This window comes from Myotis nattereri (genome assembly GCF_964212035.1).
Source record: "Myotis nattereri genome assembly, chromosome: 1".
NCBI classification, from domain to species: Eukaryota; Metazoa; Chordata; class Mammalia; order Chiroptera; family Vespertilionidae; genus Myotis; species Myotis nattereri.
This window is the reverse complement of record NC_138075.1, coordinates 198,671,205-198,743,143: the sequence shown is the minus strand read 5'-3', so window position 1 is coordinate 198,743,143 and position 71,939 is coordinate 198,671,205. Positions and strand designations below refer to the sequence as shown.

General features: G+C 45.8%; 1 protein-coding gene across 1 annotated transcript; it reads left to right on the top strand.

Moving 5' to 3' along the window:
• Positions 1-22,214: 22,214 nt before the first annotated feature.
• Positions 22,215-65,590, top strand: PDGFRA (platelet derived growth factor receptor alpha; the record flags this gene model as incomplete). The annotated part of the gene is made up of 23 exons (XM_081093604.1): positions 22,215-22,244; positions 30,602-30,662; positions 31,878-32,192; positions 33,835-34,095; positions 35,181-35,311; positions 36,787-36,958; positions 37,050-37,239; positions 39,722-39,837; positions 40,766-40,892; positions 41,746-41,939; positions 42,610-42,704; positions 42,907-43,039; positions 45,598-45,702; positions 46,543-46,653; positions 46,920-47,073; positions 48,137-48,303; positions 50,570-50,685; positions 51,035-51,157; positions 52,511-52,622; positions 53,844-53,943; positions 54,094-54,199; positions 56,795-57,036; positions 62,536-65,590. The coding sequence occupies 23 exons, from the start codon at positions 22,215-22,217 to the stop codon at positions 62,681-62,683; spliced, it is 3,309 nt and encodes a 1,102-aa protein (XP_080949730.1). The 3' UTR covers positions 62,684-65,590.
• Between the last annotated feature and the right edge of the window lie 6,349 nt (positions 65,591-71,939).

Genomic DNA, 71,939 nt, shown 5'->3' with positions numbered 1-71,939 from the left:
AGTTTAGGTAATTGAGCCCCTGTTTGTAAGACTGGTTTCCCATTGGGTCAAAACCAAATCTGCTTGTCTGGGCCAAAGTTCCCCCTTTTGTTGCCATATCCTCCTTTCATCTTCTGTAGCTATCAGTTGGAACTGTAAAAGACAGTCTTTTATTGATTTAATAGGAAGCAAGAATTCTCGGGTCTGGATAACTTGGCTGTTTAATGCTACCTGTCTAGCTGTAGCATCAGTTAAATGATTTCCTTTTGCTTCCATGATGGCAGCATTAGAATGTCCTGACATTCTGATGATTGCCAATTGTCTCAGTTGCTGTATGGCATCTAACAATTTCGCAACCTGTTTTTCATTCTTTACGGGCTGCCCTGAGGATGTTCAGTAGCCTTGCTGCTTCCATAACATTCCAAAGTTGTGAGCTATACCAAAGGCATAGGAAACCTGTAAGAGAACATTTATTTATAAAATCACAGAGGGGTAATTAGTAGAATTGATAAGTAATTAGTAATAAGTAATTAGTAATTAATAAGAATTCTTTCTTAGCCAGAATTCAAATTTAAATTCCAAATTTAACTATCAATGTAAATACTGGATTTTGTTCTTTGGCCAATTGACAAGTTCAAGTTATAGTTAGAGCAATTAATGTAGCCTGTTAGGCAGATCTTATTCAGGTAAAGAACAACCTTCAGTTATGTCCGTCTTGGAAGTTATTGCATATCCAGCTGGGCAATGTTCTTGTTCATCTTTCAGATATGATCCATCTGTAAACCAAATTATGCAGCATTATCCTATATAATAAGAGCATAGTATGCAAATTGTCCCTTTGGCCAGGAGTTTGTCCGGGAGTTTGGGAGTTTGACCAGAGGGTGCGGCTGGGCTGGGGGAAGGGAGGGAGGTCTCAGTCTGCAGCCAGCAGCCGGCAGCCACTAGGGATCCTACCAGTGTATGAATTTCGTGCACTGGGCCTCTAGTCAATAAGAGTTTCTATAAATCATTCCTAGGAACAAGAAAGTGGTCAGTAAGCAAAACACACTTGTTGGATGTCTTCATCCTGCAAAGAAGGTAGCAAAGTTGATGGGTTAGGATTGTTACATTCTTCTTCTTGGAAAAAACACCAGATGACAGATGACTGCAGGAAGGCCTGAAGGCCCTAGGATCCTGGAATGAGATGCTACAGCGGCTTCCTTGGAGGATTTGGCAACGGCATCCAGGAAAAGGTTGTGGCCGGGTCAGGCCAGGGCCAAGAACGTGGAGTTCACAGAGGTAAGGCCAAGGACAAGGAGGGGATTTCCATCACCAAGCTGGGCCACGTGGTCAAGGACATGAAGAGGTTTTAAAGATTATGTCTACGCAAAAGCAGACACGTACTGGCCAGACGACCTGGTTCAAGGCATTTATCATCATTGGAGACTACACTGGACATGTTGGTCTGGCTGTTAAGCGCTCTAAGAAGGTAGCCACTGCCATCTGGGCGGGGGGGTGTCATCATTTTGGCCAAGCTTTCTATTGTCTCTGTGTGGCAAGCCTACAGGAGAAACAAGATTAGCAAGCTCCACACCGTGCCTTGAAAGGTGACCAACCCCTAAGGCTCTGTGCTGGTGTGCCTCATCCCCACCCTCCCGGGACACTGGCATCATCTCAGCCCCTGTGCCCAAGAAGCTGCTGCTGATGGTCGGTATCGACAACTGCTACACCTTAGCCATGGACTGCACTGCCACCCTGGGAAACATCTCCAAGGCCGCCTTTGATGCCTTCTCCAAGACCTACAACTACCTCGCTCCAACCTCTGGAAACAGACTATATTCACCAAGTCTCCCTATCAGGATTTCACTAAGCAACCATAAAGAGCCTCCCCAGAGTTTTTGTGCAGAGGACTCAGGCTCTAGCTGTGGCTACCACATAATTTTATAAAATAAAATGAATTAAGCCTGTTTTGTTTTTTAAATACGGTTCCATCAAGTGAAAGTAATGTTAGGCATAGAAAGCAAGAATAAGCCATTAGAAGCCAATCAACTGATGGAAGTGTTGAGGGTGATGAAAGTTCATAGAGATTCAACAGAATTGTGGACGAAAGGGGCCACATGCTGACCTGACAAGCTCAGGAGAGGCCTGCATGGCAGTTTTGCAGACCTAAAGTAACCACAAAGGATGGTCTGAAATTAAACCTTAACTAAAAGCAGTGATGGTGGGCAGTTACGTCCTAAGCCGATACCTTCACTGATAAGGTCAACGTTTACCGTCACTGAGCCTATCTGTCTTTTTGCATCTATGATAACATACCCTTGGGATGTCTGGGTAACTTGTGACTTCCCTTATTATGGAGCCCCTGGGGCACAACCAGGTGTGCTGAGCCCAGGACAGATGCAGCAGATTCTTTCATTTATCATGTTAATTGTTCCTGCACCCACCTAAGTATGTGTCCATCATTTTACTTTTTATCCTATCACAGAGGTTCCCCCCCCCCCCCCCCCCGCTTCGCTTAATCCCACCTCCTTAAATCTGTCACCAATGAATTTCATGTATAAATACGGATGTAACCCTGCCATTCTCCGGAGCACTATCTCAATTCGTTGAGGTTCTGCTTCCTGGCATATGTCGACAGTTTGACTCAAATAAACTCACAATAATTCTTTACAGGTTTCAATGGTTTTTTACATTAACAGAATGAAGAACATAACTAAAGGAGAGCCCATAAATATTTCTCCTGTTTGTTTGTATAACGTGGCTGTAGCAGAGATGGCTGTCATGCAGGAAGGGAGCCTTTGCCTACTAAGTCTAATTGCTGTCTATAATATCCTATGATGATTTCTGTGGTTTTGAGTTAAAAACTCCTAAAGGTGTTTTTAGATGTCCCAAGAAAGAGCTTTAAATAATTCTTTCTTTAGAGCTTTTATAGCTTGTTTTCCTTCTGGGTTCCACTGAATTGGGTCAGGTTGATCTGATTTTAAAAAGATATATGGAGCAGCGGTTTTCAACCTGAGGGTTGCGACCCGTTTGGGGGATGAACGAGCCTTTCACAGGGGTTGCCTAAGACCATCGGAAAACACATATGTAATTACATATTGTTATTGTGATTTTTTTAAAATTAAATCTTTATTGTTCATATTATTACATTTGTTCCTCTTTTTCCCCCCATAACTCCCCTCCTCCCAGTTCCCACCCCACCCTCCGCCCTCACTCCCCACCCACTGTCCTCATCCATAGGTGCACGATTTTTGTCCACACCCCTTTCCCCCCCAAGAATAGTCACTCCATTCCCTTTCTATGTCCCTGATTCTATTATAATCACCAGTTCATTCTGTTCATCAGATTATTTATTCACTTGATTCTTAGATTCACTTGTCGATAGATGCATATTTGTTGTTCATAATTTGTATCTTTACCTTTTTCTTCTTCTTCCTCTTCTTAAAGGATACCTTTCAGCATTTCATACAATCCTGGTTTGGTGGTGATGAACTCCTTTAGCTTTTCCTTATCTGTGAAGCTCTTTATCTGACCTTCAATTCTGAATGATAGCTTTGCTGGATAAAGTGATCTTGGTTGTAGGTTCTTGGTATTCATCACTTTGAATATTTCTTGCCACTCCCTTCTGGCCTGCAAAGTTTCTGTTGAGAAATCCGCTGACAGTCTTATGGGTATTCCCTTGTAGGTAACTGAGTTTCTTTCTCTTGCTGCTTTTAAGATTCTCTCTTTGTCTTTTGCTCTTGGCATTTTAATTATGATGTGTCTTGGTGTGGTCCTCTTTGGATTCTTTTTGATTGGGGTTCTCTGTGCTTCCTGGACCTGTAAGTCTATTTCTTTCACCAGGTAGGGGAAGTTTTCTGTCATTATTTCTTCAAATAGGTTTTCAATATCTTGCTCTCTCTCTTCTTCTGGCACCCCTATAATTCTGATGTTGGTACGCTTGAAGCTGTCCCAAAGGCTCCTTATACTGTCTTCGTATTTTCGGATTCTTTTTTCATTTTGCTTTTCTGGTTGGGTGTTTTTTGCTTCTTCACTTTTCAAATCTTTGACTTGATTCTTGCGATCCTCTGGTCTGCTGTTGGGTGTCTGTATAATATTCTTTATTTCAGTCAGTGTATGCTTAATTTCTAGTTGGTTCTTTATCACAACATCGAGGGTCTCATTAGATTTCTTGTAGATCTCATTAAGTTTATCAGCAGTTTCTAGAAATTTATTGAAAGACCTTAAAAGTGCAGTTTTGAGCTCTATATCCTCCATTTCTGTCATGTTTCTTTGTCTCCGCATTTTTTTATGCTTTCTTGGTGCACCCCCTTGTGGTCTTTGTGCGCAGTCTTGTTGTAGTTAAGCCTTGATTGTTGTCGGTAATACCGGGGGTGATTTGACCTCCAGGCCAACTGGCTATGAGGATCAGCTGTGTCTGTAGTGAGAGAACTTCTGTCCTCTAGGGCGGTGCTAATCTAGCCTTTGCCTAAGGCTATCCGGCAAATGCCTCTGTGCAGGGCTTGGGTGGGGCGGGTCCCAGGGGATCTACAGGGTGGATGGAGCAAGCAGTTATGGTTGCTCTCAGTCCCGTCCCCAGGGGCTCTGCCTCTCAGAGTCCCAGCAACCGCTGCAAACCTCAGAGAGAAAGCTGCCTTCGAGTTCCGACCAAAGCCAGACAGTCCCTTTTGAGTCTGGGTCCCTAGAGACTCGCCCAGATCTGGAGCTCAGAGTTTGAGACTCCCTCCCGATTGAAACAGACATCCGCGCCCTCCGCCACCAGCCCACTCTGCATGCACTCCGCACCTTAGTATTTTACTTCAGCACTGTGCTTCCTCTGAGTCTCGGTATGCTATTCTCTTTCCTCCTAGTTGTAGAACTTCCACTCAGCCAGCCTTCCTGTGGTTCTGGATGATGTCCATTCCGCCTTTTAGTTGTATTTTTGAAGTGGTTGTTTGAGGCAGCAAACTCCAGCGTTAACCTATGCCGCCATCTTGGTTTTGTTGTGTTATTGTGATTAATCACTATGCTTTAATTATGTTCAATTTGTAACAATGAAATTGGAGGTCACCACAACATGAGGAACTGTATTAAAGGGTTGCGGCATTAGGAAGGTTGAGAACCACTGATATAGAGGATGGACCATTAATGAAAAATTTGGAATCTAATTGTGACAATATCCAGTCAGACCTAGGAACATTCTGAGCTGTTAATTGTTTGTTTGTTTTTAGAAAAGGAAAGGATATTGAGTCTTTCAGGGTTAATTAGTAGCCTATATTTAGATATTTGACAACCTAGGAATGTTATTTGGGGTAAAGAGAATCAAAGCTTATCCATAGAGACCATACTGACCCTTAAGATGGAGGACCCAGAAAGTCTCCCTTTCCCTCTAGGAAGCATACCTGCACCTTTCCCTCCCTCTCCACACCTTCCCCCAGGTAAGTGACCATTACTTTCCTCACTTACAAGCTCCAAGGAAACTTCTTTTTTCTCTATAACTTGTGTCCTAAGCCCATTTTTATAAGCCCTCTCCCCCTCCCTTTCTTTCTTTCTTTCTTTCTTTCTTTCTTTCTTTCTTTCTTTCTTTCTTTTTTTTTTTTTTTTTCACTAATTACTCCTTCTACCTCTGTGATTTTATAAATAAATGTTATCTTACAGGTTGAGTCTTGGCTCTGAGTTCTTTCTTAGCCAGAATTCAAGCATCGAGGTTGCTGAACACAGGTCCAGTCTGACCCCACCGGTCTAACACCTGGTGCTGTTCCGCCACCTACACCACCACCCCCGAGAGTTTTTTTTTTTTGTTTGTTTAAAGAACAGCTCAGATAATGTCTGAGCCTCTTACTTTAAAAAGGGAGGCCCAGAATCCCAATAAAAAGTCACCCAAAGTGGGGAGCTGGGCACAATGGGCCCCTAACACTGGGTCCAAGCCTGCAGGGTGGTCCTTGGTGGGCTTCTTTGGAATCCTGTCCACTATGCCAAGTAAATGTCCATGAAAGAACATCCAGCCTAAGAAAAAGTAATAAAGAGTTTATGTGAGCCAAAATGACAGCAATTGTCAGGAAGAAACATCTCAATGGATTGCAGTTTGATCCCGGTGTGGGGCATGCAGGAGACAGCTGATAAATGATTCTCTCTCATCGTTGATGTTTCTGTATCTCTCTCTCTATCCCTTCTTCTCTGAAACCAATAAAAATATTTTTTTAAATAAAAAATCTCAACGGATTGAGAAAATGCTTGGGAGAATGGCAGTTTTGCAGTTTATTTTATGTATTAGAATCAAAGGAGGAGAAACTTAAGGAGAGTCACAGGAAACTGTGGGGGAGGAACAAACTTTCCTCTAGCTTCAAGGTTCCTCTGGCTGGTCCAATAATCAAATAGACACAAGACAGATTAGTAAGAGAACATAAGCAAATTTAATACATACATACGTATGGGAACCCTGCATACATGAGAGGCGCGGACCCCACAGGGATGAAAGGTTCAGAGTTAGAATGGGGGCTCAGATATATAAGACATTCTGAGTTAGGGAGGAAGTAAGGTGCCTTAGGAGCTTCAAAGACTCATTGTGGGAGATAAGAAAAGCAGCTAGGTTCGCCCCACCTTATAGACAGAACAAAAGAGGTAATCTCTGATAATCTTCCATTATGGGCAAGGCCCCTAATTCAAGTTCTTCTGGGTAGTCAAGGAAGGGAAGAAGTTTCTCTTGAGCTGGCTGACAGTTGCCTTTGTGCAAAACAATCTGCCTACTACAGAGACATATCTTGGGGTGACTCCTTCTGAATCACCCTGCCCCCACACAAAATCCATTGGTAGTAGATTAAGGGGATGGGAGAAAGCAAAGTGGGGAAATCTCTGGGATTGGATAAAAATGGAGAGGCTTCTTTTATATTGGTGGGTATAATTTAGTTAAAAGTTAACACGTACAGCACATAGAGACGGTCTTCAGGGAACAAGATAACCTGAAGGTTCTGTGGTCTCTTGCTCTGGTGGGGTAGGTGTGACCTGTATGGTCTGGAAAAGCAGATCACTCTGACATCCCAAGGGTATGTTGCCTTAGATGCAAAAAGACAACAGACAGGCTCACTTAAGGTAACGGTTGACCTTTGTCAAGGAAGCTATAGGCCTAGAGCATGTCTATCACTATTATCCATTTTTAGTTAGGAATTTTTATGTTCAGATCATCCTCTGTGGTTATTTTGGTGTCTGAGTTTGTAAGACCCATCATGCAGGCCTCCCCTGAGCTATTCAAGTGCGTAGTATGTGGCACCTTTTTTGTCCAACAGGATCAAGCTTGGTTACATCTAACAGAAAAATTCAAAATAAAAGGATTAACAAGATATAATTTTATTTATCCTTTATTTCAAGAAGACAATTGGTTATCAGGGTTTGTTTGGAGGTTCATGGGTCAGGGACTTTCCATTTTATTATACCACTAGAGGCCTGGTACACAAAATGCATGCACTTGGGGAGTGGGGGTCCCTCTGTCCGCCCTCTCGCAATCTGGAAGCCCTTGGGGGATGTCCATCAGTAGGACATCCTTAGTGCTGCCACAGCTTCTGGCTGAGCGGTGCTCCCCCTGTGGGAGTTCACTAACAACCAGGGGGCAGCTCCTGCATTAAGCATCTGCCCCCTGGTAGTCAGTGCACGTCATAGCAACCAGTCATTCTGCAGTTCAGTCAATTTGCATATTAGCCTTTTATTATATAGGATTGTGCACAATTTCCTTTTTTGTTTGTTTGTTAATCCTCACCCAAGGATATTTTTCCATTAATTTTTAGAGAGAGTAGAAGAGAGAGTGGGGGGGGGGGAGAGAGAGAGAGAGAGAGAGAGAGAGAGAGAGAGAGAGAGAGAAACACTGATGTGAGAGAAACACATTGATTGGTAGCCTCCTGCATGCATCCTGACCAGGGCCCAGGACTAAGCCTGCAACCCAGGTATGTGCCCTTGACCAGAATCAAACCTGGAACCCTTCAGCCTGGGGGCTGATGCTCTTTCCACTGAGCCAAACCAGCTAGGTCTACACAATTTTCCTTTTTAAAGGTTGCCTCATAGTATAAGATGGCTGCTGAAGATCCAGTCAGACATCTGCTTTCCATGCAGCAAAAAGACTGATTGAGAAGGATGTGCCCTTTACTATTAAGGATGCTTCTTGGCAGTTGCACCCACAATTTCTGCTTACATCCAGTGGCCATAAGTTTTCTTCATGACTGCATCTAGTTGCAAGAGAGACTGTGAAATATTTTGTTCCAGGAACAAAAACAAACAAAAACAAACAAACAAACCTCCCCAAACAGAGGCTCAATTACTAAGAAAGAAAGGAGAATGATTACTGGAGGATAATGAGCCACCTTTGTCACTGCAATAATATATATTCATTCCCTAAAAGTGAGACCTGCTTCAACCTCTCCAGTGCAAGGTGAAGGTTGGTGATAGTGACCTAGTAAAGTATCCTCAGGACAAGGATCTGGCTTCCACCCCACTTGGGTCTTTGGGTGATCTGAAATCCAAATGTGGATACAAATGTATACTTAAGAGTATAAACGAGGAAAAAATAATCTAGTATTACCAGTCACATAATAATTAAAGCTCTCATGTTTTCCTAGAATGTTTGTAATCACACATACAAAATCGCCAGATATGTCTGGTGGAGATTTATAATGTTAAACTTAGATGTTTACTGTAGATAGCTCTTTAAATGTAACTAACTCCCATTGTATGAATTCAGAGATAACAGCTGAGGATTTGGGAGATAAAGATTCTTGGTTGTTTCTTCTTAGCATCTTTTCTGCCCACCAGAAAATGCTGGAGTTACTTAGATTCTGTTCTGGATTTTCTCCTCATTGTCATCCTTCCTCCCTGAGCTTTTCCAAATGTATTATGTTTAAGAGTAGACTCATCCTTTGATTTCCCAAATTTGTGTTCCTTTTGTCCCCCAACTGAATTAAAAGCATCAATTTTGGCCTAAGCTAGAGACCCCTCCTCACAGCTCACATTCAAGCAAGAGTGCCATGCATTCTACTTCCTTCTCTCAGTTTCATTTTCTCTAAACCCCCTGCCATCAGCCCCAGGCCAGGGAATCACCCTACCTTGCTGGATTACAGTGGGAACCTCCATGCCTCCCGCCATCATCCATACTGATCTTGCCTAAAATTCAACTCTGCCCCAGTCCTTCCCCTCCTTAAATTAACTCTGGTAGTTTCAAAGAATTAAATCTAAACTCAACATGTCCTGAAAGGCTCCATGACCTGGCCTCTCTCTTGCTCCTCCTCATCTGGACCTTTACAAATTCCAAATTCCAGCCATTCCAAACTTCTTTTAGGACTGATGACCTCGTGTTCTCTTTCATCTTTAAGCCCATGCACATGAGATTCCTCCCCAACTAGATTCTTATTTCTCTTGGGTTCACAGAGATGTCTCTCCCCTCTAAGATGTCCTCTCTGCCCCACAAGTTGGAGTCAGGCTCCTCCTCTAGCACTTGCTCACAGCACTATATTGCAACTTCATGTTTCACTGACTATTTGCTCAGCTAGTCTATACACCTTATGCAGGCAGGGCTGTATCCTTTGCACTTGGCACAGAGTCTTGGATATCTTTGGCTCAGGAAGTATGTATTGAATTCCATTGGATTGCATCAAGCTCCTCTCAGCCCACACTGGAGATCCCAGTTATACATATTCTGCAAAGTTTGGGGAGGTTCTTTGGCCCATGATTCAAGACTTTGCCTGGTCTACCTTCTCTAGCCATCTTTTTCATGAGAGTCTCACAAAGAAATGAGTGTTGTCCCTTTGGACCCTTTCTCAATACTCAGCAGTGACACTGCAATGGGGAAACCCCAGTGGCTAGAGTATTCCAGCAAATTCCTTGAAGGTAAGACCATAGCCATTCTGCTTACTCCTATATCCCTAATGCCTAATATAGAACCAGACACAAGGCAGATGCTCCATGAACATTTCTTGAATCAATGAAGCAACTCTCCAAAGCTGAGAAGAAATTCTGATTGGCACATATTTTTTTTTAATTTAAATTCTTTATTGTTTAATGTATTACATAAGTCTCCCTTTTCCCCTATTGACCTCTCCCGGCCGCCCCCAACTCCTAGCACATGCCCTCACCCACCACACCCCTCTCCTTGTCTGTGTCCATTGGTTATGCTCATATGCATGCATACAAGTCCTTTGGTTGATCTCTTACCCACTCACCCCGCCGGCTTCCCTCATAGGTTGGACAGTATTCGATGCTTCCATGACTCTGGTTCTGTTTTTGTTCATCCGTTTATGTTGTTCATTATATTCCACAAATGAGTGAGATCATGTGATATTTATCTTTCTCTGACTGGCTTATTTCACCTAGCATAATGCTCTCCAGTTCCATTCATGCTGTTGAAAACGGTAAGAATTCCTTTTTTATTTTACAGCAGCGTAGTAGTCCATTGTGTAGATGTACCACTGTTTTTTTTTTGTTTTGTTTTAAAAAAATATATTTTACTGATTTTTTACAGAGAAGAAGGGAGAGGGATAGAGAGTTAGAAACATCAATCAGCTGCCTCCTGCACATCTCCTACTGGGGATGTGCCCGCAACCAAGGTACATGCCGTTGACCGGAATCAAACCTGGGACCCTTCAGTCTGCAGGCCAATGCTCTACCCACTGAGCCAAACAGGTCAGGGCTGTACCACCATTTTTTAATCCACTCATCTGCTGATGGGCACTTAGGCTGTTTCCAAATCTTAGCTATTGCAAATTGTGCTGCTATGAACATAGGAGTGCATATATCCTTTTTGACTGGTTTTTCTGTTTTCTTGGGATATATTCCTAGAAGTGGTATTACTGGTCAAATGGCAGTTCCATTTTTAATTTTTTGAGGAAATGCCATACTGTCTTCCACAGTGGCTGCATCAGTCTGCATTCCCACCAGCAGTGAAGGAGGGTTCCCTTTTCTCTGCATCCTCTCCAGCACTTGTCATGTCTTGATTTGTTGATGATAGCCATTCTAACAGGTGTGAGATGTTACCTCATTGTTGTTTTGATTTGCATCTCTTGGATGATTAGTGACTTTGAGCATGTTTTCACATGTCTCTTGGCCTTCCTTATGTCTTCTTTTGAAAAGTATCTATTTAGGTCCTTTGCCCATTTTTTGATTGGATTGTTTATCTTCATTTTATTAAGTTGTAGGAGTTCCCTATACATTTTGGAGATTAAACCCTTATTGGAGATAACATTGGCAAATATGTTCTCCCATGCAGTGGGCTTTCTTGTTGTCTTGTTGATGGTTTCTTTTGCTGTGCAGAAGCTTTTTATTTTGATGTATTCCCATTTGTTTATTTTCTCCTTAGACTCCATTGCCCTAGGAGCTGTATCAGTAAAGATATTGCTACAACAAATGTCTGCTATTTTGGTGCCAATGGCTTCTTCTAACATTTTTATGGTTTCCCGTCTTTCGTTTACATCCTTTATTCATTTTGAGTTTATTTTTATGTATGGTGTAAGTTTGTGGTCTAGTTTCATTTTTTTGCATGTATTCATCCAATTTTCCCAACACCATTTATTGAAAAGACTGTCTTGACTCCACTATATGCTCTTGCCTCCTTTGTGAAATATTAATTGAGTTTTGGGTCGATTTCTGGGTCTCTGTTCATTTCCATTGGTCTATATGTCTATTCTTGTGCCAGTAGTAGACAGTTTTGAGAACAGTAGCTTTGTAATATAGCTTGATATCTGATAATGTGATCCCTCCAACTTTGTTCTTCTTTCTTAAGATTGCTGCAGCTATTTGGGGTCTTTTTTTGTTCCAGATGAATTTTTGGTGTTTGTTCTAGATCTTTGAAGTATGCTATTGGTATTTTAACGGGGATTGCATTGAATCTATAGATTGCTTTGGGTAGGATGGACATTTTAATGATGTTGATTCTACCAATCCATGAATATGGAATATTATTCCATTTGTTTGTGTCTTCCTCTATCTCTTTTTTCAGCATTCTGTAATTTTCTGAGTACAGGTCCTTTACCTCCTTGGTTAAATTTATTCCTAGGTACCTTAATTTTTGTGTTACAATGGTAAATGGGATTTTTTTTTTGTTTGTTTCTCTTTCTGTGAGTTTATTATTGGTGTATAAAAAAGTGGTAGATTTGTGGGTGTTAATTTTATATCCTGCTACATTGCTGAATTCATTTATTAAGTCTAATAGTTTCATGATGGAGTCTTTAGGGTTTTCTAAGTACAATATCATGTCATCTGTGAATAATGACAATTTTACTTCTTCTTTTCCAATTCGGATGCCTTTTATTTCTTCTTGTCTGATCACTATTGCTAGCACTTCCAGTACTATGTCAAACAGGAATGGTGAAAGTGGGTATCCCTATCTCATTCCTGTTCTTAGGGGAAATGGTTTTAGTTTTTGCCAGTTGAGTATGATGCTGGCTGCAGGTTTGTCATATAAGGTTTTTATTATGTTGAGGTATGATCCCTCTATTCCCACTTTGCTGAGAGTTTTTATCAGGAAAGGGTGTTGGATTTTGTCAAATGCCTTTTCTGCATCAATTGATATGATTATGTGATTTTTGTCTTTCAATTTGTTTATGTGATGTATCATGTTTATTGATTTGCAGATATTATACCAGCCTTGCATCCCTGGGATAAATCCCACTTGGTCATGGTGTATGATCTTTCTACTGTAAAGCTGGATCAGATTTGCTAAGATTTTGTTGAGGATTTTAGCATCTATACTCAGCAGAGATATTAGCCTAGTAATTCTCTTTCTTTGTAGTGTCTTTATCTGGTTTTGGGATTAGGGTAATGCTGGCTTCATAGAAAGAGCTTGGAAGTGTTCCTTCCTCTTGAATTTTTTGGAATAGTCTGAGAAGGATAGGTTTTAGTTCTTCTTTGAATGTTTGGTAAAACTCCCCTGTGAAGCCAGCTGGCCCTGGGCTTTTGTTTGTTGGAAGTTTTTTTGATGACTGCTTAAATTTCCCCTTAGTTATCAGCCTGTTGAGGTTTTTTTATTCCTCTTGATTGAACTTTGGAAGGTCGTATTTTTCTAGGAATATGTCCATTTCCTCTAGGTTGTTAAGTTTGTTGGAATAGAGTTGTTCATAATATTTTTTGACAATCCTTTGTATTTCTGTAGGGTTTGTTGTTATATTGCCTCTTTCATTTCTGATTTTGTTTGTTTGGTCCTCTCTCTTTGCTTCTTGGTGAGCTTGGCTAGAGGTTCATCAATCTTGTTTATCCTTTCAAAGAACCAGCTCTTGGTTTCAATGATCTTTTGTATTGTTTTTTTGTCTCTATGTCATTTATTTCTGCACTGATCTTTATTATCTCCTTCCTTCTGCTCACGCTGGGATTTTCTTGTTATTCTCTTTCTAATTCTTTAAGTTGTAGAGTTAGATAATTTATTGCCATTTTTTCTTATTTTCTGAGGTAGGCCTGTATGCTATGAACTTTCCTCTCAGGGCTGCTTTCACTGTGTCCCAAAGGTTTTGGATTGTTTTGTTTTCATTGTCATTTGTTTCCAGGATGTTTTTTATTTCTTCTTTGATCTCTTTGGTAACCCAATCATTGTTTAATAGCATGCTATTCAGCCTCCAAGTGTTTGAATTTTTTTAAATTTTGTTTTTATTGTAGTTGATTTCTAATATTATGCCATTGTGGTCTGAGAAGATGCTTGATATGATTTCAATCTTCTTGAATTTGGAGAGACTTTGCCTGTGACCCAATATGTGTTCTATTTTTGAAAATGTCCCATGTGCACTTGAAAAGAATGTAGATTCTGTAGCGTTGGGATGAAATGTTCTGAAGATATCATTTAAGTCCATCCAATCTAGTAAGTCATTTAGGATAGCTGTTTCTTTGCTGATTTTTTGTTTAGAGGATTTATCCAGTGATGTCACTGAGGTATTAAAGTCCCCTACTATGATCGTATCACTGTCGATCTCTCCCTTGATATCTTCCAGAAGTTTTTTAAATGTATTTGGGTGCTTTTGCATTGGGTGTGTATATGTTTACCAGAGTTATATCCTCTCATTGTATCGATCCCTTTAGTATTTTGAAGTGGCCTTCCTTATCTCTTGTTATGGCCTTCACTATAAGGTCTATTTTGTCAGATATAAGTATTGTTACCCCAGCTTTTTTTTCATTAACATTTGCCTGAAAGATATTTTTCCATCTCTTCACTTTCAGTCTGTGTGAATCTCTTGTTCTGAGATGGGTCTCTTGTAGACAACATATATATGGGTCATATTTTCTTATCCATTCAGCCACTCTTTGTCTTTTGATTGGAGCATTTAGTCCATTTACGTTTAAAGTTATTATTGATAGGTACTTGTGTGTAGCCATTTTTATTATTTTTGTCTGTGTTCCTTCTTCTCCCCTTTTTATTTATTTTTTCTTCTTTTTACATCAGTCCCTTTAGCATTTCTTGCATTGCTGGTTTGGTAGTGATAAACTCCCTTAGTGTTTCTTTGTCTGTGAAGCTCCTGATTTTGCCTTCAATTTTGAATGATAGCCTTGCTGGATAGAATATTCTTGGATTCAGTCCCTTACTTTGCATCACTTTGCATACTTCCTTCCATTCTTTTCTAGCCTGATGTGTTCCTGTTGAGAAGTCATTTGATAATCTAATGGGCAATCCCTTGTAGGTAACTTTCTGTGTCTCTCTTGCAGCCTTTAAGATTCTCTCTTTGTCTTGTACATTTGCCATTGTAATTATGACATGTCTTGGTATGGATCCTTTTTGGTTCATCTTATTTGGGACTCTCTGTACTTGTGTAACTTTTTTCTTCCCCATATCAGGGAAGTTTTCTGTCATTATTTCTTCAAATAAATTTTCTAATCCTTGCTTCTCTTCTTGTCCTTCTGGCAGCCCTATTATATGTATGTTATTTTGTTTTGCATTGTCCCAAAGCTCCCTTAGGCTCTCCTCCTGCTTTTTAATTTTTTTTCTCTAGTTGCTGTTCAGATTGGGCTTGTTTCTGTACTTTATCTTCTAACTCACTAATTCGGTCCTCTGCTTCTTCTACTAAAATATGTTTTTATTGACTTTTTTTAGAGAGAGAGGAAGGGAGAGGGTGAGAGATAGAAACATTGAAGAGAGAAAAACGTTGATTGGCTGCCTCCTTCATGCCCCCTACTGGGGATCCAGCCTGCAACAGTGGCATGTGCCCTGACATTGGTGCATGGGATGATGCTCAACCAGCTGAGCTACACTGGCCTGGCTAAAGGCTTTTTTTCTTTTTTACAATATTTATGACTTGCTTTGATCATATAAAATTTTCTAGAAAAATACAGTTCATTGAATGAAAAAATATAGGAAAAGTGTTTTATAAATTATTCTGATTTGGTGTTTGGATGATATAATATCCATATTCACAATTTTAGAAGTGCTATCCCACCCTGATGACAGATAGCCAGGAGGGGTCATTTTAGTGGGTGCAGAGGGAGTGTTCTCCATGGTAAGGAGAATAAGTATAGCCAATGAGGGGAAGGGTGAGTGACAGACCAGAAGGTGGCTGTTTAGGGCAGGCTCCCCACTGCTAAACAAATCACCACGAGAAACAAGGGGTAACCCTCCAGACTGGTGTCCCCAGTCCAGAAAGACCAGAAGCCGAATGGCTAAGGAGTCTTCTGGCCTTGCGCTAGGATATTTGAGACAAGAGGACTAGCTTGAAGCCAGTGAGAGTAAGTGGGCAGAGAACTAGAGACAAGGGAAAGATTGGCTGATGTTGGATGGAGGGACAGCAATGGAGAAGGAGAGGTCCTCCTTGGCTGGCTTGGGAGGGCCCATAAGGGAGGGAGGCCTAATCGAGGCCGTGGGTCATGTCACCTGAATAGGATTTGGAGGTAAGCCCAGGATGAGCTGCCACTGCCTACTGCTCTCCAAGTAGCAAACTTGGGGTGGCTGAAGCCAGGGCGATGGCTCCCCTTCCCCATGGAACCCTCCCAGGTGTCTGCACCAAATGTTAGGGTCACCGAAGGAGGAACGCACGAGGCCAAACACAATAAGGGATTATAAATTTATTAGATCATCTGCAAACCACATGGGCTGAGCCCTCAAATGGTGTCGAGGTTGGGGAGTCAGAGATTTTAAAGGACTCCAGGAGGGCTTTTCCTGGCTGAAAACTCTCTGGGTGGTCCAGATCCTGGGTAAGTCTGGAGGGGAAGGATAATGGTCTTAGCAAATGGAAGGTGGTCTAAGGCAGTGGTCGGTCGCCAACCTTTTGGACCTCACGGACCACCAGTGGTCCGCGGACAACCGGTTGGTGACCACTGGTCTAGGGGAAAGGGATTGTCGGTTGTGAAGTGGGCTAAAGGTCAGTTCCCAGGGGAGGGGGTATCGATTTGATCAGACCTAACAGTTTGCTCTTCCTTTAAATGGGGATAATCATGTACAACCCAGAGGTTGTTTGGGGGATTAAATAAAATAATACACTGATTAAATAATGTGGCTCACATTCAAACTTACGTACTATAATTAAAGCCATTGTGGAGCCCAGGTTCCACCGGCTGACTTTCCACTCCACAAAGCCTCTCTGGGGAAAGCTTCTTCTTTTTCTTTTCTTTCTTTCTTTCTTCCTTTCTTACTTTTTTTTTTTTTTAACCCCACAGAGCCCTGCTGTACTTGTACTCTGGGGACTCATAGAGGACGAGGTCCTTTCTTCAGTCAGGCTGACCGAAACAGAGCCAGCCCTCCCGCCCCTCCCCAGCCACAGCTGTGTCTTGGAAAGCTGGAGGCTGGGCTCCTAATAGAGAGCAGACCTCCCAATCTCCTCATTCCCCCCCTCCCCTCCCCTCACCGTGGTTTTCAAATTAAAAGTAACTAAGAGCTACAGAGGAGAGGGGAGGAGGAGACACAAAGACGTTAAGGAAATGGGGCTCCCTCCCTAGGAAAAGGGTTTTAAAAGCTGGATCTAGAGCCACATCTTTCCCACCTCTGAGGAGTGCAGGCCCTCCTGAGCTGGGTGGGCCACAAACAGCTGGCAACCTCTGGTCCTCATTGAGGTCTCTAGGCAGCCATGGTGTTAGGAACCCTAGGAGAGGGTGCAGCTGCTCACCTGCACCTCGAAAATGCTTTCTGCTTCTCCCTGAAGATGAGAGAGAGAGAGAGAGAGAGAGAGAGAGAGAGAGAGAGAGAGATCCAAGGAACCCAGAAGAGATGCTGCACCCTTGGGTCCAGGCAGCTTGAGGAAGAAGAGGAGGTGTGGGAGGAAGTCTGGAGAGAGAACTGTCACCTCAAGTTACACAGGCCAGTGGGGACCTTTTGGGAGAACTAACTCTTCCTCCTCCTTTTCGAAGACGTGGGCTTCTCTGAATTCCGAGTGTGTAAAGAGGCTTGGAGCAAACTCCCAAGCCTCCCCTGGGTTCAGATCCAAGGCAAGGGCTGGGTGCCCACCGGTCTGCCCCCAGGGACCCCACATCTGGGCGCCACATCCACAAGCCTCCTCGGAGTCTTCCCCACGAAGAATCCCTGGCGCGACACAGGGGGGCAGCTCCCACTCAGGAATTGAAGCGGGTCGGGGAATGGGCAGCTGGCGCCGTTTTCTTTGACAAATCACCAAAGGGCCCTTTATTTTCTTTTTTAAAAAAATATATTTTATTGATTTTTTTACAGAGATGAAGGGAGAGGGATAGAGAGCCAGAAACATCGATGAGAGAGAAACATCTATCAGCTGCCTCCTGCACATCCGCGACCGGGGATGTGCCCGCAACCCAGGTACATGCCCTTGACCGGAATCGAACCTGGGACCCTTCAGTCCTCAGGCCGACGCTCTATCCACTGAGCCAAACCGGTCAGGGGAAGGGCCCTTTATTTTCAAGTCGGGAAGCTAGACGTGTGCCCCCACCCCACCAAAAATCACACGTTTGTTTCCCTGTGATTTTCACAACGAACGGCTTTGATAACGGCTACAATCCTAGGTCTTCTAAGGCAAAAGGACCCTCGGAATTCTACGAGGAAAGGGGAACGGGGGTGGAGCTGACAGCCGGGGAGGAGTGGGGTAGAAATAAAAGCCAACGCCGCGGGGAACGCCCACGCCCCCGAAAGCCGAAGGTGGGACGCCCGGAGCTGCAGCCGCGGTGACGGCCGGGCGGGGGACAAAGAGCGACTCTGGGAGGCGGGGCCGGGGAGATTTGGTTTTTGTTTTCAGTGACCATTTTAATTTGGTTGTAAAAATTTTGCGGGGGCCTCTCTTTTAGAAGGCTGGCTCCACGACATCTCTTTGTGCCCTCGCATCCAATTTCACGTCGCCTGCGGGCCTAGACGTGCGAGGCCGCGCCAGCACCGCCGCGCTCCCCGAACTTCCCGGCCCAGCTCAGCCCCGGAGATGCGCCTCCTTCCCAGAGTCCCGGTTTGGGGAGAAAACCTTCATTCTTAACCCCATGATGATTTCTCAAGAACACACACACACACACACACACACACACACACACACACACACAAGAATGCGGGCTGGGACCTTCGAACAGCTGCGCGGGCCGGCAAAGGTCACCTCTCCAGGCGCACAGGGCGGCCTCGTACCCAGCGGTGGCCCGGGCAGCAGCCGACGGAGAGGAGAACAGACCTCGCAGTCCGCGCTGGCCAGGCGCCGCTGCTTGCTCCTCCCGCCCCCCGCCCCACCCCCGGGGCTCCGGGACCCCCCGGCGTCGGGGACACAATCTGGAAGGATCTCAAAACAACCCCCATCCCGCCGGGGCCACTGCCCCGCGCACCCCCGAAGCTGGGGAGCCGCGGCGGAGCGCCGACGGCGGGATTCAAACCCGCCTATGAGCAGTGGGCGGGGCGGGCGAGCGGGGGCTGCGGCCTGGGCTGGTGGTGAGGAACGGACCGCCTCCCTCCAGCCCGGGGGTGGCTCCTGACCACCGGGTTTATTTTGATTTTGCAGGGACGGCAGATGTTGACCTCTCTCCTTCTTTGCTCGGCCGAGACTCGGCTACGGCGTCCCCCAGCCATTTGCTGCCCTGCGCCACCCCCCACCGGTGCGCCATCCCAGGAGCCAGCTCCCCAGGCCTTTCAACCCTCTGGAATGTCACACATGGAAACCTTTAGCAAATGTTTGTTAATGATCTTCACAAAGGCATCATTCAAATGAGGCAGGTAATTACTACCAGAAGGACAGCTGGGTGCGCACTTGCTCATCCAGGCTCTCTGCTTTCAACTCGCGAGGAGTTAGGGCCCCAAGACACCCCGGGCGAGCCCCCTTTTCGGGCCCCCTTAAGCGACTCCGAAATGAACTGGGAAGTTGCTATTTGTAGGCGGGAGCCCTGGGGTCCTGCGTTCAGGTGACTCTGGTGCGACAGGGCTGGTGCTTTCGGTAGCAGAGCAGGCCTTCCTGGGCAGCTCCTAGCTTCGGCTTCTCCTCTCTTGAGTACTTGCTCTGAAACCTGCATCTCAACTTGTCTGTACTGAGAGCATGAAAGCCAGCACCCGCTTCCCCCCATGATTCCGCACTCTGATTTCTATGGGGGCCGTTCGTCCCCGTTCGCCATCTACAAACATTACGGTATCCTGTTAGCATTCCGAACAAGGGGCTGTTCATATATTTGCCTTCAATGATTTCCTGAAGGAACATGTGGAAGTAATAGTGAGCAGCGCAGTCAGCCGAGCTGAAGATGCACGGGAGGCTGGCGCGCAGGAGGGCTGCAAGCTGGGGCCTTGGCCCAGCCCCAGGCGCTTCCCGAGCCTGACACCCTGGGAGCCCACCCCTCTTAAACAGCACCCCTGGGAGTACTTCTTCGTGACCCTCCTCTGCCTGTGTCCCGGGTCCACCCTCCTGATGAGAGAGAAGGGGGTGGCTGGCCAGCGTTCCAGTGTCAAACTGGCCGGGGGAATTCGGAGAGTGCGTGGTGGGATGGGGGTAACGGGTGCCTCCCCCTCCACCGAACCAGAGAATTCAAACTTGGAGTAGGCGGGGAGACGAATGCGCTCCCCTCCCCCGCCGTCGCCTGGGAGCCCCACTCCACCCCGGTCTAGTTCCTGGAGCGTCAGCGCCCCCTTTCCTTCGCGAGCAGCATCGTCGTCCTGCCTCGCGCCTTGGGAATAAGGTTTGGGGCTCCGCTCTTAGCTCCCCCGACTTTGGAAGGGTCGGAACCAGCACCGCGGGAGGGAGTTCGGGGAGGGGAAAAGTGCACCCTCCCCGTGAACGCGGCGGTGGCGGGCCGTCGAGGACGACCCCGCAGCGCCAAGCCCGGGCCTTGTAACGTACGTGATGGAAGCCAGGGCCCCCTCGCACAGATAACCCGAAACAAAGGCGCGACAAGATAAGTGGCTCCAGGGAGGGGAAGGTCGTCCTTTCGGAGGACGTCCCAAGCCCGCGCAGACCCTGGGCTCTTTGTGCCCCCTTCCTATCAAGCCAGTTTCCAAAACAGCAACAAAAGACAACAAACAAAAACCCCACCGTCTTCATATGGGACTCAACAGTCTGTCTAATCCCATTAAAGGATTAGCAACTACAGGGCCCTTTTCCCAACAGACCAGGTTCAAGGCGCGCAACCGCTCGGAGACCTCTCCGAAACCGCCCTGTTTCTAGACGGGCCGGGAGCGGCTCCCGAAGGGCCCTTCTCCATCCCAGGCTTATATTCTCTCTGGGCATTGCGTGCGATTTTTACGTATCGGTTGTCTTTCTTTCGAAGGGAAGACTAAGCGTAGGGTGATGCCCCCCAAACCAGGAGGCAAACTCATTCTGGAAATGATGGGCAGTTTGTATTTTCACCAACATCTTTCCCGGCAGAGCATCAACACCTCCTCCCTCCCACCACCCCCACCCCATCTGGTCTGCTTCTCCCCGCCCCCCCAGTTGTTGTCGAAGTCTGGGGGTTGGGGCAGGACCCCCTGGCCGCGTAAGAGCTCAGGGCGAACACCATCTGAAGGTTGGGAGATTGGAGGAAACTTTTATTTTGAAGAAGCCAAGGGGGGTGGGGCTTCATTTCCTGACAGCTATTTACTTAGAGCAAATGATTAGTTTTAGAAGGATGGACTATAACATTGAATCAATTACAAAACGCGGTTTCTGAGCCCATTGCAGTTGGAGCTAGAGGGAGAGAAACAGAGGAGGGGACTGCCAGGGAGGACTGGAGGCCGTGGACACACTTTTTACTGCAGATGTAGGATACTCATTGCGAATTGACATAAGAGGAGAAGGTAAGGGAGAAGAAAAAAAATGATTTTTGTTTCTAAAAGACGTCCCTGTCAGGCCTTCTGGGCTAGAAGTGAAGTAATTTCACTCAAGCTTTGGGCAATGAGAAAAAACAACAACCCCAAAACAAAATGGGAGTGGAATTCCAGTGGAGTGTCCAGACAGTAATTTATTTTGAATAAATTTCACTTGGAGGGAAGATAACCATAGAGTTAGAAAGTCTAGGGAATTAAAAAAACACACACACACATTTTCCAGACCTATTTTTAAAAGCAGTGTTTTTCTAACAACTCGATGGCCTCCCAAAGAAATTGTTTAGGCTTACATTTTTGAGGTTTCTTTTGGGGTTGGGGTGGAATTGGTGTATGCTGGGACGAGCACCAAGTAACGCTGGGAGTGGGGGCAGAGGTGTTGGCCTTCGTTTTGGCAATGGGTTCTGGAAGGCGACAGGTTTTTAATGAGTATTTTCATTCTTTGCTCGCGGTTTGGCGGGACAACGTTGCAGCCGGTGGCACGGAGCACGGCTGGAACACCGGGGGAGGTGGGGAGAGGAGAGTGTCGAGGGAGGCGCGGGAGGAGTTGCGGGGAGGATGGGAGTGAAGGGCTCGGCTGGAGGAGGCCGGACCTTGAGTGCCCGCCTGGTGCAGTCGGCGCCGTCTCAGGGCGCAGAATTACTGGACGGCGCAGCGCGGGCCGCGAGCTGGGGCCAGACTTAGCGCAACCGTGGCGGCTGCAAGACAAGCAGAGGGGGCGCGGACTTGGGCGAGGGTCTGGGGAGCTCCCCAGCGGTGTGTGGGACCCGCGAAGCGCGAGAAGAGCGGGCGCCAGCCCCGCAGTGCGCCCGGAGTGGAGCGCCGTAACGCGGGGGCGACGGCGGCGCGGGCGGGAGGTCTGGAGTAATGACAAACACATTTGGCCCCGAGTGAAGAAGTCGTCGCCTGGCATTCCAGCGACTGGGGTTTGAGGAATTTCGACTGCGCTCCAAGGGGCCCTGGTTTGCGCTGTGCTCCCCACCGCCGTCGGCCTCTGCACGCCCCCTTCCTCGGTGGACCCGCTCCTGCAAAGCTCCGACTCTGCTGCTGCCCAGTCCCGGCCACAGGAAGGAAAGAAGTAGGTCGCCGGAAAAGTGCCCAACTTTTTGCATGAAAGCTAGGGATGACTCGGAATGGAGAAGCTCGGTTCCAGGTAAGACAGGCAGAGGGAGGCAAGCCGCCTTCACCACGTACCGCTGGGCACCGAAGCCCTGGACCTCCCTCGCCTGCCCCTTCCCGCGCGGGGGTGCCTGGCACTCGCCGCCTGCACGAGCCCCGCGCTGCTGCGTCCTCGCCAGGGTCGCATCTGTACTGCGCTCTCTGCGCGGGCCTTCTGCCTCCTTCTCGGCTGCGGAGCGGTCTCCTTGCTTCCTCTCTTCCTCTGCCGTCTATCCCCATGGAAATCGGCTTTTACACGAGAGATTAAGTTTTCCCCGCAGCGCAAGGGGAGCGGGTGACGTCCATTTGGCTCGCGGTTCTGTTAGAAAAGGGTGGTCGCGGCCCGTTCAGAGCGAGAGGGAGTGTGGCCCGACCCGCGTAGGGCTGCCCGAGGGGCCAGGAGCCCCGGCTGCCTGTCCAGGTGTGCAGGAGCTGCCAGCCGCCCAGCCAAAGGTCTCGGCCTGGAGGGAAGTTCTGGGCTGTCTCTCTGCCGGCTGTCCGTCCTCCCGCAGCCAGAGCGCCCGTCGAGCCCCACTAAGACATTAGGTTGCACATAAAGAGGGTCTGGGAGAACTTGCCACTCATCCCCGGGAGTGAGAGGCAAACCCGGCTGGAGAGGGAGCATGAATGGCCCTTATCAGGTCCGGCTGCCCCGCGCCTGGCCGGGCTGCCTGGAAAAGCTTGGGGCTGGGCGGTGTGGGAAATGGTTTTTTGGCTCCACAGCCTAATTGCTCAACGTTTTGGACCGCCTCGCCTCGCCGCGGTCGCTCCCGACCAGAACTAAGCAGCTTTTTAGAACAGGAAGAGACATTCAGGGCAAATGGGCGCGACAATCAGCCGCACAGCTCCTGGGACGAACACCCTTGAGCCCAGAGAGCCCACGGGCCGCTGGAGGGGAGGGGTGGCGCCCCGGGCGTGCGCAGCCGTCTGCTGCCTCCTAGGCTCCGGTTTTTACGCGCCTCCCCCCTCCCTCCCCCCATCCCCAATCTGACCCTTCGGTCTGTGGTGCTGCTGCTTTGCATCTCTTCCCCTCCTCCCTCCCCCACTCTGCTTCCTCTTTTCCACAATCCTCACGATAAAGGGGGCCCTTCCAACGCTCCCCTACAGGCGAGGGCCCGACCAGCCTCGCTTTGATGCCCTGCTTCGGGCTCTTGCTGTCTTGCTTTTGGTTTGACCCAAGTGTAGGATTTGGAGTCCTGAGATCGAGGAGGGAAGCAGAAGAAGGAGGTGGGGTGGGGGCAGTGGACACCAGTAAGGAACCCGTAGCTGACCCTCTGCTCTTGCGCCAGCCTTCTCTAGACCGGGAAGGACCCCAAGCAGAGCCCCAGCTCCCGGCTCCCGGCCCCAGGTCCGCTGTCCTCCCAGGGCGCGGACTGGGGAAGGGTGGAAGGGTGGAAGGGGAGGGGCTTCGGGCTTGGCTTTCCAGCTGCAAACGCGTCTGGCGCCGAGGCGGGCCGGTTTTGTGCCTCCTGGGGACCAGCCGTGGGCGGCGCGCAGCGCTGGGACGCGTCCTGGGGACCCGTGGTCAGCGCCTTCCCGCAAACTCCAGCGGTGGGGGACTCTCCTGGCCTCCCTGGACCTGCGAGACGCTTACATGTTGCTGATGGAAAAGTAGCAATTCTGAAGAGTTAAAAGGCTGCTCGGTGATCGAAAGGTGCGGATCTCAGCGTCTCTCGGGTCCGGTTTCGCGGGGTCCGTGAGCAGCATCAGCTGTCGGGGGTGACGCTCGGACGTCTTGCGGGCTCCGGCCCCGCGCTGGACGCAGGCACTGCGTTCCAGTCCGGGCTCAGCCAGAGCTAGCCTTTTGCTGATTTGCTCGGCGGCATTTCCTTTTGTTTAAAACTGAACAGTGAGCCAGGGCTCGGTGAGAAGTAGAATGGAGGGGATAGAGAAGACCTCCGCCTTGGGGAGCTTCCTTCTCTTCGTAGTGCCATCTCCCTTCCCCACGAAAGCGTAGCGAGAGGCGCAGGCGGGCGTGAGTGTGCGCTGGACGGCCGCGGCCAAGGCGAGCGCCGGGCGAGGAGGTTACCGGGGAGGTTCAGTTCCTAAAAGCCGAGGGGGCGCCGTGTAGGACCGATCGCCCGGGCCTTCTCCGCGAGCCGCGGCGCGCCGCAGTGTCGCTTTCGGGCCCATAGGAGGCGCTGACGCGCGCCTGTAACCCTAAACCCCCGGTTCCTCCACTTCCACCCCTCCCGGCCCCACTCCCTCCACCCGGTCCGGCCCCTTCCCAGGTCTCCAGCGAAAACAATGCAAACGCCCAGCATCTTGCCTGGAGCCCGGCGGCTGCAGCCGCTCTGAGGCTGGGAGCGCGGCGGGCCGGGGCGCAGAAGCCCAGAGCAGGCGGTCGTGGCCACCATCCCCCCAGGTGACCGAGCTGCGGAGGGCGTGGAGGCGGCGGGAGGGGGAGCGGCCGGCTCCCTGTACTTGTGGATGTGGCGGGGTAGGGACCCGGACGGAGTTATTAAGACGGAACCTCCCGGGCGGAGGTGGGCGAGCCGCGGTCGGGGCAGCGCTGTCGGGACCCGCAGCCTGAGCAGCCGACGGGGAACGGCCCGCCAGCGGGTAAGATGTGCGGGGCTGCTGCGCCCTCTGGCGGCCCCCCGGAGCGCGGTCCTGCTTTCCGCCGGCCTCCGGCGCTGCCACAGCTGCGTCCCAACGCCCCGCTGGGACCAAGGGGGACCCCTCAAAAAATAATTCGGGTTACCTTCCCTGCTCCTGGAGGCTTCGAATAGATGCTTCGCAGGCATGGGGTGGGCGGTGGGGAGAGGAGGTCTTCGAATTCGGGGATGAGAATGGGGCGTCATAATAATTAAATGTGGGAGAAGCGGAGGACCGCGGAGGTTGGAGGGTCCCGGGCGCTCATGCGGGGCAGGGAGGAAGGGGAGCTAGTCCCCGACTTCTGTTTTCCAACTGCAACCCCTCGCAAGTTCCCCAGCCACATAGGCGGCCTGTTGCAGTTTGTTTTACGACCCCGTGCTATGGTGTAACGGGAACAGTCGTCTCCAATCAGCCCGCGATTCCCGGACTGCGCCGCGGCGGCACCCCGACAGGAGGGCTGGCGAGGGTGACACTGGCCTGAGAACAGATGGGGCAGCGCAGGGCCGGCTCAGGCGTCGCGGCCCCCACCGGGCGCGACCCAGGCGTCCTCCCTCCTCGAGGTGGGGAGAACGCTGGCTAAACAAAACCCTGAACCACCCAGCCTTCTCTCGAGTGGCTTTTCCTGCTGAACTTCTGCGGCCCGGGACGGCGGTGTCGTTTCCTGGGTTCCGAGGCTCTGGCTCTGTCCCTCCTCCCAGCGATGATGGTGATGGTGCCCGTCCCCTGAATTCTCCCAGGCCCCCGCGGGGAGTTTCAGGAGCAGTTTCCCCATTCCTGCGTCCACTCTGCGGGCTTTGATCTACCGTCACTACGAAAGCTAAAAGTACAATTTATGAAAGGAAAAGATTGGAAATTAAGATCTGAGACGTTTTAGCACAGAATTTGCAGAGGCGTCTGCTTCGCCAGGGAACTCCTGGACGCACGTCCTTGGACCAACACTGCCATCTGCTGCCGCACTAGAGAACTGCAGTGACCCTCGGCAGGAATGGACTTTGCTGAGATTATGTTCTAAGCAAGTCCTGGCATCAGGAAAATGTATATATATATATATTTTTTGCCCGGTAGGACCAAGTGAAAGATGACTTATGACCTTTTCCTATAAAGCTTCAAGAACCAGTGGGCGGTCAGACTTTATTTTGGAGGTCTTTGTGATGTTATTTTGCTTTAGTTGTTATTTCTTGGCATATCAGAGCAGAATTTGCATTTTCCTTTGTGAGTGAAGCCCTAGTGCCTTGAGCTTGGTAATCTCCAGCTCAAGGGTCATCCCATTAGGAGGCACACCAGTTTGGTGAAATTGAAAGGAAGTATCATGTTAGTTTCCATGGTTAAATATCTGGTGTAGGGAGAGCAGAGAGATTTATGAATTCATATTGTCCCATGAAATTCTTCCATGCAAAAATACTCCAGCTTCCACCCATCACTGGAATGTCTACTGGAGCATAGGGAGATCAAAACAACAAAACACGCTGTCCGGGGTTTAGATCCTGGTCAACACACCCTCCCTGAAGTTACCACCAATGTAGACAGGCACTCGGATTGCCTGGACTGACGTTAGGAGACTGAGTAGAGCATTTGTCACAGTGAAATAAAAACAGGATATACAATTTTCACAGTTAGAATTAACTTAGGAGAGCTGACATTAACTAAACCTCGAAAATCTGAATCTTGAAGTCGTCAGTGGCTTTTGGGACTGTGAGAGCGTCTCCCGTGGTCTTTAATCATGCCAGGGTGGGGTGACATTTGATACTCATGGGCTCCGCAGTGGGTGCCTGGTGCAGCTGGTGACCGGGAAGCCAGCTCTGTGGCTTCATGGGAATAACAGTGCACTCTCACTTCTGGAAATAGGGTCCCTGCACTGCTTGCTCTGTTTACTCTGTAGGCTTAGCATGTTGCCTCTGGCTATGGAGTCACACTCAATGGCTCTGCACTTCTGTTTGCGGGATGAGAGGCCAACCTGTTCAAGAGAAAGACTCATGACTGCAAACAGATGTGTTTCTCTGCTTATGTGACAGTATATTGGCCTGGAGGGCCACACCAAGCCTGGGCAGAGTCTGAGTTCAGATCAGCTCCTCCACTAGGCAGTGATGCAGGGCAAGTGACTTGGCCTCTGGGGACTGCCTTTCTCAGGAAGGAGACGTTGAAGTACCCAGTCTTGACGTTCCTCTCATCTAAAACATCTGAGGACTCTGCAGAAAAAAGAGTCAATATGACAACCAATCGCTGTAGCTTCCAAAGCAATTGAACGGTGTAATTTAATCTTTACAATCAGGTAGTAAGGCCAGCTCGAAAGTCAGGTGTGACTGATTATCCCTGGGTAACAGAAGAAGAGACTTAGAGATGAACTAAGTGTAAGATACGGGATCAGAGCCTAGTCCGATGTGGTTTCCATCATGTCTTCTAAGAGAAGGAATGAGAAAGACAAGAAAATGGTGTATGTGTGGGGTGGTGGGGTAGGGGGCATTGTGGGAGGATCCCAAGTCCTTGCTTGAAATTGAATGCGGCAGGGATCTGTTTTATCAGTTGCTTCTCTAACTTGTGGTACATGTTTTTGAGTTGTGATTATAGAGGTTTGAGATCAAGGTCCAACATATAGTTGGCATGAGAGAAATGATTGTGATTTTTTTTAAAAAAAGCTTTGGGTGAATATTTTATTTTTAAAATACATTTTTATTGATTTCAGAGGAGAGGGAGAGAGAGATAGAAACATCAATGATAAGCGAGAATCACTGATGAGCTGCCTCCTGCACACCCCCTACTGGGGATTGAACCGGCAACCTGGGCATGTGCCTTGTCCAGGAATTGAACTGCCTGGTTCATAGGTCAACACTCAACCACTGAGCCACATTGGCTGGGCTGGGTGAAATTTATTGTTCCTCCTCGCAAAGTGATTTGTACTTGCTGACTCATAACGTGCCGTGTTTCTCTGAATCTGTAATGTCAATTACTTATATTTGCACAACTGACTTTTGGATGAGCTTCAGGAGAGGGGTTACTGATTAAGAATGAACTTCTACTCCCAGAGTAGAAAAGTGCCCAGGAGAGCAACAATCCTAGAGATTGTCACTCCAGGGCCACCAGGCAGGGAAGCCCTTCCATCCTCTCTGGTTGTTTTCCATTACCTCCTGGTAGGGTAAATACTGCTATTTTTCACCAGTAAATTGATGAGTAATGACATGAAACTTCACAAATCCACTTTGATTTCCAGCCAGGCAACCACTCTTATCAGAGAAGGGAGTTTGAAATCTTAAGCAAACACATGTTGATTTCCAGTATTGGCACCATTATCACTCGCTCCCAGGCCTTGTTTTCGTTGCCCACTTTGTATGTCAGTAAATATCCCACCTGGCAGAGGGTCCACTATATCTGGATGCACAGAAGGAAATCTGGTGGGGCCTGGCCAGGGCAAAACGATGCTCGGAGCCTGCCCTGTAAAAGCGGCAAACCCCGCTCTTAAGCCAGGGAATGCTTTAAAGATGCGTTGTTGGCAAGTCCTGCTAGAGAAATACAGGATATAAATGTGATAAAACCCAAGACAGCAAGCTGGCTCTGGAGCGCTCCTTTGAAGCTGGCTAAGTGGATTATCAGTGGGAGGCTGACATATATATGAACAAACACGCAAGCCCTTACTGCTAATTGGAGGTAAATCAGGCTGGCCATCCTGGCTCGGGGGCCCGCTGCGCCCATCACAGCGGCCGTGTGGAAACCCTGCTGCCCGCGCACATGCCAGGATCCTTGGACGCCCTCAGCCAGCATCATGCAAATTGCATTAGGGTTCACAGCACTGCTTCTCTCACTGTGGTGAGCAGAGAGGAGAAGCAGGGCCCCAATCTGCATTAGGAGGTAGTTGGGAGCCGGGGAGGGAAACACCCTGGCGGAGACACTGACCATATGGTGGATGGGAGAGAGCATGGCTTTTGCATCACGCAGACTTGGTGTTAGGAACCTGCTTTCTCGCCAGCTGTGTGACTTCTGGTCATTTGCTAACCCTCTCTGAGCCTCAACTGCCAGTTCTTAAAATCAAGTAGGCCACAGCATACACATGAAAACTTTGGCTTAGTGAATATTGCTTTCTCATTCCTGCCTTGGGAAAAACAACGATCATTTTTCCAGTCTAACCCCATCCCCTTCCCTGTTACCAACATTTCATCTTTCTTCCTCCTTCCTTCGTTTTCTTGGTAGAATTCAATGAAGCAGAAATCTGATTTATGCACCTTGCCACTTTAAAGCAAGCTCATTTAGAGTTTCTTTCCATTGCCTTCTGTAAGACCCCTTTATCGTGTGGGAAGTACAGCGGGAGATAAAATCGAGTGGGAGTGTGCATGAGAAGACAAAGATCAAGGAAAGGGGCCTTGTCAGAGAGTTGACCAGATCAGGGCTTTTATGGAAAGGCAACATGGGCCTCTCTTTAATTTTTCTGTTCCTTAATTTTATTTATCATGCTTTCCTTCCTTCTTGCCCAATGCTTTCCCTGTTTGTATCTTGTGGACGTTTAATTTCAATATCTCTCTTCATTTCTCTTCCATTCCCCAGATTGTGTTGCAAGAATCAGAGTCCAGAATTTGGTTTCTGTAGCTGCTATTATAACCTTCACATGCAAATGAATCCCTGGTCTCCATCAAGTTTTATCCTGTGCTCTACTGCGTCCCCTGAGACACAGGGATTTAGTCACACTCTCCTCTCCCATTTTCTCTCCCTTCTTCACTTTCTTTACCGACCCTCCTTCCATGCCTATGCCCTGGGCTGCCTGCCCTCTGTTAGCTAGACTGTGAGGGCGGCAGGTCCTGGGAGAACTTGGGCTGGGAGCCCAGGTCTGAGCCTGGTACTGGCCTCTGGATCACAAAGTGACATCATCCTGTAAGTGACATTGGTTAGTGGGACTTTCAAACCCTCTAGATCTGAATGGCTCTTAGAGAATGAGATATTTTTCCAGCCAAGCATTTTTTTCCCGAGGTGCTAGAGGATGTGAACTTCATATACTTTCTGTAGTGAAACAGCAACTCACAATCCATTTTGAGTGAAAACAGCTCAAGTTTGGAAATTTGAGTAAAAACTGTTCGGGTCGCCGAAGGAGGAACGCATGAGGCCAAAGTGGTGAGGGATTATAAATGTATTAGGCCATCTGGTTACCAGATGGGCTGAGCCCCAAAATGGTGCCAGCACCCAAAGATGGGGAGTCAGAGGTTTTTAAAGGACTCCGGTCGGGCTTATTCCTGGGCAGAGAATTCTCTGTGCAGGTCGGATCCTGGGAAGGTCCGGAGGGGAAGGATAATGGTCTTAGCAAGTGGAATGTGGTCTTAGCAAGTGGAATGGGGTCTAAGTGAAAGGGACTGTCTGTTGTGAAGTGGCCAGGAGAGGGGTATCGATTCAATTATGTGATCAGATCGAATAAATACGTGTTTACATCTTTGTTTTTCATGTTCTTAATTGAAATGGTGTAAAAGGAACAGTTCTCCTGTACTCTTGGACACATTCCAAGACCATAAAATGAGACATTTCCGGAATTTGAAAACTGCATGCAATCTAAAAGGGTTCCAGTGTCAGATGGCTCCTGTCATGATCTGGGGGCCCCACCAGGCTATTTGAGTCTTTCTTCTTAGGCATCTTCTTATTTTAACCATGAATCTTACACTGGGATATTTTTTACTAAAATGATGCTGTTGACATCATTTCTGTAGCTCAAAGCACAAAGAGAATGGGGGTCCCAGGTTGTTTCTATTGGCTCACACTGCTTCTGTTTGCTTTGCACCTTTTCAGTTTTCCGGAGCTATGGGGACTTCCCATCTGGCACTCCTGGTCCTAGGCTGTCTCCTCGCAGGTATGGATCTTGGTCTTCCCTGTTACCCTGGGGGAAGCCTTGCTGTCTAAGTTCTGTGCTCCGGGCATATTACCTGTACAGTCCAAAGGAATGAAGAGAAGTAGAAAATTATAAGACATGATCTACAGTGACCACAAACCTTCAGTTCCCTATTTCAGAAAGAATGTTCTCCAGGGGCAGTTTTAGTATATCTCAACCCTAGCATTGAAATATTGTTAGGAATAATAGTCTAAATTCACCCACTGGCCTCTTCCTTTTCCTGGGACATGGGTTTCCTGTCGAGGTGGATCAGAGAAATTAAAAAAATAATTTCTTTTTAATAAAAGAAAAGTTCTTGTCCAGGAAATTACCTGCCTTAAGTCATTAATTAATAATTAACGCATAGTATCTCTTCTATCAGTTTTATGCAGAGGAGAAGCTAGACTGAAATGTCAGGTTCTAAGACAGACTTTTCACCCTTGGGCTTTCCTTACTCTTATTATTTAGAAATATATTTGTATTGATTTCAGAGAGGAAGGGAGAGGGAGAGAGAGATAGAAACCTCAATGATGAGCGAGAGTCATTGATCAGCTGCCTCCTGCACACCCCACAATGGGGATTGAGCCCACAACCTGGGCATATGCCCTGACCCTGAATCGAACCATGACCTCCTGGTTCATAGGTTGACACTCAACCACTGAGCCACACTGGTCGGGCCTTCCTCTTATTTTTGAATGAAAATTCACATGGTTCCGCTTTGGTTTCTGGAAGCCATTAGAGTGAAGGCATGTCTGAGTCTTGTACGAAACAGACGATGTGTAATTCTTCTGCACAAATCTGCTTTGTGCTTGGTTCAGTGTCCCTGCCCCTGTTCTCATCCCCTTTCTTACTCAGGGAAACCTCTGCAGAGAATGTGGGCAATAAAGAACCATATGTGCTAGAGCCTATGCCATCTTGGGATATTTTATGGCCACACATAAGAGTCTGAAATATGGAATTGGAATCAGACGTCCTTTATCCATTTGAGTGTTTGGAGGGTGAATCTGAGGGGCTTGGTGTGGCTATTGAGGCCTTTGGAGCAATTGCTGCTCTCAGCAGATGCGGTGGCTGTTATAATGGGGGGCCTTTCATGGGCATCCAGGCTGACGGATTTTTGTGTAGAAATGGTCATTGTTCATATAAGCGGCTACTGTTGCTTCTGGGTACATCCTATTCAGAGCCTGTTTCCTTTTACAGGGCCGAGCCTAATCCTCTGCCAGCTTTCACTCCCCTCTATCCTCCCAAACGAAAATGAAAAGGTTGTGCAGCTGAATTCATCCTTTTCTCTGAGATGCTTTGGGGAGAGTGAAGTGACCTGGCAGTACCCCATGTCTGACGAGGACCCCAATGTGAGGATCAGAAACGAGGAGAACAACAGCGGCCTTTTTGTGACGGTGCTGGAAGTGGCCAACGCCTTGGCGGCTCACACGGGATTGTATACTTGCTATTACAACCACACGCAGACAGAAGAAAATGAGATTGAAGGCAGTCACATTTACATCTACGTGCCAGGTGAGCTGTATGGGTTTCTTGGACCAACCTTGTTGTCCTGTCTCTCCTGTGTTCCGTATAAGAGATTTTGTTTTGTTAATTCTCACTGGAGGATATTTTCCCATTGACTTTTAGAGAGAGTGGAAGGGAGGGGGAGGGACACAGAGAGAGAAACATTGATATGAGAGAGACACATCAATTGTTTGCCTCCCGCTCACAACCTGACCAGGGCAAGGGATCGAGCTTGCAACCAAAGTATGTGCCCTTGACCGGAATCAAACCTGGGACCCTTCAGTTCATGGGCTGATGATCTATCCACTGAGCTAAACAGGCTAGAGCTGTATACATGATTTTAAAAAATATAAAAGTAACAAATATTTATTGGAGAAAATTAGGAAAAAACAGGCAAACACACAATATTAAGTTGATCATTATAATGTCATTATCAAGAAATAATTCATTGTTAACATTTTGAAACTGTAATAAGTTTTAAAAATTATTAGGTAGGCCCTATCTGGGTGTTGCCCATAGCTCATTATTATAGTTTACAAATAAACAAATTTTTTCTCAAATTCACTAAAACATGTATCTACTCTTGATGAATTGGAAGGGATATTTTTTTGTTTTTACTTAAAATTTAGGGGCAAGGCCTGGCCAGTGTGGCTCAGTTGGTTGAGCCACATCCCATGCACCTGAGAGGTCACCAGTTCAATTCTCAGTCAGGGCACATGCCCAGGTTACAGGCTGATCACCAGTGGGAGGGTGTACAGGAGGCAGCTGATGGATGTTTCTGTCTCATAGATGCTTCTCTCTTTCCCTCTCCCTTCCTCTCTCTAAAACCAATAAAAACATTAAAAAAAATACAATTTAGGGGCAAATCGAATAGTAATGAACTTATCTCCTGTCCTTTGAGAAGCAGATGCCACGGTAGGAGTAAGGTGGGATTAAGCATGCCAGGGTTTTATCAGGAGAGAGGCTTTTGTGAGTAAATGGGGCGTGGGGGGGGGGAGGATCCCACAGAGGCTGGGAGAGTTGTTTGACTGCATGGTAAGTGTGACCCCGAGTGAAGGGAAGGTGAGGCAGATGAGTCCTAGACCTCTAAGGAAGGCCCTGGAGTCCTCCAGCCTAAGGAACCCCAGTTCCACATGGTCATTGGCTGAAAACAGCCCCAGAGGGCATGGCCTTGGGTTGTGATGGATTTCAGCCCTGGCTCCCCTGGTTGGAGGAAGGGGTGTGTTGCTTTTTCACAGCACCACTCTGATTGGCTAGGCTTAGCCATGAGATGACTATAGCGGGTAGGAATTTGAAAGAAGCATTTCCTAATTTAACAATCATGACTATTTTCTTTAGCTTTTCAACAGAGTTATTTATTATATTGTCCGTTTTTTGTTTTGTTTTTAGTAGTTTAAATTTTGATTTCAATTCCTGGCTACTGTATGTATCCTCAGTATTTTTAATTAAGGTACATGCAATTTGGCATTGCCCATACTTTAAAATCGTCTTCTAGCTATTATGATGACTAATATTAGTGGAGTGACAGCTCCTGGACATATGTGTGAAGGTAAATTAATAAGATTACTGCCAGTGGGATCCATTTTTCTTGCATATATATGTCATGGTGAATTTAATACCTAATGTGCTTTTTTGCTTTTTTTAACCACAGACCCAGATGTAGTCTTCGTGCCTCTGGGAATGACAGACTATTTAGTCATTGTGGAGAATGACGATTTTGCCATCATACCTTGTCGCACGACTGATCCTCAGACTCCGGTGACCTTGCTCAGCAGTGACGGGGTGGTCCTCGCCGACTATGACAGCCGGCAGGGCTTCAACGGGACCTTCTCGGGTGGGCCCTATGTCTGCGAGGCCATCGTCAGGGGGAAGAAGTTCCACTCCATTCCATTTAACATTTATTCTGTCAAAGGTAATTGTGCCCTCTCCCTCCTTTAAATGAGAGTTACAGGCCCGTGTTGTACACCTGAAACTAATATAATATTGTACATCAACTTTTAAATTAAAAAAGAAGATTACAGGCAAAATAATCGCATGCTTGTAGTATTAAAAAATTTATGGTCCCTGGTGATGGAGAGCCTGAATTCTGACTTGAGCATTTGGGGCCTTACCTTTTCTATACAATGTCAGGCTGACCTCTGTGGCTATAGTCAGACGAAGCTTAGCCTTACTGAAGGTAAAAACTTTCTTACCCCTGTAAGACTTCGTGTTTCATAAGCTGACTTCAAAATACTATAAGGAATTTGTTTATTGTATAAGCCTCTTACTGTTTTATTCACATTCCTGACTACAGAGGCCCTAAAAGCACACACACCAAGGGGCTTTGGGTGCCTAGATTAATTTCAGTAACTGAAGAAAAGAGATTTGTATTTTGAGGAAAGTAGTTGTAGACTTCACCCCTTTGATGTGGGGTTTAATGAGAATGGGAAAGTGCAATACATGTTCGTGTCAGCGATGGATTGAACTCTTCCCTGTAGGTATGGCAGCAGCGAGACTATGCCATTCAGCTCTTACTACAGGCTTGTTCTATGCCAGGCACTGTGCGAGTCTCTGGAAAAGTGCTGGAATAACTGGGAGCAGAGGAGGCGAGAAGAGGAGAATGATTGGTGGGATAGGAGCTTAGTGCCTAGAGCAGTGCTGGTCAGTAAAGGTTGGTTGGTTAAGTGAATCCATGTGCCAGTACAGGGGACTGCAAACAAGTATGGCCACAGTTAACCCAAATGCTTTGGGAACGTGATGTTCTGTTTAGTTGGAATTTATTTTTACTGCTGTTATTATTTATGTGTGTGTATTATTTTGTATTACAACTGCATGCCAAGTTCTATATGCCAACTCAAAATCAAGGCTTCTGAGATTTTTAACATTTTTATCTAGAACAAACTGGTTTGCAAATTATTTTTCATAGTTTCCTTAAAAAACAAAGAACTCCCCAAACCTTCTAAGATCCTCACTGTACTCTGGATATTTAGGTCCTTTTGTTTGTTGTTTTTTAAATAGCAACATCAGAACTCGATCTAGAATTGGAGGCCCCGAAAACTGTATACATGGCAGGGGAAACCATTGTGCTCACCTGCATCGTCCTGAACAACGAGGTGGTTGACTTTCAGTGGACGTACCCTGGAGAAGTGGTGCGTACCCTCGGGGCTCCTGGTGGCAGGGCGAGGAGCAGGGCGCACTGATCGGGCGCGGCTGAGCTCCTCTGGACCCCGGCTTCCCATCTCCGCAGCGGGCACATTTGGCTGGATGACTTTATGGTGCTTTGAGCGGTGGGGGGGCTTGAAAGGGCAGTCAGTGTGCAGCAAGGTTGTACACTGAGCCTTCTTAAGTCAGAGAGACATAGGGAGGTTTAATATAACAACCAAAATACTAGAAAAAGCAAAAAAAAAAGAAAAAAAGAATGGATTTTAAAATTTGCTAATTGTTGAAACAGTCATTAGTTCTTACTTTCTTGGCTCCCATGCCTTGGGGGTTTACTAAATGGTGGTTGCCTGAACCCCTTCCATTTCTGCCTTGGTGTCTGCCACCCAGGATGCTGTTCTGTCTCCCACCTGCCTGGCCTTCCTTCACACGGCTCAGCGTCAGTGAACAGGCATTAGTAACCACGCAGCAAAGGTTCAGTGATGTTTGCTACACCCCAAGCATTCTGCTAGAAGCCAGCCATGCAGAGAAGGAGGGAGAAGGGAGGCGTGGAGATGCAGCTGGGGAAGGGGGGCCGCTGTGCCACCTCTGGTCACCGTGGACTTACACACAGGGTCTAATGCGTTGTGGTACATGCGTGAGAGAACTCAGTGCAAAAGGCAGTGACAGTCCAATGCAGAAATGATTAGCTGCCTAATACGGCAGCCTCAGAGAACAAAAGCCAGATACTAGCATATGTATATTTTCCCCTTTATTCCTGATATGCAGATTTCTGCTTTTATACATCTTCCCTGAAATAGGAAGTTATTCAGTTTTTCTGTTTAGATTTGATTGCCTTTAATCCTTAAAACATAATTGAAAAATTATTAGAGATAGGCATTTCCCCCCCAAACCAAAGTACATACTATTTGGCTCCCAAATATATAAGTATATAATTAAGTTTTTTTTGTTCGATAATAAAAGTAATGTAGGTTTATTGTTGAAACTTCATAAAATATAGAAAAACAGGAAAAAATGACTTCCCAGAGCATCACCATTAATATTTTAGGGAGATAAATCCTTTAAATACTTTGTATATATGTGAAATGTTTAATAATTAATAGACATTATACTTCAGTACTTCATTATACCCTTTTCCCTTTGGCAATATAGCACAGACACCTTACTATGTCATTAATTGTCCTTTTAAAACATGGTTTTCTAAGGAGTTAGCTTAAAAACAATTTTCTAAAATCAGGCTTTATGTTTTAGAGCAGTTTAAGGTTCACAGCAAAAAGGAGTGAAAGTTACAGCGATCCCTCCTCCCTACACCATGTACAACCTCCCCTCTTCTCACCATCCCCACAGGTGGTGCATTTGTTAGAACCTAAATTGTCATGTCATTGTCATCACCATCCCTAGTTTACAAGAGGGGTCACTCCTGGGGGCTAGCTTCTTAAAGTCGCTTTTCCTCCTTCTGCTGCAGAAAAACAAAGGCGTCGTAATGCTGGAGGAAATCAAGGACCCATCCATCAAACTGGTGCACACCCTGATGGTCCCCAAGGCCACGGTGAAAGACAGTGGAGATTACGAATGTATCGCCCGCCTGGCCACCAGGGAGGTCAAAGAGATGAAGAAAGTCACCATTGCTGTCCACGGTACACTCTGCTTTCCAAACTGTCAGTGTCTGCGCTGCTCGGGAGCCACTGTGCGGTAATCATTGTTTAACGGACACTCTTCCTTGTACAGAGAAAGGGTTCATCGAAATCCAACCCGGCTTCAGCCAGCTGGAAGCTGTCAACCTGCATGAAGTCAAACATTTTGTGGTGGACGTGCAGGCCTACCCGCCGCCCAGGATATCCTGGCTGAAGGACAACCTGACTCTGATCGAGAACCTCACCGAGATCACCACCGACATAGAAAAGGTCCAGGAGATCAGGTAAAGGAGCATCCTCCCCACGAAGGCCTTTGCTTTTTGTTGTGTGTCGCCAGATAGCCAGGGGCCTAGGTGTGCGTCCTACAACCCACACCAGGAGTCAGTCTAGAAACGTTAGCAATCTGAGTTAGGAGGTACTGGAAATCAAGGACCTTTAACGATAACATTGCATCATGGTAAGAGGAGGTTGGTAAGTATTTAATGACAAAATAAGAAGAAAGAAGAACTGAAATGCTCTGTCCCCCAGTGAAGACAGTTTCCGGTGAGGGTTGGAAGAAGGAAAGTAAAATTGGACCAACTGGGATTGAATATATTCCTTGATGTGTATCGTCCATATTGCAGGTAATATGTAGGGTGGTTATAGTTGCCAGGCAATTATCACATAAACTGACATAAAGCACGTTATCCCTTAGTTTGAGACACATTTGCCCAAAGGAGACCTCCACGGGGAGTAAGAGTGGAGTCTGGTTACGTTTGGTTAGGAGAACAGGTAAAATGCAGCGTTTGGGTCCCTGTCCTCTGATGAGAGTGGTAGAATGCTCTCGTCCCCTAACTGGTGGTGTTCTGGGGGAGTCACACCTCAGCCTCAGTTTCCTCACCTATAATGTAGGGTTAGTAATACCTTCTGTCCATCAAGGCAAGAAACTGGATCATGATATTTGAGGTCTCTTGCAGTTTTAAGCTCTGATTAGAATCCAGGAGCAGAAGGTACCCAGCTAATCCAGCCCCGGGCCCTTGTCAGCAACTATCCACAGAGACAAGAGTCTGAAGCCACCAGGGAGGAGGAGACAAAACCTCTCTCATCAGTTCACTTAACCTCAGGATTTGCGTTCTTCTTTCTGAACTAAATTCCACATATAATTGAGAAGCAGTGTCTGAGAAAATGAAATGAAATGACCTTGGTATAGATGATGATGGAAAAAGAAGTGGAAAACTGAATCTGGGAGGCTTTCCGATGACACAGAATGAAGGTGCACAAAGAGGTGGGAGGTGCTGCACTATGCACAAGGCTGTGAGGCCAGGAGGAATAGTCCTCCCTCCCTGTTCCTTTTCTGCCCTGGCACAGCCAGCACTTCAAACACGTGTCTGGGCCCTATCTGTAAGCGACAATCAACAGTAATGACAACTGAGTGGTTCCGCAAAACTGCCGGTGAAATTGATGCGGAGTTCCTTCAGCACGTGTTCTTCTGGTTCCCACTATGGGCCAGAGATGAACATGATGGATGACGTGTCTGGCTTCCTGGAGCTCAGAACTAGTGGGCCCACTAGCCTTCTTGGCTGAACAGTATAGCAAATGAAGGACAGAAGAGCCTTTGGTAATCAGCAGCCAGATGTGCCTACGGATTCTCTCTAAGGAAATCCAGCCCTGGAGCGGGTCCAGTAGGGTGCAGCTGAGGAGAAGCCAACCCCATATGCTCTCATCAAGGTCTTAGTGCCCAGCATCTTGGGTTAGAAGACTCTAATTTGCAGGGCACTTTTGAGTCTATGAAATGCTTCTATGCATATAATTATATTTAATTAGTTCTCTAAAGGACTGTGTGCTATGCAACAATATTTCTATGCTACTAGTATACATAAGGAAACCGAGCCGTTTCACTAATGCCCAAGATCTGCTCACCATGAGAATGTCAAGAGTAGCCTAGGCTGCTCTCCTTGACCAGTGCCCTTCTCCACTCTACTTGCGTTTCCATCTGTGATGTTTTATAAAGATGGACAAATGGGCAAATGCTATGTTGATGTGCACGTGCGCGCACGCACACACACACACACACATGCATGGCCAAATTTAGTAATATACATGTGTAAGAATCTTTTGAGGAAACTTTGCTTTAATAAAATATGAAGAAATATATTTTTCTTTTTGACTTTTTTGAATAGGTGATGGAATCCTGTGCTTTAAAGCCATGCACTTAAAGAGGGTGCATTGTAAGAGACTCCTTCCAATCCTGTCCCCACCTGCCCAGTACCCCCTCTCCCACCCACAGGGAAACACTTTTGCTAGGTTCTTATGAAACCTTCCAGGGGTTTCTTTTGTTTGTTTGTTTTTAAAGCAAATACAAGCAAGAAGAACGTTATATCCTGACAAGCTCTCCATATCAATATGTAGAGAGACTCATTCTTTTTTTCATTGGTGTTCCATTGTTTGGCTAAACCACCTAAATGGCTAAAAAAAAGTAAAAATCAAGGGTTGGTTTTTTTTTTAAGGAAAGTTGGTGGGACATGTTTATTCCCACTCAGAAGTCAGGCCTTGCCAGGACTAATTACTCTTGGAGCCACACAAGCCATTGCTCATCTCAAAATGTTTGATCTTCTGCGTAAGGATTAAGCGTCTAGAACTCAGACCTTTAATAGGTACAAAGTGTGTTGGAAATCCAATGATTCAGATAAGAAAAAAAAGAGATATTTCAATTGAACATGGTAGTTGCTGAAGCAATTGGAATGTATTTGGCTGCCACTTGCTCAAACAAAGTCCTTTCTTTTTAAGGTACCGAAGTAGATTAAAGCTGATCCGTGCTAAGGAGGAAGACAGTGGCCATTACACTATTGTAGTTCAAAATGAAGACGACATGAAGAGCTACACTTTTGAACTCTTAACTCAAGGTATGTTGAGGGCAGTCTGAAGATATTGCTTGTGAGGAGAGCCAGGTACTTTTCTCCCAGGTCGGGGAGGGAAACGCTCATTTAGGGGAGAAGCAAGGGCTGTAGATGTCACATGTCAGGATAGCTTTGTTGGACTTAAGCATTCAGTAACTCTGGGAGGGTTCAGACTGCTCTGGAACAGTCTGATTGGAAATTCCTAAGCTCCGGCCGCTTCCTTACCACCGGCTTCTCAATCTGGCACCTACAGTTCTGGGAAGAGTGAAATGATACTTTTTGGTCTAGATGACCTTAGATTGTTCCAAAGCATTTGGGCACTTTTACTTAGCTTCCCTGTCGACATGGTCCAGTGGCCCTTACCAGTAAGGAGTGCCTGAGTCCTTTTATATTCAGGTTTAGCACCTGTTCATTGAGCTCCTACCATGTGCCAGGTACTGTCATAGGTGGGCTCATTTTACCCTCACAGTAAAGCTATGGTACAAGCAGTAGCATATTTATTTTTAAATTGTTTGCTCACAGGTTTAAAAAAATCTTTAAAACCTAATAATATTCTGCTGATGTACTTTGGTAAATGCTGCTTTAGATTCCACTTGAGCTGAATCGGTTGGTTGAATCCCAAGCTATATTAATTTTAAGAGCCTCTTTGCCTTTCAAGCCAAATAACCACAGGGGCTTTTTGCTTTCTTCACTCTTAGATTTAAAACACTATGGGGCACAAATCCCCAAACACAGAAACTATGAAAGTGCTCTTAACCAAGTGGGTCTTTGCAAATGGGAGTATTATCATGCACACAACCTCCTCTCAGGTGGTTTCCTGATTTGTAGGTTCGGATGCCCCATGAGCAAGTTCTGAGCTCATATTCCATGTGGTAGTTTCCAGAAGTTTAAGGTCAGGAATCATCCAATTCTGATTTCTTTCCACTGCTTGCAGTTCCTGCATCTATTCTGGACTTGGTCGATGACCACCATGGCTCCACGGGGGGACAGACCGTGAGATGCACAGCTGCAGGGACACCTCTTCCTGAAATTGAGTGGATGATTTGCAAGGATATTAAGAAGTATGGAGACCAGATGTTCCTTTTCCATTTGTGGGCTGAATGTTTCTTCCTTGATGCAAAGGACCTCAAGTGGCATTTTATTTCTATTGTATTTGAGATTCTTATTTGGCCCAAGTCTCACAAACTACAAGCTAGGATTCTAAATGTGGTCCTTGTGTGTACATGCACGTGTGTGCGCACGTGCGCACCTGTGTGTTCATGACTATGTGAGAGACAGTCTACGGCTTTCATCACATCCTCCAAGGATCTCTCATTTAAAAAGAAAACTAATTTAAAGAGCTCCTGTTACAAGAGGATTTTAGCTACCCCGAGCCATATTTTCACCTCACGTTTCTTATATGGTGAACTTTATTTGGCAACTAGACTGGCATGTGATCATAAATGAAAATACTGCCCATGTCACTGCTCACTACCTCATTTGCTTACCTGTTATTTGATGGGATTTAACTCACCAGTTCTTCCTTCACCAGTCTTCTCCAATGGGCACACAAACAACATGTTCACACTTCCACCTATGGCGACTGGCTGTATGTAGAAGCCTCTATTGCTTCTCCTAAAGGCTGAGACCTACCCACTTCTAAGAGCAAAGGGACCAGATTGGGATCTTGACAGGACCTATAATCTAGGTCCCAAAACTCAGCCAGGTGATACTCCAACCCTATGACACCTTGGAGGCTCTTCACAGTGTAGATAGAGAGAAGGAATGGCTCTGGGCCTTTTTGATGGGGTAGGAAATTGGGATAGTTAAACATTCTTGAAGTAAAAAACTGTTGTGTTGCTCCTGTTCAAGGCTTGGGATTGGTAGTTATGTTTGATTGTATTTGTCTCTATGTTTGTGTCCTTTCCCCCCCAGATGTAATAATGAGACTTCATGGGCGACTTTGGCCAACAACATCTCAAACATCATCACGGAGGTCTACCGCCAGGACAGGAGTAGGGTGGAGGGCCGGGTGACGTTCGCCAAAGTGGAGGAGACCATTGCGGTTCGATGTCTGGCTAAGAATCTCCTTGGTGTTGAGAACCGAGAGCTGAAGCTGGTGGCTCCCAGTGAGTTGCTCGTCAGTGGGGACAAGTCTAAGTCATCAACCAAGTCCTTTCTCCCTGAGGTGGAACTTTGAGTTCAAGATGGGGTCCCCAGGCAGAAAGTCAGCTCTGATCGCTCATGCAGGGCCTTCTCCTGGCATCTGTAGGGAGTCCTTTCTTCCAAAACTGCACCCTGCAGAGGCCCCTTGCTTGTCTAACAGTGTAGCTCCCCCCAGTCTGTCTAGTCTGAGTGTGGGAATGGAGGGGGCAAGAAGGTTGCTCTGCCCTGTGCTCCTTACAACAGGTGAGACAGGTTGAATTCCTTAAGAAAAAAAATTAATGAAGCCAAAAGCAATATAAACAAAACGCAACCTTTCAAAACAAACAGAACCTAAGTTTATGAACTTAATTCAAGCTCATTTGTCAGTCCTTAGATTCCAGTTCGCATTCTGTCCAGGTTAATGTTGAAGCACCTTTAGAGAAAGCATTACATTCCCCTGATTGAATTTTGCCCCTTTTTTTTTCTAAGGGAAGAGTTGGAGTCGTGTCCTATTGCCCATCCTGAAAAGGAGGTGGCAGCCTTCATGCTTCTCCCCAGTGTCAGGGATTCTGTCCCAGTCACAACTGCACCGCCTTTCTGCCTTCCTGTGTGTTCGTGCACATTTCCCATCATGCCTCTCCCTTTCTTTTCTAGCTCTGCGTTCCGAGCTCACGGTGGCAGCCGCAGTCCTGGTGCTTTTGGTGATTGTGATCATCTCGCTGATTGTCCTGGTTGTCATTTGGAAACAGGTAGATATTTTTCTCAAAGAACTGAAAATCTTTGAAGTCAGTGAGAATAATGAGAAGAGCAGCCTGCTTTAGCACTTGGCACAGAGAAGGGGCTCAGTAGTTGTGGTTGAGTTACTGTTCCCAGCCACTTTGCTGCTGTCGTTAAGCTTTGGTGCATTCGGACTTTGGTAATTCAACAGTTACCTGTCCTGGTCGTTTATAGAAACCACGGTATGAAATTCGCTGGAGGGTCATTGAATCAATCAGCCCTGATGGACACGAATATATTTATGTGGACCCGATGCAGCTGCCTTATGACTCGAGATGGGAGTTTCCAAGAGACGGACTAGTGCTGGGTAAGCTCCCACCGGGGTGATCTCCCAAGCCTCCCTTTTGCTGTGTCCATAGCTTTGCTCTTTACAGGCCCATGAGGAGTGAGGGATATGAGCTGTGCTTAATAACAGTGAGGCAATAGAAACTGGCCTTCAGAAGTACTTTTTGTCTTAAAAATGAGTTGCTTTTTTAAAAAATCTCATTTTATAGCAAATTATGGTTAAAGGACATTTAAAAATATATATATTTTTATTGATTTCAGAGAGGAAGGGAGAAGGGGAGAGAGATAGAAACACCAATGATGAGAGAGAATCATTGAGTGGCTGCCTCCTGCATTCCCCCTACTGGGGATTGAGCCCACAACCCAAGCATGTGCCCTTGACATGAATGGAACCTGTGCCGATGCTCTATCCATTGAGCCAAACTGTCTAGGGTTAAAGAACATTTTATAAAATAAATGAATATGAGGAAATCTGCCAAAGATACCCATCAAAATGGTTTTTCTTTAGAAATGACACAAATTGCAAATTAGATGAGTTTCTGTGACTAAAAAGGAACAGATGAAAAATGAATGAGGACAATCACAAAATATATTTTGATCCATTACATTCTGAGGATGAATTAGATATTTCCTTAGAATATATAGAGTATAGAATATAAAACTATAGGTACATTTTAAAGGAAAACATGTAAGAATAATCAAGCTAATTTATCACAGGATTTTCAAATATTTTAATCTTGGGCTGAGACTAAATACAGTTAAGCTTTGGTGCATTCGGACTTTGGTAATTCACCAGTTACCCATCCTTATATTCTAATTCACAATTTTGTGCTCTCACCCAGGAGGGTTGCACCCTCCCCTCTCCCATCTGTGTTTTTCTTTCCCTTGCAAATGTTATACTAATTTCCTTCCCTGTGGGTCTAAATGCATGAAGCTCTAGTCCAGGGGATTTTTAAAAAATTGCATTCTGAATGAATGAAAACAGGACAAATAAATGAAAGTTAGACCTAGAGTTGTGTCACCAGGAATATTCCAATGTATTTTGGAGGATGTCAAAGGTAGTTTTAATTATCCACTTGTCTGATCTCAAAATACAGCAAGGTTAGGTCTTCTTAGAGAATTATTCAACTTGAAATCAAACGAGACATCCTAGCTCAGTGATGGCGAACCTATGACACGTGTGTCAGAGGTGACACGTGAACTCATTCTTTTTGGTTGATTTTTCTTTGTTAAATGGTATTTAAATATATAAAATAAATATCAAAAATATAAATCTTTGTTTTACTATGGTTGCAAATATCAAAAAATTTCTATATGTGACACGGCACCAGAGTTAAGTTAGGGTTTTTCAAAATGCTGACACGCCGAGCTCAAAAGGTTCGTCATCACTGTCCTAGCTACTCCCAATCCAAGCACTTTACCTGGGAACTAAGCTTTTTAAACTTACATTTCCCCTTGTTTTATAAAAAGGGACAAGGAGCTGAGGGAATTTAAAGAGTCATAACACAATAGGGTAGAAGGCAACACCACTAATGCGCCAAGGGGCACTTCTGCATCTCTCTGCTCCTGTGGGTCCCCACGCTGCTGGTGCGCAGTGCTCTCCGGAGGTCTCCAGCAGCGCAGACCGCGGTCACAGGCAGTGTCGGCTGCTGGTGTCCTTCCAGAGCTGAGTCTTTTTTTTTTTTTTTAATATTTTTTATTGATTTTTTACAGAGAGGAAGGGAGAGAGATAGTCAGAAACATCGATGAGAGAGAAACATCGATCAGCCGCCTCCTGCACATCTCCCACTGGGGATGTGTCCGCAACCCAGGTACATGCCCTTGACCGGAATCGAACCTAGGACCCTTCAGTCCACAGTCCGACTCTCTATCCGCTGAGCCAAACCGGTTTCGGCCAGAGCTGAGTCTTAACCAGGCTTGGCTCTATGTGTGGAGACTACCCACTCTGTGAAGCATCCCTTTTAGACTGTGAGCTCTTTAAGAGTGGGGGCGACAGCTTCCATTTCTTTTTGTGTCTCCCAACGTGCAGTAAAGTTGGGCTCCCATGCAGGTTTACCTGTGCGGTTCCTGGTCTTTCTGACAAACAGGCAGCCAGGGGGACAGCCTATAGTTCACTTCGCCACTCACAGTAGTCAGGGGCATCTTTAATACTGAAGTATTTCCAGTGGGTAAGGACTTACTGATGCAAAAAAGATGCCTCGGTTTGCATGTGGAAAATAGAAGGGCAGAGAACCCGGGGGTTTGGGTAGGAGCCACAGAAAACAAGTGCAATGGAGCCCACGGTCTCGCTCAGCACAGGAGCTGGTAGACAGAGTGCTCCCACCGGGGAGGGCTGCAGCCTCCTTTCTCCCGTCTGTGTTTTCCTTTCCCTTGCAAATGTTACTTGACAAAAGCAATTATACTAATTTCCTTCCCTGTGGGCTGAATTCTGGCCTTGACATGATGACTTGGAGGAGTCATTATACTTCCTCTGTGCAGGGAAACACCACCCAGCTGTGCGCCCACGGGCGCTGGCTGTGGTAAATAAAGCTGACGAGCCGCCTGACGTCTGCGTGTGTTAATGGTTCTGGTTGCCCACAGGTCGTATACTGGGATCTGGTGCGTTTGGGAAGGTGGTTGAAGGAACTGCCTACGGATTAAGCCGATCCCAACCGGTCATGAAAGTAGCAGTGAAGATGCTTAAACGTAAGTGTCCCTTCCTGGGGGTTGTTTTGCACATGGAGATATTAAATGATCTGCTCCAAATCACAGAACGAGTAAATGCCAAATTTAGGACTGGATCTTGGTTCTTTGGACTCTAGGCTTTATGTGTATTTAGACTCTTTTGTCAATTAGATTTACGTACATTGTTTTTGTTGTCTGTGTGTTGGAAAATCAAGAGTTGTTACTTTCAATGACTTCTTTTTACCCTAAAGCAGGGATAGGGGATGTCCGGCTCGGCTCTCTGGCCGTATAAGGCCGGCAAAATCATTTGGTCTGGCCCTGCCAAGGCATTAGGGCTGAGTTAATTAAATGTTTGATCAAATATAGCAGGCTAATTTTTTAAAAGTATATTTTATTGATTTTTTACAGAGAGGAAGGGAGAGGGATAGAGAGTCAGAAACATCGATGAGAGAGAAACATCGATCAGCTGCCTCCTGCACACCCCCCACTGGGGATGTGCCCTCAACTAAGGTACATGCCCTTGACTGGAATCAAACCTGGGACCTTTCAGTCCGCAGGCTGACGCTCTATCCACTGAGCCAAACCGGTTAGGGCATAGCAGGCTAATTTTTAAGTTGATAATTTTGCATGGCCCGCAAATGATGTTTATAAATATCCAAATGGTCCTTGGCAGAAAATGGTTCCCCACTCCTGCCCTAAAGACTGGGGATCTGGTATTAGAATCTAGACCAAGGCACTCTCTCTTTCTCTTTTAGACTCTTGGTCAACAAAGTAATATCCAAGCACAGGATGAGCCACATTTTTGGCTTTTTCAGGGAAGTAGGTGGCTCAGAACTGATAAGTGATGTTTTTCTTCAACAGCCACAGCCAGATCCAGTGAAAAACAAGCTCTCATGTCTGAACTGAAGATAATGACCCACCTGGGGCCGCATTTAAACATTGTCAACCTGCTGGGCGCCTGTACCAAGTCAGGTAGGCTTCCTGGCGTGGGCGGGCGGGTTTTCATAGAACACCTCTGACTGTGAAAGCCATCGAACCCAGCTTTCTAAGCCCACACTCTGTATCTCCAACCATGCCAGCGAATATCAATCTCTTGAATGAAATGGAGTGGGTTCCACTGAATCGATGAAAGCTCGTTGTTTTTGAGCAGCATCTCTTGCCAGTGCAGACATAGCCATTCACGGCTTATCTGTTCTTCATTTTCATACCCATCTCCTAACCATTTTTGGTCTCCACAGGCCCCATTTACATCATCACTGAATACTGCTTCTATGGGGATTTGGTCAACTACTTGCATAAGAATAGGGACAGCTTCCTGAGCCACCACCCAGAGAAGCCAAAGAAAGAGCTGGACATCTTTGGATTAAATCCTACCGATGAAAGCACACGGAGGTGAGTTGCTGTGAATCATTGTTTTAGGAGCCTCACCAATGGAGAGAACCCATGTCCTGACCAACTCCATGTCTGCAGGCTCTGTGCCCGGAGGTAGCAAGACTTAGAGCCCATCACCCGTGACACAGTGCCGATAGATACAGGATATCTATCGGCAGGTGTTTTGGATCAGGATGTCATATGGGGAGCCTTGCTGATAGGTCTGAATGAAAGCAAGGAGTTGGAATTGTTCTGGGAGCCATTATCCTGTTTGTATGTGGTCCACTGAACACCTATCAAAGGCAGCACTGGCCAGGGATGCCTCAGGGCTCGCATTTTGAGAGACACTGAGGATTTCAAAGCGTAAGATGCTGGTCCTTGCTGAACCTGGGCCTATAAATCAAACCAATGACAGTGATCCCCACTGCAGAAACCCACAAGTGGCTATAAAGATCTCTGTAGATAGGAAGTTTTGTAACATCAGGAAGTACAGTGAGTTCACTTCATATTAAATTACTCGATGGACACCAAATTGGTGCTAAATTTATTGAGTAGTGGGATTGTCTGCACAAGCCACATGGTCACATGGCATAGCCCGCGGTCGGCAAACTGCGGCTCGTGAGCCACATGCGGCTCTTTGGCCCCTTGAGTGTGGCTCTTCTTAAGCCTTAGGAGTACCCTAATTAAGTTAATAACAATGTACCTACCTATATAGTGTAAGTTTAAAAAATTTGGCTCTCAAAAGAAATTTCAATCGTTGTACTGTTGATATTTGGCTCTGTTGACTAATGAGTTTGCCGACCACTGGCATAGGCTTATGACCTGTCGAGTCAAAAACAGAATAAAGACAGGCACACCTGAGTTGAGATGGTTTGTGTATTTGTGTGATAATTGATTAATGCTCCTGTCCCCGCCTAGACTACCCCACGTAGAGGGTGCAGATGGGTTTGCTTTTACCCTCCCCTGCTGCTCCCATGCCCACCACACTGCCTTGCAGACTGTAGGCACCTGCACATCGATGACTGAATGTTGAATGTTCCACTCTCGAGGGCCTCTGGATAAGGTTTTTTTTCTGTTTTGACAGTTATGTTGTTTTATCTTTTGAAAACAATGGTGACTACATGGACATGAAGCAAGCTGACACCACACAGTACGTCCCCATGCTGGAAAGGAAAGAGGTTTCTAAATACTCGGACATCCAGAGATCGCTGTATGACCGCCCAGCCTCATACAAGAAGAAGTCTGTGTTAGGTAAAAGTGTCTGTGCTCACTCTTTGGCGTTGGGCTCTTCCAGGGGTTTAATGTGATATTTAAACTACTCGGAAGAAGGTGAGCAGGCCTGGTAAGTAGAACTGCTAGGCCACGTGGTCCTTAAATGTAGGTCTGCCCAGCCCAGCCTGTGACATTGGAAAGAAAAAGAATAGACAGACCTAATGTAATGAATTTTCTAGACATTAAATATAATCATTTAAAGACTGTTTATTCTGATATAATGATCTTTCTTGGTGTTAACATGTCTCTCTCTCTCTCTCTCTCTCTCTCTCTCTCTCTCTCTTTTAACATAAGTATGGTGATATTGATCTTTTTTTCAATGCCCTTACTTGGCAAAATTAAAAGCTATCAATCTTATATTGGTTCCTAATATTATTTTAAAAATTTAATTATATAAGTCTCTGATATCCATGGGTTCAATAGCCCTTGCTTTTAGCTTTGCTAATATCCCATTTGTGACAGAAACTGGAAAGTGGACAGTTTGAGGTTATATTTTTCTGACAAGGGCATTGTGTATTTCTGCTGAATGTTTGAAGGAAGATCTGTCTGTTTCAAAACAGATGGGCACGTGGCAGGGTTGAATTGATTTATAAACTCCAGGGAACCTAGCCATGCCCAGACCAGATGGACCACCTCACATCTGCTGGGGTGGCCCCTCCAGGGTTCTAGTCTAATCACAGGCAGAGGAGGCTACGAGATGGGCCTGATGTTGACTTGTCCTGTGATCTTGTATTGTTGAGTCTGAGCCCTCCCATTGGTCAATGCAAAAAAACCCAAAAAACATTGAGCTGCTATGGAAATTGTTTTGAAAACCACTAACATGCTCTGAATGCTTTCAGAGTTCTTAAGTGAAAGGTACAATCCATTACGACAAGAATGTGTTCATTTTGCAAAGCTCACTCAGTACACAATGATATTTTCCATTGCTGCAGTTCCAAGTTCCATTCATTCCCCCATTGCCAAATGGGTAAACTTCCAAGCCCTTTTTAAAGATGAGCCAGTGAGGGCTGTCGGAATCAGCGCTTCCTCTCCACTCCTGCATTGTTAAAAATAGTTTACATTGCTTCCCAGGCTGGACCTGGCTCCAGATGTCAGGGGAACCTGATTCATGCTCAGCCCGGGCCCTGTTGGCAGGCAGGCCGCTGCTTCCTGGCCTGCCCCTAGCTGGCTGGAAAAGTGTGAATGGCTGCAGCTACTCTTCACTGCCTGAACATTTGCAGAGAGAACTGAGAACTGTTGGCCTAGATTGCCTCCTTCCTCGAAAACCCTGGGGCCGGTCCAGATGGGACTAACCAGGGAAAGCGGACAAGTTACAAAGGGAATTAAATGCAAAGTCACTGGCACTGATCTTTAAGATTGCTACCTCTAGCCTGACTGGTTGGCTATATTCACCAAATAAACCAAGTACTATGAAGGTGGCTTTAAAAAGAAAAAAAAAAAAAAAGCAGTTCCTAGAATATATTTTTCAAAAGGCCCACATGTGTATTCATTATGGAAGATTTTAGTGTGTGTGTTTGTTTTATTGGTGGCTGAGGTGATTTGCTGAGGTTATAAAAAGTTTGGGAGGCAAACAACAAAATATGTGTGAGAACCTATTAGATTGGTTCTCTTATGGAGATATATATCTCAGATATAATATTTTTAACCAGATATGTGTTGCTGTTGATATATTTGTCTTTAAAGATAGAGCCTTTGCATAGTATTTATTTTTTGTTTTAAATCTACAGTTATATCATTTTAGTCATTAGCCTTAAATATGTAACATATATTTTAATCATGTCTGACTATATTCATATCTTTAGTCTAGTCCTGTTAGTCAAGTTCCTAACAGATGTTCACTTCCATCGAAAAGCTCATTCCTAAATTCCAAAGTATTTTGTCTAGAATTTGCATAATTTAGATACCCACCTGTAAGGTCTAGAAACTCTATAAGAAAATCCTTTTATGAGAATATAAAGGACAGCATAGGCAATATAGTCAATAATATTGTAATAACTGCGTGTGGTGTCAGATGGGTACTGGAAATATCAGGGGGATCACTTTGTAAAGTACATGATTGTCTAACCACTATGCTGTACAGCTGAAATTAATACAAAATAATATTAAATATAAACTGTGATTGAAATTTAAAAAAGAAAACAGAAGAAAAAGAAAATCATTTTACATGTTCTTTGGACAAGCCCGTGGGAGCAGCAGAGGGTGAGGTTTCGTGCCAGCACCAACACTCTCCATTCCTTGTCTGCAGACTCAGAAGTCAAAAACCTCCTTTCGGATGATAACGCGGAAGGCCTGACTTTGTTGGATTTGTTGAGCTTCACCTATCAAGTTGCTCGAGGAATGGAGTTTTTGGCTTCAAAGAATGTAAGTGTGTTCACAGGACAGGGCCTTTTTGGACCCAGGCCGCAGATCTGAGCGAGGTGCACGGGGAAGATAGGTCTTGGAGAGGCCAGTAGCAATGGCTGCTGCTCTCCTCTCTTCCCCAGAGCAGAGTGGGAATCCGACATCACCAGGTGTCTGCTTTTCTCCAGCGCTTTCTTGCTCTTGGGAGCGGTTGGGATGGGAGCCTGGAGGTGAGCTCTTTTTGCCAGAACAGCCTCTCCGAGGTGCACCAGGCAGCTCCGCGCCACCCTGAAACGGCCAGTCTTGCAGGGGTGATGCTGTCTAGGGGCGGATGGGTTGACACCGACCCATTTCTTCTCTTTCTGTGCAGTGTGTCCACCGGGACCTGGCTGCTCGCAACGTCCTCCTGGCACAAGGGAAAATCGTGAAGATCTGCGACTTTGGCCTGGCCAGAGACATCATGCATGACTCGAACTACGTATCGAAAGGCAGCGTAAGTGCTCTCCCCATCGCCCCACTGGCATGCTCACCCTCCCTCACTTGCATCTCTGAAATCAGGTGTTGCTTCCGGCCATTGGGTGCCCATAATTTCAACATGGAGTCTACAAGTCCCATGAAGGGGCTCAGGGTTTGTATGAAAAGCACAGGCCCTGCAGCCGACGCCCTGGGTGTGAGCCCCCACTCCAGCACTTACTGGCATTTGGGGCAAGTTATTTGACTGTTCTGTGCCTCACTTTCCCTGTCTGTAGCAGGGAAGTGACAATAATACCTATCTCCTGCATTGCTGAGGGGGATTGAATCAGTGAATTCATGTAAAATGCTTAGGACAGTGCCTGGCACATATAAGCACCCAGTAAGTGTTAGTTATTAATGTGTACATTGTGCACACGTGTGTCCTTGCATGCAGTTCTAAGGAGAGCATCTCGATCTTTTCTCAAATGGCATCTATGACTCCTAAACTGTTAAAACCATTTGGGGTGATATATCTTAGAGGCACAGTTTTCCTAAAGAGAGTCATTCTATCTTACACTTGAACCTTTCTGCCCATCCCCTGCACCTCTAAGTGGATGGAGTAGCTGGGGACAGGTCTGCCACCTGTAGGTACAAATCCAAATCACCCCACCGCACTGGTTGTGAGGCTGCTCACGGGGCTGCTGCATCCACCTGGAGGACACAGCTCTGTCCAGGCTCTGCGTGTTATGTGCGCTCTGTGATCGTGACCTGTAGCTTCAGGCCGCTTGACAGAAACCAGTGGACTTTGGTGGAGCCAAGGTCTGTTCAAGAAGGTTCTGAGTCTGTTATCTCCCCAGCGATTTTAGAGGGCTGAAGGATGCTAGTGTGGCTACTGATACATCTGCCTAGTTTGGTATGTACACAGAAGGTTAGACAACCTCACAAAAGAGGCTGCAATATTATCATTATGTCAGACTCCTTGTAGTGTTTCTTCAAGTTCAAAAATGTACTTGGCTCTCAGATCCCTGGGTCTGTTCTTAATTTTGTTCCTAGGAACACTTGAAAATAGGGGACAGGTCCATTCAGGGCTCACACTTTTGGTGTAAAAATTCAGGATTAAATATTTTTGGATGTTATCCTTTGGAAGGACATAAGAGGCCAAACTGACTGCCCATCATTCGTCAAATTTTTATTGAGCACCCACCAGGTGCCAGGGGCTCTTCTGAGTGCCGGGAGTACAGCAGCGAATCGCACACACAGAGGACGCTCAAGTGGGCCAATGTTATTAGTGCAAGTTATTCTAAGCCCAATAGAAAGAGAACCTTTTCCTATCTCTGCTGCTATAGATATCGGTGCATACGCTGGGTTTAATATCCTTCCTCCTTCCCTGCAGACCTTCCTCCCTGTGAAGTGGATGGCTCCTGAGAGCATCTTCGACAACCTCTACACCACGCTGAGCGACGTCTGGTCTTACGGCATTCTGCTCTGGGAGATCTTTTCCCTGGGTATGTGCCTGACATCTCGATTTGTTTGGGCTGTTCTAGAACAACACTGGAGGGGAAACGCTGTGTTCCTCCAGGCTCTGGGATGTAATCACTGTTAAGACACCTGGTGTGAGTCAAGCACACTGCAGCTGATTTAGATGGCACATTGTGCATGTGTGACGTCTGGTGTGTGCCCATGCACGATGAGATGGTGGTCTTGGGAAGCTGTGCCCTCACCCCTGGCCTTTCCCCCTCCTCTTCTTTGGGCTACGGCAGAGTGACTTTCTCCCAGTGGAAATGCTCCTGGTGACACCCACTCATCAGCTCCTTTTTCACTTTGGGCTTCGGGTTAAGTGGGTTCACCAGCGGAGAGCTGTCACTCCCTCATGTCACGCTGCTAGATGCTCAGGTGGAAGGTGGTGTGGATCCCCTTCCTGGTCATCACTGTGGAGGAGAGAAACCTAGTTGCTTGGTCAGTCAGCCAGTTACCACCTGCTGAACAACACTGGTGCCCCCTGCTGCCAGGTGAGGGCTCTAAGAGAGGGGTGATTCACCACCTTGACCTCCAGACAGTTCATCCAGGGAGCCAAGACTCACACACTTAGTGATAAACTGTTGGGTCCTGATTTAAAATCCTACGGGAAGTCCTGAGAAAGGAGCAAGGCGCCCTAGAGTGGTTTTGGAAGGCTTTAGAGAGGAGACTAAACTTGGCCTGGCCTTGGCCATAAACATGTGAATTTACTGTTACTCTGCTGTGATAGCACTGGCCCCCATTTTCTTAGTTCTCCCTCCTTGGATGTGATGCCACTGTGGATCATCCCAGTGTGCGTTGTCTGTTAAAAGCAGAGAATTATCTCAGTATTTCAAGGCCCAATTTTGACTTTGGCTTTCATCTTTTTGAACATTTCTGGTGAAAATGACTCATTGTGGCCTTCATGATTCTTTTGCTTTTCTATTTTGCTTTGTATGTATAGATCCAGTAGTCAGAGCCATTGAAAAGCACTTTTGAGCTTTTTTTAAGAGACATAGAATTTTTGCCTAGGGATTCTGGACTTGACCAACCTAGAAGTCTTGCTAAAATTTAAGATTTGGGCAGGGAGATAAACTTCATTTTCTTGGTAGAACCAGCACTTAACGGTGGGGAATCCCCAAATGTTTTCTAAAGCTGCTGTATCATCCCAACTCTTTCAAAAACATACCACACACTTATTAATCCCGGTTGCTTTCTTTTTTGGCTTTCAGGTGGCACACCCTACCCTGGCATGATGGTGGATTCTACTTTCTACAATAAGATCAAGAGTGGGTACCGGATGGCCAAGCCTGACCACGCCACCAGTGAAATGTGAGACTCTCCCCATCTGTGGGCCTTGTGTTCATGCCCAGTGGGCCTGTGTGTGTGTGTGTGTGTGTGTGTGTGTGTGTGTGTGGTGGGGGCGGGGAGGGGTACCTGCTGCTCCTCCCTATGCTCATGATGTGTTCTGTGTTCCTCCAGCTACGAGATCATGGTGAAGTGCTGGAACAGTGAGCCGGAGAAGAGACCCTCCTTTTACCACCTGAGAGAGATTGTGGAGAACCTGCTTCCTGGACAGTATAAAAAGGTTTGTCTGTGGGACACCACGGATGCACCCAGAGGGTACTATGCTAAGTGAAATAAGTAAGACAGAGAAAGATAAATGGTGTATGTTTCACTTGTATGTGAAATTAAACAACAACAAAATAAACAAACAAAAACAGAAGTAAACTCATAGATTCAGAAAACATTTTGATGGTTGCCAGTTGAAGGACTGGGTAGAAAAGGGGAAGGGATTAAGGTGTGCAAATTACCGGATATAAAAACAGCCACAGGGATGGAGAGTACAGGATAGGGAATATTGTAATAACTAGGTATGGTGTCATATGGGTGCTAGCCGTATTGGGTTGATCACTTTATAAGTTATATAAATGTCTAATCACTATGTTGCATACCTGAAGCTCATGCAACATTGTATGTCAGCTGTAATTGAAAAAGAAAAAATCATTTATAAATTGAAAGGTTTGTCTGGGCCCCTTAGGATGGGTGGAAAGGAATGAGCAAAGGGAAAAGACAAACGCTGGTAGTGAGTGAGCGAGCAGCACTGTTCCACACTGTTTTAAAGGAACATTTCAAAGGAGAAAGATTATGTGATCCAGTGGCCGGGGTTTCATGGAGTGCTCCCCAGGGCCCTGGTTGCCATGGTGAATGAAAACCCTCCTCTTCCTGCAGGGCTCCCCTTTCATCTTAAGGGTGCAACACCTGTAAGCACTTTACTCTCCAGATGTTTGGGTATCTGAAGCTACTGTGCAGTTAGTCTCAGGGCATCCATAGCCATTACAGTGCTAATTTGAATGCACTGAAATCCATGCAGAATTGGCTTTTGCCAGCTGACTGGAAGGAGCAACCTCAGCTGTTATCTGTGGCTCCAGCTGGTTTTTGTGTGGAATAGGAAACATTGTTCAAAGGAACAAATGTAATTTCATGGAACCAAGCAGGATATGTTAATGAGTGCAACAACTTTCTGCTGAGATGCTGAGAAGGTAACCCAGGCACACATGTAAAATAAACTGGATTTCTTAGATTCAGATTAGTCACCATATCGACTTTCCATACTTTTTTGCTTCTTTCTTCTTCTCAAGGAGGGGTGGTGACAGGAGGCTGCATACTGGCCTGGAAGTGAAATACTTTTGTCTATTGCTTTATCTCACTGCCCATGGCAAGTCCCCTAAGTGAGGCACTGGGGAACCAGAAGGGAATTCATTATAGGTCAAAGACGCTCCGGTCGGTAAAGATATGTTGGTGGAAATAGACTGGAACTAGTGTTGAAATAAGGATGTTTTTAGATCTAAGTTCCTAAGTTTTGAGTTAGATTTCTTCAATGATTAGGGATGGCTTCAGGGATGGCGCTCCCTGTGGAAGTCTTTGTCACCTCTTATCAGGACCCATTCAAGCCGTGGAGAGAGTATGGATGTGATGAGGCAGAGTGTCCATGCTAGTCCCAGAGAGGGGGTGTTTGTGGGGATGGACACAGTCACAGCTACTGACTCAGACAAGGGCTTTCAGACCTGCCAGCATTAGATTTCTGCCATTGGTGGCCCTTTATTTTCCCTTAAATTTTTTCAATTACAGTTGACATTTTATATTAGTTTCAGGTGTATATCATAGTGGTTAGACATTTATATAATTTATGAGATGATCCCTCCATAAGCCTAGTACCCACCTGGCACGATGCATAGTCATTACATTGACTGTTTCCCCTATACTGTACTTCACATCCCCAGGACTATTTTGTAACTGCCAATTTGTACTTCACCTTTTATTCTATCTATGAGTCTGTTTTGCTTGTTCATTTATTTGTTCTTTAGATATAAGTGAAATCATATGGCATTTGTCTTTTTCTGTTTGACTTATTTCACTTAACATAATACCCACTAGATTCACCCATGCTGTCACAAATGGAAAGATTTCATTCTTATTTTTTATAGCCAAATAATCATTGTATGTATGTGTGTGTATATATATATATATATATATATATATACATACACACATCACATTTATCCAATTGTAGTGGGGCACTTAGGTTGCTTCCATGTCTTGGCTATTGAAAATAATGCTGATTCCATAGCGTGTGGGCCCTTTAAGAGGAACCTGGGTTTCTAGCAGCCTTCCATCTTGCCCAGATAAATGGAATCCCTGCTGATTTTCACGCTGGATGTTATGGGGGCTCCTCTTCCCAGCACTGGTGCTCTGGGCTGGGGAGCCCAGGGTTGGGCTGGGACCCCTTGCTTCTCAGGGGGGCCCTCCACAGCTGAGATATCCCTCCTGCTTCGAAACCACCACGCATGGGTGTGAGGCCAGCCTGTTTCACATCTGTGCCCTTCCCACACGGCTTCTTCCTTGTATCCTTAGTTATGGGACCTCTTTCCAGGTAGTCTTCAGAGTTTCTCCAGGTTGATTGTTCTATAATTTAGTTGTAATGTTGGTGTGGTCATGAGAGGTGGTGGCCCTTTTTTCATGTCCCTCATCTCTGGGGACAGTTGACACCTGACTCTCCTTCCGTTGTCTAAATCCCACATCTGTAAGGTAATTTGGAAACACGGACAGTTAAAACTAATACATACATACCTGCAGTTTGGTCAGTAACACCCGAGTAATGATGTGAAATGAATGTTTGCAGAGCTATGAAAAGGTTCACCTGGATTTCCTGAAGAGCGACCACCCTGCTGTGGCGCGCATGCGTGTGGATGCTGACCACGCCTACATTGGCGTCACCTACAAAAACGAGGAGGACAAGCTGAAGGACTGGGAGGGTGGCCTGGACGAGCAGAGGCTGAGTGCTGACAGCGGCTACATCATCCCTCTGCCTGACATCGACCCCATTCCTGAGGAGGAAGACCTGGGCAAGAGGAACAGACACAGGTAGATGTGGGTGTGGCCTCAGCTTCCAGCAGCGCTCCCCCTGCCCTTGTCCCTGCCCCTGCCCCTGTCCCTGTCCCTGCCCCAGCCCCTGTCCCTGTCCCTGTCCCTGCCCCAGCCCCAGCCCCAGCCCCTGCCCCTGCCCCAGCCCCAGCCCCTGCCCCTGCCCCTGCCCCTGCCCCTGCCCCTGCCCCTGCCCCGGCACACCTGAATACAGGAGCTGTTGCCCAGATGATCAGGCTCCCGGTGGTGAATCTGTTTTAGGGGATCAAGGGATATAGAACCTCCCCAGTTTTGAAAACACTTCCATTAGATCCTAATATGTGCCCCCTGGGGCTGGGAGAGGTGTAGGGCAGGGAAGGATGTGCTTCCCCAGTGGAGAATCTTTGACCTAAACCCTCAGGTAATTTGATCAAACTTACACAGCAACTGAGATTATTGAGATGCTATAGGCCTCTTCTGCTGTTTCCTTAATTAGTCACCCAGAAAGGCGAGAGAGGCTAGACTGGGCTATTCGATGCCACATCAGTGCTTTATAACTCTAGCTGCCAGTTGGAATCACCTGGGGAGATTTTTAAAAATACTGATGTACAAGCCTCACCCAGACCAAAGACTTAGAATCTCTGGGAGTGGGGCTCAAGTGTGCTCTGGCTGGTTTGTGTTTTCTTTTTTTAATATATTTTATTGATTTTTTACAGAGAGGAAGGGGGAGGGATAGAGAGTTAGAAACATCGATGAGAGAGAAACATCGATCAGCTGCCTCCTGCACACCTCCTACTGGGGATGTGCCCGCAACCAAGGTACATGCCCTTGACCGGAATCGAACCTGGGACCCTTCAGTCCGCAGGCCGACACTCTATCCACTGAACCAAACCGGTCAGGGTTGTGTTTTCTTTTTAACTTTGTATTATGGAAGAGTTCTAACATGCACAATTCAAACAGTATTGTGAACTGTCAGGTATCCATCACTTCCCTTCAATGTTTACGACCTCTTGTCCAGTCTGCATGCCTGGCTGTATCTATTCCTCCACCTCTGCCCCCTCTGGAGTATTTTGAAGCACATCCTAGACATCATATCATTTCATCCACAAATATTCCAGTATGGGTTTCTAAATGATAAAGGCTCCATCTCTAAAAATAACTATAGTTATTAAAATAACTATAATATCATTATCTCACCCCCCCCCCCAAATTGACAATAAATTAATATCAAGTTAGTATTCCCATTTCTTTGATCCCCTCACAAATATTATTTTACATTTGGTTTGTTTTATTCAAGACCCAAATAAGAGTCACACAGTGGCTATGTCTCTAGGTTTGTTGGCATGTCTCTAAGTTTGTCCTGCCTCTCTTTGCCCCTAGCATGTTATTTGTGAAGAAACCAGAGCCTTTGCCTGTAGAATTCTCACATTCAAAATGTTGCTGATTGCATCCTGTAGTGTATTTTACCATGTGCTTCTGCCTCAGATTTCTGTTGTAAACTGGTAGCTCGTCTTGAGACTTGATCTAGCTCAGGTTAGATTTTGAAGCGAGTATGCTTCAGCGAAGGTGCTGTGTAGCTCTGTCGGGAGGTGCCTGCTGTCCAGATGTGTCCCCTTTTGTGACACTAGCAGCCATTGGTGATCCTCCCCTAGACCCATTACTTTACTACCAATTGATGCAAATGCACAGCCAGGACTAGAACCATTGGTTTACACAGCCCAGGTGGAATGCCCCAACCACGCTCTCTCTGCACAGCCTCTGAGCAGAGGCAGGAGAAGGTGATGGTGGCCCCTTGTTCAAGGTCCAAGTTGCTATGAGTCTCCTTTTTCCCCCTCTTCGCAATATTGTCCCTTCTTCCTCATTCAGTTGACTACATACAATTACTGAAGCACAGGCATTACTATCTGGGAGGCTTATGACTGTGACCGCTCCCAGCCAGCTGGGGTATGAGGCTTAGATACCCCTTGCTTATTTGCGTGCACAGGTAATTTTAAAAGAACGGGTTTTGTTATGATTTTGGAATATGTGGTTTAAATGAGATTTGGAGATGGGGCAAAGTGGTCTGTCTGACTTACTGTTCTACTTGTCCTTTGCTCAGGACAAAATGTATTTATATTCCTTTAGCAAGCAATGTTTGTCCAAGTTTTGGGGATCTGTGGTAGAACTCTCAGGGGTGGGGGAAGGCTGAGCAAGGGGCCTCAGCACACTCCCAGCTCTGTCATCTATTTGGTTCCTGTGTGTTTGGGGACTCTGAATAATATTTCTGTTGTAAAAAGGATTCTGCATCTAAATAAAGTTAGAAAGTCACATTGAGATAAATAACATAAGAAAGGTGTCCCCAGAATTTTTCTAGGGATAGAGGAGGCTAGACTGCAGAACTTGACACATATCCGACAGAGAGAATGATTCTAGTTGCTAGGTAGTGGTCTCATTAGATAATGAGAACGTCTGCTAGGGTGACACATTTGGTCTCCTTTGAGTCACGCAGATTGAGTCCCAAATTACTACACAAGGTCCGATGAGACTCTGGTCCTGACAGTGGGCTGAGCATGGTGTCAGCTCAGGTGGCCCATAACACAGTACCACAGACTGGGGGCTGAATCAACAGAAATTTATTTTCTCGCTGTTCTGGAGGCTGGAAGTTTAAGATCAAAGTGTTGACAGGCTTGGTTCCTCCTGAGGCCTCTCACCTTGGATTGCACATGGCCACCTTCTTCTTGTGTCTTTTTCTTCCTTTCTTTTTTTATCCTCACCTGAGGATATTTTTTTGCCATTGCTTTTCAGAGAGAGTGGAAGGGGAGGGAGAGAGAAAAAGAGAAACATCGATGTGAGAGAGACACATCGACAGGTTATCTCCCACATACACCCTGACCAGGGGCAGGGAGAGAACCCACAACCCAGGTATGTGCCCTTGACCAGGAATTGAACCCGAGACCCTACGGTGCACGAGTTGATGCTCCAACCACTGAGCCACACTGGCCAAGGCTTCTTGTGTCTTTTTCTGGGTGCAAGTACCACTGGTGTTTTGTCCTCTTCTTATAAGAACACTAGTTCTATTGGATTAGGCCTTACTTTCATAACCTCATTTAACTTTAATTACCTCTTTAAAGGTTCTATTTCCCAATACAGTCATATTAAGATTTCAAATTCAACATATGAATTGGAGGGGGGCGCACAATTCAGCCGGTAAAAGAGAGGCGATCCCCGAGCTGGGGTGCTCTGGGTTTAGGCAGGCAGAGTCAGCGTGGTGTCCTGAGGAACCTTCTCCTCAGACTCAGGATGCTTGGCCTCAGGAGGGGAGAGGGCAGGAGGAAGACAGGGCCTTGCTGTAGAGACTTCAGGAATTCTGGTCAGAGGCTGTTGGGAGCCAGGTCCTGGGCTGTAAGACGGGCGGGCGCTGTGGCTCGGGAGCCAGGTGTAATCCCAGTCATCAGCTCTAGGACCCACCGTGAAGCCTGGGGAGCAGCAGGGATGGTCTGGTGCTGAGTTTCTGTGGGAGTTCGCTTCTGTGCCCACACTTCTGCCTTCTCTCTGGGAGATGGCCTGTCAGAGAGAGGAGCATGCCAGGCCCAGGAGGGCCAGTTCCAGGGAGACAGACTCTCTGTGGAACTTGCCCTCAAGGAGGGGGCCAGCAGTCCAAATCACAGCATCCAAGAAAGTGTCATAAATGCACGCCCCAGCTGAGTTGGGTCAATAGCCAAGGGGTGATTCAGGCCCCTAGTCATTGGCAAGGCCCAGGAACACTCTGGCCTGCCAGGGAAGAGGGGATGTCAGGACTAGATGGTTAGTCAAGTGGACTGGGGTTCCCAGTGAGGTTGCAGGACCAGGGTGTAAGTGGGGGCGTGGGGTGGAATATAAACTAGTCACCGAGGCAAAAGCTCACCATAGGAAAGGGTCCAATCTGTGGGGCTGTGAAGGGAAACTTCAGTCCAGTAGCCCCATTGGTTTTAAGTGCTCGCCAGGCCACAAGGGCCTTGGGGTGAAGGACAGCAAACCGTTCCCCAGAGGTTTCTACTGGGCCAGGCTCGGTTCTCTGCTTGGAAATGATATGGAGAGAGGGGGGACAGAGGCTGAGGAATCAGGCTGGGCTGACAGGCAGCAAACAGCCAACCGGGCTGAGCCCTGTGTGGTGTGTGTGAGCCTCCTCCTTCTGGCTGACCAGCCTATAGTGTGGTTTAGATGCTGTGTATATAGCGGTGCTGCTGCCACACAGTGAGAAGAGACCATTCCTGCCTGTCAGCAGGTGGTAATCTGCTTAGAGCTAAAAGACATACATAAACATTTAGCAAACAAGGCAGGAGAACCAAAATACTAAGAGTTCAGAGAAGGAAGGACAGACAGGGAATCGTGACAGGCTGGAGACTTTAGGGAAGATTATTTTCCAAAACTTTTGTGAAAAGTTTTAAATGTCTAGAAAAATTGAGAGAATACATTTCCCACTTGGATTTAGCAGTTGTCAACATTTTGCCACATTGCTTGCTCTATCTATCTATCTATCTATCTATCTATCTATCTATCTAATAGGTGTTGAGTATTTCACATGCATAATACTCATATTTTTTATTCTTGCAAAATCGTTTAAAACCAAATCGTTTGAAACTCTAGCACACATATCTTCAGAATAAGGATTCTCTCCTACATAATCACAATCACATGATTACCCATAAGAAAATTAAACTATTTCCCTATATCATCTAATATCTAGGCCCTATTCAAATTTAGGTGAGGGTTTGAATACTAGCAATAATAATAACAGTTAACATTTATCGAGCACCTATTATGTTCTAGGCACTGGGCTCAGTGCTTTATGGTATTACCTCATTTAATCACCCTAACAAACAGGAATATTGTCAGGCACCATTGTCATCCCATTTTACAGTTAAGGGAACAAGTTCAGGGGTTAAGTGACTAAGGTGAAGTCCCATAGCTACTAAGTGGCGGACCATTCCAGACCTGAGACTTTCTGCCTCTAGAATGTCCCCTCTATGCCTCTACTCTAGTAAGTAAAGAGCCTTCACCTGGCCTTCAAGAGGAGAGGAAGGAAGGCATTCCAGGCCAGTGGGGCGACATCCTGAGAACACAGTTGGCACATTCAGGAGGTTTCAGAAGAGCAAGGGACTGATCTGGCAGCAGTTTGCCCCTGATTCCATCCCTCTGCTCCTCCCCCATGCCTTTTGACCAGGCATTGCTTATTTTCTCTTCCAGGAGGATTGAGTTAGGAAAGTAGACATTGTCTCAGCTTATTAGCAACTTTGATGGAAGGTTTAGCAGAAGAGAAGGAAAGCTGAAGTGTGGAGATGACCTGCGGACCTTGATTTTCCAGGTGGCCCACTGCAGTGTGATGGGTGATGAGTAGCTGCCTGGCTTGGTGGTAGAATCTTGCCCAACTGGGTAGCCCAAGTTTGAATGCTAAGGGTCTTGCAGGAAGAGCTCCTTTGCCTTTGGGGGCCACCCTAGAAACGCCACCATGGTCAGGTTGGGCTGTACGTGGCCATAACCTTTCCTCTTTTTTCTCCCCAGCTCGCAGACCTCTGAAGAGAGTGCCATTGAGACAGGTTCCAGCAGTTCCACCTTCATCAAGAGAGAGGACGAGACCATTGAGGACATCGACATGATGGATGACATTGGCATAGACTCCTCAGACCTGGTGGAGGACAGCTTCCTTTAACTTGCGGATTCGAGGGGTGCCTTCCACTCCCGGAGCCACCGTGGATCCTATTGAGAAAACCACTTTATTGCAATGCAAAGTTTGAGAGGAGGACTTGGATGATGTGTAGAGAGAAGCTCCCAGCCCAGGGCCTCCGGGAGCCCTCTGCATGTGAGTGAATGGGATATTTTGAAATGAACTTCTTCAGCCTTGCCTCTTGCAATGCTTCAGTAGCATCTCAGTGTGTGAAGTTTGGAGGTAGTTGGACAAGGAAATAATGGGCCACACAAGACGAACTTTGTGTTTCAAGGCATTGGTGAGATTCCAACATACACAAGTTTTGTTGCAACAAAACTCCAGCATTGTAATTATGTAAATAACTCTAACCAAGGATGTGTTTAGTTTTGTATTAACTATCTGCTCTGGACCTCTGAAGAGACCGACCACTCAACCCATCCATGTACTTCCTGTCTGAAACCTGGTATCAGCTGCTGTTGAACTTTCTAATGAAGTACATGCAAAACCACTTTTGAACCTTAAAAGGTACTGGTACTATAGCATTTTACTTTTTTTTTTTTTTAAGCGTTAAAGAGATAAAGGCTAATGATTAACCAACCTTGTTTAATAGATTTGGGTCATTTAGAAGCCCAACATCTCATTTTTATATTGTAATCTATGTTTATAATAATACTACTGTTATCAGTAATGCTAAATGTGTAATATGTAACACGTTTTCCCTACAAAGAAAGCACAATTTTTTAAAAAAATCCTTACTAAGTAGGTTGACAGTTTTTGACATTTATATTAAATAACATATGTTTCTCTATAAAATATGGTAATAGCTTTAGTGGATTAAATTTAGTTGAACATAGAGAACAAAGTAAAAGTAGTGTCTTCCAGGAAGTCGGAGTTTTTACCTACGTACAAAATAGGTCCCCTAACCCGTTGTGCTAAAAACAATTAACTACCCTCGGAAGTGATGGGATTGGAAATGAATAAGCAAAACCATTGAATCCTAAATATTCTCAATATAAAGGTATAAGCCTATGACTAACATGACTTCTTATGGAAAATACAATCATCAGCAAAAAGATGGCATTTGCAGAGATTTTACTCATGCCTGGTGATAACTTTGGTGGATCCCAACATATATGTTTTTAAAATTCTACAGACCCTAAAAGAGGCAGAAGAATATACTGAATATGAGCCCTTTTTCTTCTTCTCTTACCCCAAGGAGAAATAGTTTGAAACTCTGAGCCCATAAAGGCATTGCTTAGTGAAGGCTGTGTGTGCCTTCATCTGGATCTTTGGTTCCCAAACGAAACTGGTAGCCAGAATCCCCTGATGGTAAGTCCTCGTCCCAGAGATTCTGAATGACTAAATCTTGGGGGAGCAGAAGCCTGTATTTTTATAAACACCCTGGCTGTTCTGATCAGCCGGGCCTGGAAAAACCAGCGTAGGTTACAGGAAACAGCCATGGGAAAAAAATAATTTGAAATTAGGAACTGGGCTGCTGTTGAAATCTTTGGCTTCGGGTCAGTGCCACTTAATGCCACATATCTAGCAATTGCTATCCTTAATTTAACTTTTCAGTCTTTGCTGAGGCTGACCGTGCTAAATCTTGGTTGGCAGGTCTTCTAAAAGTAAAGGCACTGCTGCCCACAGCATGGGGGAGCTGAACTCCCTCTTCCCTCAGCCCCAAAATGCATGTACAAAAACGATGCAGGTTCGTGTGCCAAGTCTCTAGAACCAGGCCAATATTTTGGCGAAAAAAAGAAAAGTTTTTCTGATATTTTGGGGTTAGATGGGAGGACAAATTATCACATCAATCCAAACTGTCAAGCTGGTTGGCGTGGGTTCATTGGCATTCTTTGCAATACCGCTTAATCTCTGCCACCATATGAATGAAACATGGGCTGTGATTACTGCAATCACTGTATACGCTCCTGACAGGTGATGCTTTGAAAGATGTAAAAGCGATAACAAGGTACTTGACTACCTACTGGTGTAATCTCAGTGCAAGCTCCAACTTTCTTATCCACCTTTTTCATAGCGTGAAGACTGAGCCAATTAAAAAGCAAACCTAACTAGGTCCTGTAGAGCCAATTAGACTTGAAATACATTTGTATTTCTAGAATCACAGCTCAAGCATTCTGTTTATCACTCGCTCTCCCGTGTGTAGCCTTCTTTTGTTGCTACTTTGCATTTTGATGCTCCCTTGAGTCTTGCGTGACATCATCAGGCTGGAGAAGATTTTCAGACCAGCAGGTTCAAGTCCTAACAAATGCTCCCCCCGGAGTTTGTGTGTAATTGCATTTTGTTGTTGTTTTTGTTTTGTAAAAAAAAACAGCGTTTTCAGTGTATCACAGATTTGTTTCCTTTATGGCCTACTGCAAAGTCCCCAGATGAAAATTTGCCAATCATTCCTGCTTTCTGTTTTTATGAAGACAATCAAAGCTGGCCTGAGAAACAAAATTTGTGACTTTTAAAATGATCTATGATGTCCTTAAAATGTGGTCTGCCAACCTGTAATAAAATGGTCCTATTTTTGTGAAGAGGGACATAAGATACAATGATGTTATACATCAATATGTATATATGTATTTCTATATAGACTTGGAGAATACTGCCAAAACATTTATGACAAGCTGTATCACTGCCTTTGTTTATATTTTTTTAACTGTGATATTCCCCACAGGCACATTAACTGTTGCACTTTTGAATGTCCAAAATTTATATTTTAGAAATAATAAAGAGAAAAATACGTAAGTGTTCCCGAAACAGTGGTGTGGTGAATGTGTGAGAAGAACTAACTCGATAGGAAGGGTCTACCGGTGCAAAATGTATTGCAAGTCCCATTCATGTTTTTGTTTTTAAACGTGTAAATGAAGATCTTTATGTTTCAATAAATGAGATATATATATAATTTAAAGTTATGCTAAGGTTCCAACATTTTTGTCTTTAGTTTAATCATATAAATTAAAGCAATCCTAGTCAATTTATTTTCTTAGCAGCATTTCAGTAGGACTCTGTATTATGGTTTTGATGAAACCAATAGAAAATTTAAGATGTAAACATTATTTAAGCTAGTCAGTTCTCAGACTCAGCATTTGACTTAAAGATGATTGGCACTTGCCTAATCTTTGAACCTATTTGTTTTAAATATATTTTTATTGATTTCAGAGAGGATGGGAGAGAGACAGAGAGAGATAGAACATCAATGATGAGAGAGAATCATTGATTGGCTGCCTCCTGCACACCCCCTAGTAGGATCAAGCCTTCAACCTGGGCGTGTGCCCTTAACCAGAATCAAACCCGTGACCCTTCAGTCTGCAGGCCAATGCTCTATCCACTGAGCAAAACCAGCTAGGGCCTTTGAGCCTATTTTTGTTTGTTTATTTGTTATAATAGCATATTATTGTTTTTAAATTTTTCATTTTTATTTTTCAATTAGTTTACTGTCTATTATTTTGTATTGATTTCAGGTGTACAGCATAGTAGTTAGACAATCATATACCTTTTTAAAAAATATATTTTTATTGATTTCAGAGAGAAAGGGAGAGGGAGAGAAAGATAGAAACATCAGCGATAAGAGGGAATCATTGATCCACTGCCTCCTCATGCCCCCCACTGGGGGTCGAGCCCGAAACCTGGGCATGTGCCCTGACAGGGAATCGAACTGTGACCTCCAGGTTCACAGGTTGACACTCAACCACTGAGCCATGCTGGCCAGGTGACAATCATATACTTTAAAGGGTCCCCGCTGATATTTCCAGTACCCATCGGGCACCATGCATACTTATTACGATATTATTGACTATATTCTCTATGCTATGCTTTACATCCCATGACTATTTTGTGACTACCAATTTGTACTCCTCAATTTTTTCACCTCTTTCACCGAGTCCCCTAACTCCCTCCCTTGTGGCAACCACCAGTCTGCTCTGTGTGCATAATAGCATATTATTGTGTGATGTTTTCCTGTGCAATATGAAGAGTACAGGACTGCATTTACTCTGGACAGCATTCAAACATCACAAAGGCATCAAGTACAAAGTAAAGTTTTTTCCACCACATCTTCTTCCCTGTCCCATCTCCCAGAGGCAGGACTGAGTCACTCGGTGAGTGTTTTTGTATTCTTGCAGCCCCCTTTTTGTGCATCTGCTGATCCACATACCCACGCATACCTCAGAGATATTGGGGGCTCGGTTCCAAACCACCGCAATAAAGTGAGTCATAATTTTGCTGTTGCAAGGTCTTTCCTTTAATTGGAAAAGCACACAACAGCTGTGAAGTGTAATAAAGTTATTTTTGCTTTATATTTAACATAGAAGGGATTGTACTTTAGATAATGCTTTGTGATATGCTTTTCTCTTTTTCTTTTCTTTTTAAAGGTAGTCTATTTTTTAGAGCAGTTTTAGATTCACAACAAAATTGAGAGGAAGGCACAGCCCCTGCCCTCCACACATGCACAGCCTCCCCCTTCTCCCTGTCCCCCACAGAGGGGCACGTTTGCTACAATTGATAACACATCATTATCCCCAGAATCCACAGTGCTTTGTATTTTAAATGCTATATTTAAAGATCTCTGTGAAAATTATGTGTGTGTGTATATATATATATATACAAATATATACATATATATTTCCCTCATTTTTATCCACTGCATAGTATCCCACTATGTAAATATGCTATACTTTATGCCATGTTCCTATTAAATGCATTTATATTTTCCAGTTCTTTGCTATTAAAGTGCACATGGAGTAGTGCTTTTTGAAAATATATTTTTATTGATTTCAGAGCAGAAGGGAGAGGGGGAGAGAGATAGAAACATCATTGATGAGAGAGAATCATCGATCGGTCGCCTCCTACAGGGGGGATTGAACCTGCAACCCAGAATCAAACTGTGAATCCTGGTTCATAGATTGACATTCAACCACTGAGCCACACCGGCTGGGTTGGAGGAGTGTTTTGTTAGGATAGTTTCCTAGAAATAAAATCACGAGGCCCAAGGGTGTGCCCAAGTCAATTATTATTGAGCACCAGTCTTCCGATGTGACTGGTGCAGTAAATGTTGTCGGTCTGCACGGGAGTCACCTGCTCTGCAGCTCACCGGCAGCTCTAGGCTTGCCTGCCTCACACTGCTCACTGGGATGTGGCGTGTGCCGGAGCGTGTGGGTTTTTGCATTCTGAAGCATGCCAAATCAAAGGACTTTAGGATTTTTTTTTTTTAATAAAACAACTTACCCTTTTCAACACCTGGATATTGGAAATTGGTTATCTATAATGATAGCGTAATAGGCAAATCAACTGAACGGCTGAACAGCGGAACAACTGTCTAGACAACCTTCCAGATGACCTTCTGGACGTATTTCATGCATCAGGCTCTAGTGTTGTTAATAATTGGAATGTAACACCCTCTCCAACCTAACTCCTGTTACCCAGGTTCAAGTAGCCTGTATTCAAGCGCACCTCCTTGGAGTTAAAGCTGGAAGGAGGGTACTGGTGGGATACTGGCTTGGCCTCATTATTATTATTAAAGATTTGCCGCATTATCCTGGGAAGAAGACAGATCATCCTGCTGCTTAAACAATAGCGGCCTAATCTAGCATCAAATCTGTGCTCCACGCCTGGGGAGAGATCTTTTTGTTCTTCTTTTTAAAGTATAATTTCACCTCAATATGATGTGGATGATCCTGCCTCCTTTATCTCATCATGATAATAAAAAGTGACTTTTACCTCGGGAGGGTTTTAAAGCTTTTTCGAAGATACTTTTCACATGGACTTATTTTGATTCTTACAATAGCGCTTTGAAGCCGGGAAGATATTTATAAATGAAACCAAGTGATGTCTGAAAAGCATCCGACTGACTAATGAGGGCAGTGGGATCAGAAATGCCAAATAGCGCTCTGTATGTATGAGGCTAAGCCATGCAGAAGCAAGAGCCCGTGGGAGATGTCAGTGCTCAGAAATAGGTTGCTTTGCTTCTTGAGATATTTCAAGAGACAAGTGATGGACTAGCTGGCTTGTAGAACTATTTTATGCATTTGTTATAAGGACAATTTCTTTGCAGGCTATACCACAACAGTTCTAATAATGGACATTATGATTTTAATAGTTATAATGTGCTTCGTAAAATGCAGTTCAGGAAGATGGCTTGAATCCTGGAATCCATCATAAGCCAGGCAATTTTCCCCGGGATAACAGAGCGATAGAAATACTTCATTATCTCAGACTCCAGATACATATCAGAACGAAAAGGAACCACATTGTTACAGTGAAATTAATATACTGTGTTTATGACAGACACAATTCACCCCCGCGATTAAAATATATATGAAAATACATACGTGGCCTTAATTAGCAGATTGTAACATTCTGTTCCACCCGGTTCCATAACCAGCACCCGTGTCCTAAAGAATAATGAATGCATCCTCCTAAGTGTATGCACACATGGGTGATGTTTCCGTCCCTCACATTTTCGTCTCCATATGAAGCGATGGAGACATCAAGGACACATTGTCTCGCATGGCAGGGGGAGTGTAGTTGCTCGCTGTTCCTGGTTTATAGGCTAATTGGAATTTTAAAAAGATTTGCCACATTATCCTGGCAGATGGCATTTTGCTTTATCATTATTCATGGGTATTAATGACTTCCCTCTGGAGCATGTGTATCCTGTCTATTTTGAATTGCATTACATTTCATGCTGACTGCTCCACACAGACCCGGAGCCAGTATTTTCTGCGCAGCGCTGAAGCTGCACATCGTTTGGTGGGTCAAAGTTGGAGACTTGATTAGGAATTAAGTAACTCTTCGCAATGAAGAAAACCGTTTTCTTCCCCGTCCTGAATACCCCATTACATTTCTCATTTTCTTCAGCTTGCTCTCCCGCGAGGCGGCAGGTAATATCTGCTGCCGGAAGACAACTGCGGAGCGGATGCATCTTTCATTAGCCTGAGGTGATCAGACATCCTCTCTCCCTCCCTTGGAAGGCTGGGGTTTGGTTTCCTAAATGGAGAAAATGCATGAGAACACGATGCAGCGATCCCGCCACAGAAAGTCATTTTTTTAATGAATTCTTTCAACAAATATTTATTAGAGAACAGCCTCTTCTTTGTTTACTTGGTCTCTAAAATGCTTGAGTCTAATTGAGGCAGCTGGCAGAGTTGATTCCAACCAGGTAATCACCTGAGGGGAGCATTACGTCACAGAGCAAAGCAGCACAGAGCAGAAAATGGTGGTAGGTGGAGGAGGCCACGGTCCTTACTTGGGAGCAACAAAAGTCAAAAGAGTGGGACATGGAGTATAACTTATGGGAGCCTCCTGATAACACTAATGCTTTTCTGCAACCAGAGGACACATTTGAGAATGAGGAGCTAAGGCTAGGGTAGTCTGACTGGGTGGCCTTGCTACCTGGACTCTCTGTCCTTACTTGATTCCAGGCACTTCCATGGCCACCTTCATATACATTCTTCCCAACTTTCATCCTTCTGTAGTTCAATGTTTTTAGTGAAACACTGGTTTAGATTCTGATATTCAGAAATTAAAAAAACCAGCAAGATCTCTACATCATGGAGGATAGAGACAGCCTCTCGCTAGAGCAGAGGGCATATTTGGTTGATGGCCGGTGTAACAAAGACAATGTCTCCTTCTGAGACAAAGTTTGGTCAGATGTGCTTGTAGGCTATTATAAAAGACTAGGGGCCAGTGCACCAAATTCGTGCACAAGTAGGGTCCCTAGCAGCTGCCAGTTGCCAGCCGGGGTCTTCCTTCATTCTGTGCCACCCCCTGGTGGTCAGTGCACATCATAGCGAGTGATCTAACTCCTGGTCTGTCGAGCTCCAGAGGGGACACTTTGCATATTAGGCTTTTATATAGAGAGATGGGGGCTCCTTACTTAGGTTTCCTCAGCTGTGACACAGAACCACTGCATGTGTACTCCCACCCAGGCCACTTTGCATGGCCCGCACAGAGCTTAGGGGACAGAGAGAACTGACATAAATATAAAATTCATGCTTGCACTGTACCATGAGTAGTGAAGTCCGTTCTTTCTGACTCAGGAGTCTTATGTCTTCTGTCAGCATCCATGAACCTGTGGCAGGCTAACTCGTTACCTTACAAGTAGGAAAATCCTCAGTTCCTTCATGATTCTCTTGGTAACTCAAGAGAGCACCAGTCAAGTCTTTTATCTTTTTACTTCTTCCCCATATCACACTCCCATTAACCCCGGAGGGACCAATGGCAACAAAGTAAGTCGGAAAGTAGTAGGGAAAAAAGTTCTAGTTGTGGAAAATAGGGAAGAAATTGATCACATTTATAACTGCAGCCTTTTCTTCTTCAATAGGTCAAAGGTGGGGAAATAGAAATGAAAACTTCACATGAAGTTCAGAGTTTATAACAGACTTATAGTTACTTACTAGAGGTCTGGTGCACAAAAATTTGTGCACTCTGGGGTAGGGGGTCCCTCAGCCTGGCCTGTGCCCTTTCGCAGTCTGGGACCCCTCGGGGGTGACCACTTGCTGGCTTAGGCCTGCTCCCCGGGGGATTGGGCCTAAGCTGGCAATCAGACATCCCTCTGGCAGCCTGGCAGCCCTTGGGGGATGTCCACTTGCCAGGGGGGAGCAGACCCAAGCTGCAGTCAAACATCCTTAGTGCTGCTGAGGAGGCAGGAGAGGCTCCCACCACCACTGCTGTACTGACAGCTGTCAGCTTGGCTTGTGGCTGAGCAGAGCTCCTCCATGTGAGAGCTCACTGACCACCAGAGGGCAGCTCCTGCATTGAGCATCTGCCCCCTGGTGGTCAGTGTGTGTCATAGTGACCAGTCATTCCCAGTCTTTCTGCTGTTAGGGTCAGTTTGCATATTACCCTTTTACTATATAGGATAGAGGCCTGGTGCACAGGTGGGGGCGGGCTGGTTTGCCCTGAATGGTGTCCAGGATCAGAGTGGGGCTCCCGCTTGGGTGCCTGGCCAGCCTGGATGATGGGCTGATGGCTATTTGCAGCTGGTCACACCCCCTTCAGGGTGGGGGTCCCCACTGGTGTGCCTGGCCAGTCTCGGTGAGGGGCTGAGGGCCGTTTTCAGGCTGACAGGCAACTGAAGCTCCCAGCCTCTCCTTTTCTTCTTCTTTTTTTTTTTAATTCTGGGATTTATTTACCTTCTATATCTGTCACTGGAGCTGAGAGCAGGCTCCAGCTCTGAGGCTGTGGCTGGCTGAAAGCAGGTACCTAGGCTTGTTTAGCTTCTATAATTGAAACATTGTTGCCATCACTGCCTCTC